This window comes from Microcebus murinus, unplaced genomic scaffold (genome assembly GCF_040939455.1).
Source record: "Microcebus murinus isolate Inina unplaced genomic scaffold, M.murinus_Inina_mat1.0 scaf066_hap2_Mmur4.0, whole genome shotgun sequence".
NCBI lineage: Eukaryota > Metazoa > Chordata > Mammalia > Primates > Cheirogaleidae > Microcebus > Microcebus murinus.
The window spans coordinates 1-67,179 of NW_027439012.1; the positions used below are offsets into that span (position 1 = coordinate 1).

Below are 67,179 nucleotides of genomic sequence, written 5' to 3' on the forward strand. Positions count from 1 at the left end.
CAGCTGGCCTGCGGGTCCTTAGAGTGGCAAAAACATCCGAAAGCTGAGATTGAGGGTCCGGTGGGTGTCTGCGCTTTTGTGCTGGGCACCCCAGGGAGGCCCGGGGGCTGGCTGGACAACGCGGTCTGCTGGGCGGGGGGGGGGGGGGGGGTTAGAGGAGCAACTGATGCCCTTTGCACTTTGGGTAGCAAGAGTCTGAGGTGTCTCTGAGCCCTGTGCCATGTCGGGGGGGGGGGCGGGGGGGGAAGAGGAGGAGGAGGAGGAGGTGGGAAGGGCCGGGGCCTGCAGTCGTGTTCCCGGGGTGGCAGGGCAAGTGGCTTCTTCCACAGGCTGCTTGGCCTGGGCTCCCTGCACCTGGGCCTTTGGAGGACCGGCCCTGTGCTTGCCAACGCTTCCTGCAGGGACCCAGAGCTGGGAGGTTGCATCTCTCAGCCCTGGGTCGGGCAGAGCCCCAGCGGGCCATGCCCACAACCTCTCTCAGCACCGGTCCCCCAGAAGGCTCCTTGGGGACCAGGATTCTCTTGCGGTGACTCTTTAAGGTCTGGCCCCTGGATGGAGGGGCACCAGGAGTAGAGGAGCAGGAAGGGGAAGGGGGTGGCCATGCGAGGGGACACTTTGAGGCCAAGTCCCAGCTTCAGCCTGATCCTCCTGGGAACCCCGGGGTGTACGTCACACCTCCTGGTTGTCCCGCTCTGAGACAAGGAGCCGGGCTTCGCATTCCCACAGCAGCCAGTCGTGGGCTGAGGACACCTGGGGCGTTGGGAACTCCCTGGCTTCTCCTTGGTTTAACATCTGGAGCTGCTTGTGAATCGTGCCGCCACACACACCCGAGTGCAGGTGTCTTCCGCACAGACTGCGGGCCTCGCTCTTCTGAATGCCGCTAGCTGGCCACCCACCCACGGGTGAACCTGGTCAGGGTACTTTCTCTCAGGGGCAGACTCTTTTCCGGGCGGGCTACCGGTGTCTCTGTTTGCTCCTTTCTTTCTTCCATTTCGGGAAAGTCTTCCTTGCTGGGTGTGGAAATCTCCTATGCCTTCCCTCGCCTATTCTGTCAGCTTTCAAATTCTCTTTCAGTTGCCACCCTCACAGATGGATTAGGAAACTCTTTCCGGTGCACTCATTAGTGAAATGACCTCAAGGAAGCTGGAATCCAATATCTAATCGCCGATTTTTAGCGAGTCCACACGCCAGGGTGGTCGGGGTCCAATGCAGCCCCGGCCAGGCCCAGGCCCCTTGGACCGGGCCACAGGAGGACACAGAGGAGGGTCCCGGCCCCCACGGTCGCGGTGCCGGCAGTTCTCCAAGGGCTTGGGCGTTTTCCAGAGGTAGGAGATGGAGGGGACTGATTTCTTCAGCGCCCCACAAACCACGCCACCCCACCCCACCCCACCCCACCCATGGGACACATCCCCAGAGAGAGATGCCCCATACACTCGCTCCCCTCCCCCTTGCGCTGTGCCCCAGCCCTGGCCCGGGGGAATAGGCGGCAGCCCGCCCACAGGGCGGGGGGCACAGCTGAAAGGGGTTGTGGGGGAGGGCGGCCCCTGGCTGGGGTCAAAGGGCGAGCGCCCGGTGCCGGTGCGCGCGTGCGCAGTCAGCGGCGGCGACGCGCTGGGGGTGGGCAGCGGGTAGGTGAAGGAGGCCAGGCGAGGAGACGAGGGGGGCTGGGAGGGCTCCACCTTGGCGGGTCCAGCCGTGGAGGCGCATCTTGTGTGAGTGTGAGTGAGTGTGAGTGTGTGTGTGTGGAGAGAGAGACAGCCCCCCGCCCCGGCCGCCCGGCCCGGCCCGTCACCCCCGTCCCTCGGAGCCCGCCGGACCCGGCCGGCGAACTCAACAGGCCCGGCCGGGCGCGGGGCCTGGGGCGGGAGGAGGCGGCGGGGAAGCGCAGAGACGCTGGGATCTTGAGCGGGGCAGGGGCGCCCTCCGCCGTCTAGGGCCACACCACCCTGAACGCCCCCCGGTCTCCTCTGGTCTCGGAAGCTAAGCAGGGTCGGGCCTGGTTAGTACTTGGATGGGAGAAGACCGCCTGGGAATACCGGGTGCCGTAGGCTTCTTCTTCTTCTTTTTTTTTTTTTTTTGCCTCTTGTTCTGTCCCCTTTCTGGGAGCGCGGCGGCGGCCCGGGGTGGGGGTCACCCCCACCCTCAGCGCCCGCCGTGGGGTGCCTGGCGCCCCAGCCCGCACCGTGGGGCCTCCTCTTGTCCCAAGCCGCGACACCGCCGCCACGCGGCAGCATGCGTGGCATCTGGACTGTCAGGTCTCAGACCAAAGGTCTGCTCTGTGGGAACCGACACGCTGGAGGAAACCTTGAGAGTCTGAGAGGGGAGGGAGTTCCAGAAGGAGGCCAGGATGTCATTTTGAGGGAGTATGGGACCAGAACTCGTCCCGTTGCTTTTGGGGTTCTATGGGCTCCACGTAGGAATCTTTGGTGGTGGCAGCTGATGTTGGGGGATCCGGAGTCACACCCAGACCTGCTCCACAGGCCTCCTTTTACTTTTCTCTTTGGAGTCGTTATTTTTAAAAAGTGTCTCTTACCTCTCTCATTGCATTTTCTTTTCTCTCTCTTTTCAAGCAGATGATGGGAGTACAAGTATTCAGGTGACATGTGTTGCCCGTGCCCCCCTCCCCCCTGTGTTCTTATTCATTTACCTCTCATGTTGTTCCAGCGTATTGTGGGGGCACCAATGTTAAGGTCGGGTACGTTGCCCTCTCCCAGCCTCCCCCCTCGGGTCAGAGCTTCAAGTGCGCCCATCCCCCAGTCGGTGCGCACCCACCCCATTCCTAATGGAGGTGTATGCCCCTCCCCTCCCCCCACCCGCCCGACACCCACCCGATGATGAAGGTGATTCCTCTCTGTCCACTTAGGTGTCCATCCGTTCGTACCCATTTGCTGGTGAGCGCGCTCACGGGGCGCTCGTGTGTCCATTCTTGGGATACTTGGCTTACTGGAACGGGTTCCAGCTCTGGCCAGGAGAACACGAGAGGCGCCCTCTCACCGCTGCTCCTCACAGCCCAATGGCACTCCGTGGTGTCCACGCGCCACATTTTATTAATGCACTCCTGGATGGATGGGCACTCGGGTCGCTTCCACATCTTTGCGATTGTGTGAATTGTGCCCTAACTGTCACCCTAACCCTTACCCAGCCCGTGTCCTCTGCCCCTGCCTGACGCACTCCTCCCCGGCCAGGCCCAGGCCCGTCACTGTCCCGGGCCCCCGCCTGACCGGCTCCTTCCCGCCCGGCCTGTCACCGTCCTCTGCCCCTGCCTGACATGCTCCTTCCCGCCCGTCCGGCCTCTCACCGTCCTCGGCCCCTGCCTGACCGGCTCCTCCGTCGCCTGGGCCTTCCAAGGGCTTGGTGTGGACGCTGCTTCCAGGAAGCCCTCCAGAAACCCGGCAGCAGGGTGGCCGCAGCAGTCTCCAGCAGCCGTCCCTAAGTCGCGTGCGGGGCCCCCGCTGTGCCGCGGGGACCCAGCCTGGTGTCTTCCCTGAGGCCCTGCGGCTGCCGCTCCCCGCAAGGGGAGAGTCGCGGAGGTGGGGACCGCCTCCTGATGGGGACGTACACGCAGCTCTCCACGTCGGATTCCGGGGCTCTCTGTCCTGCCCGAAGGCCCAGCTGGCCTGCGGGTCCTTAGAGTGGCAAAAACATCCGAAAGCTGAGATTGAGGGTCCGGTGGGTGTCTGCGCTTTTGTGCTGGGCACCCCAGGGAGGCCCGGGGGCTGGCTGGACAACGCGGTCTGCTGGGCGGGGGGGGGGGGGTTAGAGGAGCAACTGATGCCCTTTGCACTTTGGGTAGCAAGAGTCTGAGGTGTCTCTGAGCCCTGTGCCATGTCGGGGGGGGGGGGCGGGGGGGGAAGAGGAGGAGGAGGAGGAGGTGGGAAGGGCCGGGGCCTGCAGTCGTGTTCCCGGGGTGGCAGGGCAAGTGGCTTCTTCCACAGGCTGCTTGGCCTGGGCTCCCTGCACCTGGGCCTTTGGAGGACCGGCCCTGTGCTTGCCAACGCTTCCTGCAGGGACCCAGAGCTGGGAGGTTGCATCTCTCAGCCCTGGGTCGGGCAGAGCCCCAGCGGGCCATGCCCACAACCTCTCTCAGCACCGGTCCCCCAGAAGGCTCCTTGGGGACCAGGATTCTCTTGCGGTGACTCTTTAAGGTCTGGCCCCTGGATGGAGGGGCACCAGGAGTAGAGGAGCAGGAAGGGGAAGGGGGTGGCCATGCGAGGGGACACTTTGAGGCCAAGTCCCAGCTTCAGCCTGATCCTCCTGGGAACCCCGGGGTGTACGTCACACCTCCTGGTTGTCCCGCTCTGAGACAAGGAGCCGGGCTTCGCATTCCCACAGCAGCCAGTCGTGGGCTGAGGACACCTGGGGCGTTGGGAACTCCCTGGCTTCTCCTTGGTTTAACATCTGGAGCTGCTTGTGAATCGTGCCGCCACACACACCCGAGTGCAGGTGTCTTCCGCACAGACTGCGGGCCTCGCTCTTCTGAATGCCGCTAGCTGGCCACCCACCCACGGGAGAACCTGGTCAGGGTACTTTCTCTCAGGGGCAGACTCTTTTCCGGGCGGGCTACCGGTGTCTCTGTTTGCTCCTTTCTTTCTTCCATTTCGGGAAAGTCTTCCTTGCTGGGTGTGGAAATCTCCTATGCCTTCCCTCGCCTATTCTGTCAGCTTTCAAATTCTCTTTCAGTTGCCACCCTCACAGATGGATTAGGAAACTCTTTCCGGTGCACTCATTAGTGAAATGACCTCAAGGAAGCTGGAATCCAATATCTAATCGCCGATTTTTAGCGAGTCCACACGCCAGGGTGGTCGGGGTCCAATGCAGCCCCGGCCAGGCCCAGGCCCCTTGGACCGGGCCACAGGAGGACACAGAGGAGGGTCCCGGCCCCCACGGTCGCGGTGCCGGCAGTTCTCCAAGGGCTTGGGCGTTTTCCAGAGGTAGGAGATGGAGGGGACTGATTTCTTCAGCGCCCCACAAACCACGCCACCCCACCCCACCCCACCCCACCCATGGGACACATCCCCAGAGAGAGATGCCCCATACACTCGCTCCCCTCCCCCTTGCGCTGTGCCCCAGCCCTGGCCCGGGGGAATAGGCGGCAGCCCGCCCACAGGGCGGGGGGCACAGCTGAAAGGGGTTGTGGGGGAGGGCGGCCCCTGGCTGGGGTCAAAGGGCGAGCGCCCGGTGCCGGTGCGCGCGTGCGCAGTCAGCGGCGGCGACGCGCTGGGGGTGGGCAGCGGGTAGGTGAAGGAGGCCAGGCGAGGAGACGAGGGGGGCTGGGAGGGCTCCACCTTGGCGGGTCCAGCCGTGGAGGCGCATCTTGTGTGAGTGTGAGTGAGTGTGAGTGTGTGTGTGTGGAGAGAGAGACAGCCCCCCGCCCCGGCCGCCCGGCCCGGCCCGTCACCCCCGTCCCTCGGAGCCCGCCGGACCCGGCCGGCGAACTCAACAGGCCCGGCCGGGCGCGGGGCCTGGGGCGGGAGGAGGCGGCGGGGAAGCGCAGAGACGCTGGGATCTTGAGCGGGGCAGGGGCGCCCTCCGCCGTCTAGGGCCACACCACCCTGAACGCCCCCCGGTCTCCTCTGGTCTCGGAAGCTAAGCAGGGTCGGGCCTGGTTAGTACTTGGATGGGAGAAGACCGCCTGGGAATACCGGGTGCCGTAGGCTTCTTCTTCTTCTTTTTTTTTTTTTTTTGCCTCTTGTTCTGTCCCCTTTCTGGGAGCGCGGCGGCGGCCCGGGGTGGGGGTCACCCCCACCCTCAGCGCCCGCCGTGGGGTGCCTGGCGCCCCAGCCCGCACCGTGGGGCCTCCTCTTGTCCCAAGCCGCGACACCGCCGCCACGCGGCAGCATGCGTGGCATCTGGACTGTCAGGTCTCAGACCAAAGGTCTGCTCTGTGGGAACCGACACGCTGGAGGAAACCTTGAGAGTCTGAGAGGGGAGGGAGTTCCAGAAGGAGGCCAGGATGTCATTTTGAGGGAGTATGGGACCAGAACTCGTCCCGTTGCTTTTGGGGTTCTATGGGCTCCACGTAGGAATCTTTGGTGGTGGCAGCTGATGTTGGGGGATCCGGAGTCACACCCAGACCTGCTCCACAGGCCTCCTTTTACTTTTCTCTTTGGAGTCGTTATTTTTAAAAAGTGTCTCTTACCTCTCTCATTGCATTTTCTTTTCTCTCTCTTTTCAAGCAGATGATGGGAGTACAAGTATTCAGGTGACATGTGTTGCCCGTGCCCCCCTCCCCCCTGTGTTCTTATTCATTTACCTCTCATGTTGTTCCAGCGTATTGTGGGGGCACCAATGTTAAGGTCGGGTACGTTGCCCTCTCCCAGCCTCCCCCCTCGGGTCAGAGCTTCAAGTGCGCCCATCCCCCAGTCGGTGCGCACCCACCCCATTCCTAATGGAGGTGTATGCCCCTCCCCTCCCCCCACCCGCCCGACACCCACCCGATGATGAAGGTGATTCCTCTCTGTCCACTTAGGTGTCCATCCGTTCGTACCCATTTGCTGGTGAGCGCGCTCACGGGGCGCTCGTGTGTCCATTCTTGGGATACTTGGCTTACTGGAACGGGTTCCAGCTCTGGCCAGGAGAACACGAGAGGCGCCCTCTCACCGCTGCTCCTCACAGCCCAATGGCACTCCGTGGTGTCCACGCGCCACATTTTATTAATGCACTCCTGGATGGATGGGCACTCGGGTCGCTTCCACATCTTTGCGATTGTGTGAATTGTGCCCTAACTGTCACCCTAACCCTTACCCAGCCCGTGTCCTCTGCCCCTGCCTGACGCACTCCTCCCCGGCCAGGCCCAGGCCCGTCACTGTCCCGGGCCCCCGCCTGACCGGCTCCTTCCCGCCCGGCCTGTCACCGTCCTCTGCCCCTGCCTGACATGCTCCTTCCCGCCCGTCCGGCCTCTCACCGTCCTCGGCCCCTGCCTGACCGGCTCCTCCGTCGCCTGGGCCTTCCAAGGGCTTGGTGTGGACGCTGCTTCCAGGAAGCCCTCCAGAAACCCGGCAGCAGGGTGGCCGCAGCAGTCTCCAGCAGCCGTCCCTAAGTCGCGTGCGGGGCCCCCGCTGTGCCGCGGGGACCCAGCCTGGTGTCTTCCCTGAGGCCCTGCGGCTGCCGCTCCCCGCAAGGGGAGAGTCGCGGAGGTGGGGACCGCCTCCTGATGGGGACGTACACGCAGCTCTCCACGTCGGATTCCGGGGCTCTCTGTCCTGCCCGAAGGCCCAGCTGGCCTGCGGGTCCTTAGAGTGGCAAAAACATCCGAAAGCTGAGATTGAGGGTCCGGTGGGTGTCTGCGCTTTTGTGCTGGGCACCCCAGGGAGGCCCGGGGGCTGGCTGGACAACGCGGTCTGCTGGGCGGGGGGGGGGGGTTAGAGGAGCAACTGATGCCCTTTGCACTTTGGGTAGCAAGAGTCTGAGGTGTCTCTGAGCCCTGTGCCATGTCGGGGGGGGGGGCGGGGGGGGAAGAGGAGGAGGAGGAGGAGGTGGGAAGGGCCGGGGCCTGCAGTCGTGTTCCCGGGGTGGCAGGGCAAGTGGCTTCTTCCACAGGCTGCTTGGCCTGGGCTCCCTGCACCTGGGCCTTTGGAGGACCGGCCCTGTGCTTGCCAACGCTTCCTGCAGGGACCCAGAGCTGGGAGGTTGCATCTCTCAGCCCTGGGTCGGGCAGAGCCCCAGCGGGCCATGCCCACAACCTCTCTCAGCACCGGTCCCCCAGAAGGCTCCTTGGGGACCAGGATTCTCTTGCGGTGACTCTTTAAGGTCTGGCCCCTGGATGGAGGGGCACCAGGAGTAGAGGAGCAGGAAGGGGAAGGGGGTGGCCATGCGAGGGGACACTTTGAGGCCAAGTCCCAGCTTCAGCCTGATCCTCCTGGGAACCCCGGGGTGTACGTCACACCTCCTGGTTGTCCCGCTCTGAGACAAGGAGCCGGGCTTCGCATTCCCACAGCAGCCAGTCGTGGGCTGAGGACACCTGGGGCGTTGGGAACTCCCTGGCTTCTCCTTGGTTTAACATCTGGAGCTGCTTGTGAATCGTGCCGCCACACACACCCGAGTGCAGGTGTCTTCCGCACAGACTGCGGGCCTCGCTCTTCTGAATGCCGCTAGCTGGCCACCCACCCACGGGAGAACCTGGTCAGGGTACTTTCTCTCAGGGGCAGACTCTTTTCCGGGCGGGCTACCGGTGTCTCTGTTTGCTCCTTTCTTTCTTCCATTTCGGGAAAGTCTTCCTTGCTGGGTGTGGAAATCTCCTATGCCTTCCCTCGCCTATTCTGTCAGCTTTCAAATTCTCTTTCAGTTGCCACCCTCACAGATGGATTAGGAAACTCTTTCCGGTGCACTCATTAGTGAAATGACCTCAAGGAAGCTGGAATCCAATATCTAATCGCCGATTTTTAGCGAGTCCACACGCCAGGGTGGTCGGGGTCCAATGCAGCCCCGGCCAGGCCCAGGCCCCTTGGACCGGGCCACAGGAGGACACAGAGGAGGGTCCCGGCCCCCACGGTCGCGGTGCCGGCAGTTCTCCAAGGGCTTGGGCGTTTTCCAGAGGTAGGAGATGGAGGGGACTGATTTCTTCAGCGCCCCACAAACCACGCCACCCCACCCCACCCCACCCCACCCATGGGACACATCCCCAGAGAGAGATGCCCCATACACTCGCTCCCCTCCCCCTTGCGCTGTGCCCCAGCCCTGGCCCGGGGGAATAGGCGGCAGCCCGCCCACAGGGCGGGGGGCACAGCTGAAAGGGGTTGTGGGGGAGGGCGGCCCCTGGCTGGGGTCAAAGGGCGAGCGCCCGGTGCCGGTGCGCGCGTGCGCAGTCAGCGGCGGCGACGCGCTGGGGGTGGGCAGCGGGTAGGTGAAGGAGGCCAGGCGAGGAGACGAGGGGGGCTGGGAGGGCTCCACCTTGGCGGGTCCAGCCGTGGAGGCGCATCTTGTGTGAGTGTGAGTGAGTGTGAGTGTGTGTGTGTGGAGAGAGAGACAGCCCCCCGCCCCGGCCGCCCGGCCCGGCCCGTCACCCCCGTCCCTCGGAGCCCGCCGGACCCGGCCGGCGAACTCAACAGGCCCGGCCGGGCGCGGGGCCTGGGGCGGGAGGAGGCGGCGGGGAAGCGCAGAGACGCTGGGATCTTGAGCGGGGCAGGGGCGCCCTCCGCCGTCTAGGGCCACACCACCCTGAACGCCCCCCGGTCTCCTCTGGTCTCGGAAGCTAAGCAGGGTCGGGCCTGGTTAGTACTTGGATGGGAGAAGACCGCCTGGGAATACCGGGTGCCGTAGGCTTCTTCTTCTTCTTTTTTTTTTTTTTTTGCCTCTTGTTCTGTCCCCTTTCTGGGAGCGCGGCGGCGGCCCGGGGTGGGGGTCACCCCCACCCTCAGCGCCCGCCGTGGGGTGCCTGGCGCCCCAGCCCGCACCGTGGGGCCTCCTCTTGTCCCAAGCCGCGACACCGCCGCCACGCGGCAGCATGCGTGGCATCTGGACTGTCAGGTCTCAGACCAAAGGTCTGCTCTGTGGGAACCGACACGCTGGAGGAAACCTTGAGAGTCTGAGAGGGGAGGGAGTTCCAGAAGGAGGCCAGGATGTCATTTTGAGGGAGTATGGGACCAGAACTCGTCCCGTTGCTTTTGGGGTTCTATGGGCTCCACGTAGGAATCTTTGGTGGTGGCAGCTGATGTTGGGGGATCCGGAGTCACACCCAGACCTGCTCCACAGGCCTCCTTTTACTTTTCTCTTTGGAGTCGTTATTTTTAAAAAGTGTCTCTTACCTCTCTCATTGCATTTTCTTTTCTCTCTCTTTTCAAGCAGATGATGGGAGTACAAGTATTCAGGTGACATGTGTTGCCCGTGCCCCCCTCCCCCCTGTGTTCTTATTCATTTACCTCTCATGTTGTTCCAGCGTATTGTGGGGGCACCAATGTTAAGGTCGGGTACGTTGCCCTCTCCCAGCCTCCCCCCTCGGGTCAGAGCTTCAAGTGCGCCCATCCCCCAGTCGGTGCGCACCCACCCCATTCCTAATGGAGGTGTATGCCCCTCCCCTCCCCCCACCCGCCCGACACCCACCCGATGATGAAGGTGATTCCTCTCTGTCCACTTAGGTGTCCATCCGTTCGTACCCATTTGCTGGTGAGCGCGCTCACGGGGCGCTCGTGTGTCCATTCTTGGGATACTTGGCTTACTGGAACGGGTTCCAGCTCTGGCCAGGAGAACACGAGAGGCGCCCTCTCACCGCTGCTCCTCACAGCCCAATGGCACTCCGTGGTGTCCACGCGCCACATTTTATTAATGCACTCCTGGATGGATGGGCACTCGGGTCGCTTCCACATCTTTGCGATTGTGTGAATTGTGCCCTAACTGTCACCCTAACCCTTACCCAGCCCGTGTCCTCTGCCCCTGCCTGACGCACTCCTCCCCGGCCAGGCCCAGGCCCGTCACTGTCCCGGGCCCCCGCCTGACCGGCTCCTTCCCGCCCGGCCTGTCACCGTCCTCTGCCCCTGCCTGACATGCTCCTTCCCGCCCGTCCGGCCTCTCACCGTCCTCGGCCCCTGCCTGACCGGCTCCTCCGTCGCCTGGGCCTTCCAAGGGCTTGGTGTGGACGCTGCTTCCAGGAAGCCCTCCAGAAACCCGGCAGCAGGGTGGCCGCAGCAGTCTCCAGCAGCCGTCCCTAAGTCGCGTGCGGGGCCCCCGCTGTGCCGCGGGGACCCAGCCTGGTGTCTTCCCTGAGGCCCTGCGGCTGCCGCTCCCCGCAAGGGGAGAGTCGCGGAGGTGGGGACCGCCTCCTGATGGGGACGTACACGCAGCTCTCCACGTCGGATTCCGGGGCTCTCTGTCCTGCCCGAAGGCCCAGCTGGCCTGCGGGTCCTTAGAGTGGCAAAAACATCCGAAAGCTGAGATTGAGGGTCCGGTGGGTGTCTGCGCTTTTGTGCTGGGCACCCCAGGGAGGCCCGGGGGCTGGCTGGACAACGCGGTCTGCTGGGCGGGGGGGGGGGGGGGGGGGGTTAGAGGAGCAACTGATGCCCTTTGCACTTTGGGTAGCAAGAGTCTGAGGTGTCTCTGAGCCCTGTGCCATGTCGGGGGGGGGGCGGGGGGGGAAGAGGAGGAGGAGGAGGAGGTGGGAAGGGCCGGGGCCTGCAGTCGTGTTCCCGGGGTGGCAGGGCAAGTGGCTTCTTCCACAGGCTGCTTGGCCTGGGCTCCCTGCACCTGGGCCTTTGGAGGACCGGCCCTGTGCTTGCCAACGCTTCCTGCAGGGACCCAGAGCTGGGAGGTTGCATCTCTCAGCCCTGGGTCGGGCAGAGCCCCAGCGGGCCATGCCCACAACCTCTCTCAGCACCGGTCCCCCAGAAGGCTCCTTGGGGACCAGGATTCTCTTGCGGTGACTCTTTAAGGTCTGGCCCCTGGATGGAGGGGCACCAGGAGTAGAGGAGCAGGAAGGGGAAGGGGGTGGCCATGCGAGGGGACACTTTGAGGCCAAGTCCCAGCTTCAGCCTGATCCTCCTGGGAACCCCGGGGTGTACGTCACACCTCCTGGTTGTCCCGCTCTGAGACAAGGAGCCGGGCTTCGCATTCCCACAGCAGCCAGTCGTGGGCTGAGGACACCTGGGGCGTTGGGAACTCCCTGGCTTCTCCTTGGTTTAACATCTGGAGCTGCTTGTGAATCGTGCCGCCACACACACCCGAGTGCAGGTGTCTTCCGCACAGACTGCGGGCCTCGCTCTTCTGAATGCCGCTAGCTGGCCACCCACCCACGGGTGAACCTGGTCAGGGTACTTTCTCTCAGGGGCAGACTCTTTTCCGGGCGGGCTACCGGTGTCTCTGTTTGCTCCTTTCTTTCTTCCATTTCGGGAAAGTCTTCCTTGCTGGGTGTGGAAATCTCCTATGCCTTCCCTCGCCTATTCTGTCAGCTTTCAAATTCTCTTTCAGTTGCCACCCTCACAGATGGATTAGGAAACTCTTTCCGGTGCACTCATTAGTGAAATGACCTCAAGGAAGCTGGAATCCAATATCTAATCGCCGATTTTTAGCGAGTCCACACGCCAGGGTGGTCGGGGTCCAATGCAGCCCCGGCCAGGCCCAGGCCCCTTGGACCGGGCCACAGGAGGACACAGAGGAGGGTCCCGGCCCCCACGGTCGCGGTGCCGGCAGTTCTCCAAGGGCTTGGGCGTTTTCCAGAGGTAGGAGATGGAGGGGACTGATTTCTTCAGCGCCCCACAAACCACGCCACCCCACCCCACCCCACCCCACCCATGGGACACATCCCCAGAGAGAGATGCCCCATACACTCGCTCCCCTCCCCCTTGCGCTGTGCCCCAGCCCTGGCCCGGGGGAATAGGCGGCAGCCCGCCCACAGGGCGGGGGGCACAGCTGAAAGGGGTTGTGGGGGAGGGCGGCCCCTGGCTGGGGTCAAAGGGCGAGCGCCCGGTGCCGGTGCGCGCGTGCGCAGTCAGCGGCGGCGACGCGCTGGGGGTGGGCAGCGGGTAGGTGAAGGAGGCCAGGCGAGGAGACGAGGGGGGCTGGGAGGGCTCCACCTTGGCGGGTCCAGCCGTGGAGGCGCATCTTGTGTGAGTGTGAGTGAGTGTGAGTGTGTGTGTGTGGAGAGAGAGACAGCCCCCCGCCCCGGCCGCCCGGCCCGGCCCGTCACCCCCGTCCCTCGGAGCCCGCCGGACCCGGCCGGCGAACTCAACAGGCCCGGCCGGGCGCGGGGCCTGGGGCGGGAGGAGGCGGCGGGGAAGCGCAGAGACGCTGGGATCTTGAGCGGGGCAGGGGCGCCCTCCGCCGTCTAGGGCCACACCACCCTGAACGCCCCCCGGTCTCCTCTGGTCTCGGAAGCTAAGCAGGGTCGGGCCTGGTTAGTACTTGGATGGGAGAAGACCGCCTGGGAATACCGGGTGCCGTAGGCTTCTTCTTCTTCTTTTTTTTTTTTTTTTGCCTCTTGTTCTGTCCCCTTTCTGGGAGCGCGGCGGCGGCCCGGGGTGGGGGTCACCCCCACCCTCAGCGCCCGCCGTGGGGTGCCTGGCGCCCCAGCCCGCACCGTGGGGCCTCCTCTTGTCCCAAGCCGCGACACCGCCGCCACGCGGCAGCATGCGTGGCATCTGGACTGTCAGGTCTCAGACCAAAGGTCTGCTCTGTGGGAACCGACACGCTGGAGGAAACCTTGAGAGTCTGAGAGGGGAGGGAGTTCCAGAAGGAGGCCAGGATGTCATTTTGAGGGAGTATGGGACCAGAACTCGTCCCGTTGCTTTTGGGGTTCTATGGGCTCCACGTAGGAATCTTTGGTGGTGGCAGCTGATGTTGGGGGATCCGGAGTCACACCCAGACCTGCTCCACAGGCCTCCTTTTACTTTTCTCTTTGGAGTCGTTATTTTTAAAAAGTGTCTCTTACCTCTCTCATTGCATTTTCTTTTCTCTCTCTTTTCAAGCAGATGATGGGAGTACAAGTATTCAGGTGACATGTGTTGCCCGTGCCCCCCTCCCCCCTGTGTTCTTATTCATTTACCTCTCATGTTGTTCCAGCGTATTGTGGGGGCACCAATGTTAAGGTCGGGTACGTTGCCCTCTCCCAGCCTCCCCCCTCGGGTCAGAGCTTCAAGTGCGCCCATCCCCCAGTCGGTGCGCACCCACCCCATTCCTAATGGAGGTGTATGCCCCTCCCCTCCCCCCACCCGCCCGACACCCACCCGATGATGAAGGTGATTCCTCTCTGTCCACTTAGGTGTCCATCCGTTCGTACCCATTTGCTGGTGAGCGCGCTCACGGGGCGCTCGTGTGTCCATTCTTGGGATACTTGGCTTACTGGAACGGGTTCCAGCTCTGGCCAGGAGAACACGAGAGGCGCCCTCTCACCGCTGCTCCTCACAGCCCAATGGCACTCCGTGGTGTCCACGCGCCACATTTTATTAATGCACTCCTGGATGGATGGGCACTCGGGTCGCTTCCACATCTTTGCGATTGTGTGAATTGTGCCCTAACTGTCACCCTAACCCTTACCCAGCCCGTGTCCTCTGCCCCTGCCTGACGCACTCCTCCCCGGCCAGGCCCAGGCCCGTCACTGTCCCGGGCCCCCGCCTGACCGGCTCCTTCCCGCCCGGCCTGTCACCGTCCTCTGCCCCTGCCTGACATGCTCCTTCCCGCCCGTCCGGCCTCTCACCGTCCTCGGCCCCTGCCTGACCGGCTCCTCCGTCGCCTGGGCCTTCCAAGGGCTTGGTGTGGACGCTGCTTCCAGGAAGCCCTCCAGAAACCCGGCAGCAGGGTGGCCGCAGCAGTCTCCAGCAGCCGTCCCTAAGTCGCGTGCGGGGCCCCCGCTGTGCCGCGGGGACCCAGCCTGGTGTCTTCCCTGAGGCCCTGCGGCTGCCGCTCCCCGCAAGGGGAGAGTCGCGGAGGTGGGGACCGCCTCCTGATGGGGACGTACACGCAGCTCTCCACGTCGGATTCCGGGGCTCTCTGTCCTGCCCGAAGGCCCAGCTGGCCTGCGGGTCCTTAGAGTGGCAAAAACATCCGAAAGCTGAGATTGAGGGTCCGGTGGGTGTCTGCGCTTTTGTGCTGGGCACCCCAGGGAGGCCCGGGGGCTGGCTGGACAACGCGGTCTGCTGGGCGGGGGGGGGGGGTTAGAGGAGCAACTGATGCCCTTTGCACTTTGGGTAGCAAGAGTCTGAGGTGTCTCTGAGCCCTGTGCCATGTCGGGGGGGGGCGGGGGGGGGAAGAGGAGGAGGAGGAGGAGGTGGGAAGGGCCGGGGCCTGCAGCCGTGTTCCCGGGGTGGCAGGGCAAGTGGCTTCTTCCACAGGCTGCTTGGCCTGGGCTCCCTGCACCTGGGCCTTTGGAGGACCGGCCCTGTGCTTGCCAACGCTTCCTGCAGGGACCCAGAGCTGGGAGGTTGCATCTCTCAGCCCTGGGTCGGGCAGAGCCCCAGCGGGCCATGCCCACAACCTCTCTCAGCACCGGTCCCCCAGAAGGCTCCTTGGGGACCAGGATTCTCTTGCGGTGACTCTTTAAGGTCTGGCCCCTGGATGGAGGGGCACCAGGAGTAGAGGAGCAGGAAGGGGAAGGGGGTGGCCATGCGAGGGGACACTTTGAGGCCAAGTCCCAGCTTCAGCCTGATCCTCCTGGGAACCCCGGGGTGTACGTCACACCTCCTGGTTGTCCCGCTCTGAGACAAGGAGCCGGGCTTCGCATTCCCACAGCAGCCAGTCGTGGGCTGAGGACACCTGGGGCGTTGGGAACTCCCTGGCTTCTCCTTGGTTTAACATCTGGAGCTGCTTGTGAATCGTGCCGCCACACACACCCGAGTGCAGGTGTCTTCCGCACAGACTGCGGGCCTCGCTCTTCTGAATGCCGCTAGCTGGCCACCCACCCACGGGAGAACCTGGTCAGGGTACTTTCTCTCAGGGGCAGACTCTTTTCCGGGCGGGCTACCGGTGTCTCTGTTTGCTCCTTTCTTTCTTCCATTTCGGGAAAGTCTTCCTTGCTGGGTGTGGAAATCTCCTATGCCTTCCCTCGCCTATTCTGTCAGCTTTCAAATTCTCTTTCAGTTGCCACCCTCACAGATGGATTAGGAAACTCTTTCCGGTGCACTCATTAGTGAAATGACCTCAAGGAAGCTGGAATCCAATATCTAATCGCCGATTTTTAGCGAGTCCACACGCCAGGGTGGTCGGGGTCCAATGCAGCCCCGGCCAGGCCCAGGCCCCTTGGACCGGGCCACAGGAGGACACAGAGGAGGGTCCCGGCCCCCACGGTCGCGGTGCCGGCAGTTCTCCAAGGGCTTGGGCGTTTTCCAGAGGTAGGAGATGGAGGGGACTGATTTCTTCAGCGCCCCACAAACCACGCCACCCCACCCCACCCCACCCCACCCATGGGACACATCCCCAGAGAGAGATGCCCCATACACTCGCTCCCCTCCCCCTTGCGCTGTGCCCCAGCCCTGGCCCGGGGGAATAGGCGGCAGCCCGCCCACAGGGCGGGGGGCACAGCTGAAAGGGGTTGTGGGGGAGGGCGGCCCCTGGCTGGGGTCAAAGGGCGAGCGCCCGGTGCCGGTGCGCGCGTGCGCAGTCAGCGGCGGCGACGCGCTGGGGGTGGGCAGCGGGTAGGTGAAGGAGGCCAGGCGAGGAGACGAGGGGGGCTGGGAGGGCTCCACCTTGGCGGGTCCAGCCGTGGAGGCGCATCTTGTGTGAGTGTGAGTGAGTGTGAGTGTGTGTGTGTGGAGAGAGAGACAGCCCCCCGCCCCGGCCGCCCGGCCCGGCCCGTCACCCCCGTCCCTCGGAGCCCGCCGGACCCGGCCGGCGAACTCAACAGGCCCGGCCGGGCGCGGGGCCTGGGGCGGGAGGAGGCGGCGGGGAAGCGCAGAGACGCTGGGATCTTGAGCGGGGCAGGGGCGCCCTCCGCCGTCTAGGGCCACACCACCCTGAACGCCCCCCGGTCTCCTCTGGTCTCGGAAGCTAAGCAGGGTCGGGCCTGGTTAGTACTTGGATGGGAGAAGACCGCCTGGGAATACCGGGTGCCGTAGGCTTCTTCTTCTTCTTTTTTTTTTTTTTTTGCCTCTTGTTCTGTCCCCTTTCTGGGAGCGCGGCGGCGGCCCGGGGTGGGGGTCACCCCCACCCTCAGCGCCCGCCGTGGGGTGCCTGGCGCCCCAGCCCGCACCGTGGGGCCTCCTCTTGTCCCAAGCCGCGACACCGCCGCCACGCGGCAGCATGCGTGGCATCTGGACTGTCAGGTCTCAGACCAAAGGTCTGCTCTGTGGGAACCGACACGCTGGAGGAAACCTTGAGAGTCTGAGAGGGGAGGGAGTTCCAGAAGGAGGCCAGGATGTCATTTTGAGGGAGTATGGGACCAGAACTCGTCCCGTTGCTTTTGGGGTTCTATGGGCTCCACGTAGGAATCTTTGGTGGTGGCAGCTGATGTTGGGGGATCCGGAGTCACACCCAGACCTGCTCCACAGGCCTCCTTTTACTTTTCTCTTTGGAGTCGTTATTTTTAAAAAGTGTCTCTTACCTCTCTCATTGCATTTTCTTTTCTCTCTCTTTTCAAGCAGATGATGGGAGTACAAGTATTCAGGTGACATGTGTTGCCCGTGCCCCCCTCCCCCCTGTGTTCTTATTCATTTACCTCTCATGTTGTTCCAGCGTATTGTGGGGGCACCAATGTTAAGGTCGGGTACGTTGCCCTCTCCCAGCCTCCCCCCTCGGGTCAGAGCTTCAAGTGCGCCCATCCCCCAGTCGGTGCGCACCCACCCCATTCCTAATGGAGGTGTATGCCCCTCCCCTCCCCCCACCCGCCCGACACCCACCCGATGATGAAGGTGATTCCTCTCTGTCCACTTAGGTGTCCATCCGTTCGTACCCATTTGCTGGTGAGCGCGCTCACGGGGCGCTCGTGTGTCCATTCTTGGGATACTTGGCTTACTGGAACGGGTTCCAGCTCTGGCCAGGAGAACACGAGAGGCGCCCTCTCACCGCTGCTCCTCACAGCCCAATGGCACTCCGTGGTGTCCACGCGCCACATTTTATTAATGCACTCCTGGATGGATGGGCACTCGGGTCGCTTCCACATCTTTGCGATTGTGTGAATTGTGCCCTAACTGTCACCCTAACCCTTACCCAGCCCGTGTCCTCTGCCCCTGCCTGACGCACTCCTCCCCGGCCAGGCCCAGGCCCGTCACTGTCCCGGGCCCCCGCCTGACCGGCTCCTTCCCGCCCGGCCTGTCACCGTCCTCTGCCCCTGCCTGACATGCTCCTTCCCGCCCGTCCGGCCTCTCACCGTCCTCGGCCCCTGCCTGACCGGCTCCTCCGTCGCCTGGGCCTTCCAAGGGCTTGGTGTGGACGCTGCTTCCAGGAAGCCCTCCAGAAACCCGGCAGCAGGGTGGCCGCAGCAGTCTCCAGCAGCCGTCCCTAAGTCGCGTGCGGGGCCCCCGCTGTGCCGCGGGGACCCAGCCTGGTGTCTTCCCTGAGGCCCTGCGGCTGCCGCTCCCCGCAAGGGGAGAGTCGCGGAGGTGGGGACCGCCTCCTGATGGGGACGTACACGCAGCTCTCCACGTCGGATTCCGGGGCTCTCTGTCCTGCCCGAAGGCCCAGCTGGCCTGCGGGTCCTTAGAGTGGCAAAAACATCCGAAAGCTGAGATTGAGGGTCCGGTGGGTGTCTGCGCTTTTGTGCTGGGCACCCCAGGGAGGCCCGGGGGCTGGCTGGACAACGCGGTCTGCTGGGCGGGGGGGGGGGGGGGGGGTTAGAGGAGCAACTGATGCCCTTTGCACTTTGGGTAGCAAGAGTCTGAGGTGTCTCTGAGCCCTGTGCCATGTCGGGGGGGGGGCGGGGGGGGAAGAGGAGGAGGAGGAGGAGGTGGGAAGGGCCGGGGCCTGCAGTCGTGTTCCCGGGGTGGCAGGGCAAGTGGCTTCTTCCACAGGCTGCTTGGCCTGGGCTCCCTGCACCTGGGCCTTTGGAGGACCGGCCCTGTGCTTGCCAACGCTTCCTGCAGGGACCCAGAGCTGGGAGGTTGCATCTCTCAGCCCTGGGTCGGGCAGAGCCCCAGCGGGCCATGCCCACAACCTCTCTCAGCACCGGTCCCCCAGAAGGCTCCTTGGGGACCAGGATTCTCTTGCGGTGACTCTTTAAGGTCTGGCCCCTGGATGGAGGGGCACCAGGAGTAGAGGAGCAGGAAGGGGAAGGGGGTGGCCATGCGAGGGGACACTTTGAGGCCAAGTCCCAGCTTCAGCCTGATCCTCCTGGGAACCCCGGGGTGTACGTCACACCTCCTGGTTGTCCCGCTCTGAGACAAGGAGCCGGGCTTCGCATTCCCACAGCAGCCAGTCGTGGGCTGAGGACACCTGGGGCGTTGGGAACTCCCTGGCTTCTCCTTGGTTTAACATCTGGAGCTGCTTGTGAATCGTGCCGCCACACACACCCGAGTGCAGGTGTCTTCCGCACAGACTGCGGGCCTCGCTCTTCTGAATGCCGCTAGCTGGCCACCCACCCACGGGTGAACCTGGTCAGGGTACTTTCTCTCAGGGGCAGACTCTTTTCCGGGCGGGCTACCGGTGTCTCTGTTTGCTCCTTTCTTTCTTCCATTTCGGGAAAGTCTTCCTTGCTGGGTGTGGAAATCTCCTATGCCTTCCCTCGCCTATTCTGTCAGCTTTCAAATTCTCTTTCAGTTGCCACCCTCACAGATGGATTAGGAAACTCTTTCCGGTGCACTCATTAGTGAAATGACCTCAAGGAAGCTGGAATCCAATATCTAATCGCCGATTTTTAGCGAGTCCACACGCCAGGGTGGTCGGGGTCCAATGCAGCCCCGGCCAGGCCCAGGCCCCTTGGACCGGGCCACAGGAGGACACAGAGGAGGGTCCCGGCCCCCACGGTCGCGGTGCCGGCAGTTCTCCAAGGGCTTGGGCGTTTTCCAGAGGTAGGAGATGGAGGGGACTGATTTCTTCAGCGCCCCACAAACCACGCCACCCCACCCCACCCCACCCCACCCATGGGACACATCCCCAGAGAGAGATGCCCCATACACTCGCTCCCCTCCCCCTTGCGCTGTGCCCCAGCCCTGGCCCGGGGGAATAGGCGGCAGCCCGCCCACAGGGCGGGGGGCACAGCTGAAAGGGGTTGTGGGGGAGGGCGGCCCCTGGCTGGGGTCAAAGGGCGAGCGCCCGGTGCCGGTGCGCGCGTGCGCAGTCAGCGGCGGCGACGCGCTGGGGGTGGGCAGCGGGTAGGTGAAGGAGGCCAGGCGAGGAGACGAGGGGGGCTGGGAGGGCTCCACCTTGGCGGGTCCAGCCGTGGAGGCGCATCTTGTGTGAGTGTGAGTGAGTGTGAGTGTGTGTGTGTGGAGAGAGAGACAGCCCCCCGCCCCGGCCGCCCGGCCCGGCCCGTCACCCCCGTCCCTCGGAGCCCGCCGGACCCGGCCGGCGAACTCAACAGGCCCGGCCGGGCGCGGGGCCTGGGGCGGGAGGAGGCGGCGGGGAAGCGCAGAGACGCTGGGATCTTGAGCGGGGCAGGGGCGCCCTCCGCCGTCTAGGGCCACACCACCCTGAACGCCCCCCGGTCTCCTCTGGTCTCGGAAGCTAAGCAGGGTCGGGCCTGGTTAGTACTTGGATGGGAGAAGACCGCCTGGGAATACCGGGTGCCGTAGGCTTCTTCTTCTTCTTTTTTTTTTTTTTTTGCCTCTTGTTCTGTCCCCTTTCTGGGAGCGCGGCGGCGGCCCGGGGTGGGGGTCACCCCCACCCTCAGCGCCCGCCGTGGGGTGCCTGGCGCCCCAGCCCGCACCGTGGGGCCTCCTCTTGTCCCAAGCCGCGACACCGCCGCCACGCGGCAGCATGCGTGGCATCTGGACTGTCAGGTCTCAGACCAAAGGTCTGCTCTGTGGGAACCGACACGCTGGAGGAAACCTTGAGAGTCTGAGAGGGGAGGGAGTTCCAGAAGGAGGCCAGGATGTCATTTTGAGGGAGTATGGGACCAGAACTCGTCCCGTTGCTTTTGGGGTTCTATGGGCTCCACGTAGGAATCTTTGGTGGTGGCAGCTGATGTTGGGGGATCCGGAGTCACACCCAGACCTGCTCCACAGGCCTCCTTTTACTTTTCTCTTTGGAGTCGTTATTTTTAAAAAGTGTCTCTTACCTCTCTCATTGCATTTTCTTTTCTCTCTCTTTTCAAGCAGATGATGGGAGTACAAGTATTCAGGTGACATGTGTTGCCCGTGCCCCCCTCCCCCCTGTGTTCTTATTCATTTACCTCTCATGTTGTTCCAGCGTATTGTGGGGGCACCAATGTTAAGGTCGGGTACGTTGCCCTCTCCCAGCCTCCCCCCTCGGGTCAGAGCTTCAAGTGCGCCCATCCCCCAGTCGGTGCGCACCCACCCCATTCCTAATGGAGGTGTATGCCCCTCCCCTCCCCCCACCCGCCCGACACCCACCCGATGATGAAGGTGATTCCTCTCTGTCCACTTAGGTGTCCATCCGTTCGTACCCATTTGCTGGTGAGCGCGCTCACGGGGCGCTCGTGTGTCCATTCTTGGGATACTTGGCTTACTGGAACGGGTTCCAGCTCTGGCCAGGAGAACACGAGAGGCGCCCTCTCACCGCTGCTCCTCACAGCCCAATGGCACTCCGTGGTGTCCACGCGCCACATTTTATTAATGCACTCCTGGATGGATGGGCACTCGGGTCGCTTCCACATCTTTGCGATTGTGTGAATTGTGCCCTAACTGTCACCCTAACCCTTACCCAGCCCGTGTCCTCTGCCCCTGCCTGACGCACTCCTCCCCGGCCAGGCCCAGGCCCGTCACTGTCCCGGGCCCCCGCCTGACCGGCTCCTTCCCGCCCGGCCTGTCACCGTCCTCTGCCCCTGCCTGACATGCTCCTTCCCGCCCGTCCGGCCTCTCACCGTCCTCGGCCCCTGCCTGACCGGCTCCTCCGTCGCCTGGGCCTTCCAAGGGCTTGGTGTGGACGCTGCTTCCAGGAAGCCCTCCAGAAACCCGGCAGCAGGGTGGCCGCAGCAGTCTCCAGCAGCCGTCCCTAAGTCGCGTGCGGGGCCCCCGCTGTGCCGCGGGGACCCAGCCTGGTGTCTTCCCTGAGGCCCTGCGGCTGCCGCTCCCCGCAAGGGGAGAGTCGCGGAGGTGGGGACCGCCTCCTGATGGGGACGTACACGCAGCTCTCCACGTCGGATTCCGGGGCTCTCTGTCCTGCCCGAAGGCCCAGCTGGCCTGCGGGTCCTTAGAGTGGCAAAAACATCCGAAAGCTGAGATTGAGGGTCCGGTGGGTGTCTGCGCTTTTGTGCTGGGCACCCCAGGGAGGCCCGGGGGCTGGCTGGACAACGCGGTCTGCTGGGCGGGGGGGGGGGGTTAGAGGAGCAACTGATGCCCTTTGCACTTTGGGTAGCAAGAGTCTGAGGTGTCTCTGAGCCCTGTGCCATGTCGGGGGGGGGGGCGGGGGGGGAAGAGGAGGAGGAGGAGGAGGTGGGAAGGGCCGGGGCCTGCAGTCGTGTTCCCGGGGTGGCAGGGCAAGTGGCTTCTTCCACAGGCTGCTTGGCCTGGGCTCCCTGCACCTGGGCCTTTGGAGGACCGGCCCTGTGCTTGCCAACGCTTCCTGCAGGGACCCAGAGCTGGGAGGTTGCATCTCTCAGCCCTGGGTCGGGCAGAGCCCCAGCGGGCCATGCCCACAACCTCTCTCAGCACCGGTCCCCCAGAAGGCTCCTTGGGGACCAGGATTCTCTTGCGGTGACTCTTTAAGGTCTGGCCCCTGGATGGAGGGGCACCAGGAGTAGAGGAGCAGGAAGGGGAAGGGGGTGGCCATGCGAGGGGACACTTTGAGGCCAAGTCCCAGCTTCAGCCTGATCCTCCTGGGAACCCCGGGGTGTACGTCACACCTCCTGGTTGTCCCGCTCTGAGACAAGGAGCCGGGCTTCGCATTCCCACAGCAGCCAGTCGTGGGCTGAGGACACCTGGGGCGTTGGGAACTCCCTGGCTTCTCCTTGGTTTAACATCTGGAGCTGCTTGTGAATCGTGCCGCCACACACACCCGAGTGCAGGTGTCTTCCGCACAGACTGCGGGCCTCGCTCTTCTGAATGCCGCTAGCTGGCCACCCACCCACGGGAGAACCTGGTCAGGGTACTTTCTCTCAGGGGCAGACTCTTTTCCGGGCGGGCTACCGGTGTCTCTGTTTGCTCCTTTCTTTCTTCCATTTCGGGAAAGTCTTCCTTGCTGGGTGTGGAAATCTCCTATGCCTTCCCTCGCCTATTCTGTCAGCTTTCAAATTCTCTTTCAGTTGCCACCCTCACAGATGGATTAGGAAACTCTTTCCGGTGCACTCATTAGTGAAATGACCTCAAGGAAGCTGGAATCCAATATCTAATCGCCGATTTTTAGCGAGTCCACACGCCAGGGTGGTCGGGGTCCAATGCAGCCCCGGCCAGGCCCAGGCCCCTTGGACCGGGCCACAGGAGGACACAGAGGAGGGTCCCGGCCCCCACGGTCGCGGTGCCGGCAGTTCTCCAAGGGCTTGGGCGTTTTCCAGAGGTAGGAGATGGAGGGGACTGATTTCTTCAGCGCCCCACAAACCACGCCACCCCACCCCACCCCACCCCACCCATGGGACACATCCCCAGAGAGAGATGCCCCATACACTCGCTCCCCTCCCCCTTGCGCTGTGCCCCAGCCCTGGCCCGGGGGAATAGGCGGCAGCCCGCCCACAGGGCGGGGGGCACAGCTGAAAGGGGTTGTGGGGGAGGGCGGCCCCTGGCTGGGGTCAAAGGGCGAGCGCCCGGTGCCGGTGCGCGCGTGCGCAGTCAGCGGCGGCGACGCGCTGGGGGTGGGCAGCGGGTAGGTGAAGGAGGCCAGGCGAGGAGACGAGGGGGGCTGGGAGGGCTCCACCTTGGCGGGTCCAGCCGTGGAGGCGCATCTTGTGTGAGTGTGAGTGAGTGTGAGTGTGTGTGTGTGGAGAGAGAGACAGCCCCCCGCCCCGGCCGCCCGGCCCGGCCCGTCACCCCCGTCCCTCGGAGCCCGCCGGACCCGGCCGGCGAACTCAACAGGCCCGGCCGGGCGCGGGGCCTGGGGCGGGAGGAGGCGGCGGGGAAGCGCAGAGACGCTGGGATCTTGAGCGGGGCAGGGGCGCCCTCCGCCGTCTAGGGCCACACCACCCTGAACGCCCCCCGGTCTCCTCTGGTCTCGGAAGCTAAGCAGGGTCGGGCCTGGTTAGTACTTGGATGGGAGAAGACCGCCTGGGAATACCGGGTGCCGTAGGCTTCTTCTTCTTCTTTTTTTTTTTTTTTTGCCTCTTGTTCTGTCCCCTTTCTGGGAGCGCGGCGGCGGCCCGGGGTGGGGGTCACCCCCACCCTCAGCGCCCGCCGTGGGGTGCCTGGCGCCCCAGCCCGCACCGTGGGGCCTCCTCTTGTCCCAAGCCGCGACACCGCCGCCACGCGGCAGCATGCGTGGCATCTGGACTGTCAGGTCTCAGACCAAAGGTCTGCTCTGTGGGAACCGACACGCTGGAGGAAACCTTGAGAGTCTGAGAGGGGAGGGAGTTCCAGAAGGAGGCCAGGATGTCATTTTGAGGGAGTATGGGACCAGAACTCGTCCCGTTGCTTTTGGGGTTCTATGGGCTCCACGTAGGAATCTTTGGTGGTGGCAGCTGATGTTGGGGGATCCGGAGTCACACCCAGACCTGCTCCACAGGCCTCCTTTTACTTTTCTCTTTGGAGTCGTTATTTTTAAAAAGTGTCTCTTACCTCTCTCATTGCATTTTCTTTTCTCTCTCTTTTCAAGCAGATGATGGGAGTACAAGTATTCAGGTGACATGTGTTGCCCGTGCCCCCCTCCCCCCTGTGTTCTTATTCATTTACCTCTCATGTTGTTCCAGCGTATTGTGGGGGCACCAATGTTAAGGTCGGGTACGTTGCCCTCTCCCAGCCTCCCCCCTCGGGTCAGAGCTTCAAGTGCGCCCATCCCCCAGTCGGTGCGCACCCACCCCATTCCTAATGGAGGTGTATGCCCCTCCCCTCCCCCCACCCGCCCGACACCCACCCGATGATGAAGGTGATTCCTCTCTGTCCACTTAGGTGTCCATCCGTTCGTACCCATTTGCTGGTGAGCGCGCTCACGGGGCGCTCGTGTGTCCATTCTTGGGATACTTGGCTTACTGGAACGGGTTCCAGCTCTGGCCAGGAGAACACGAGAGGCGCCCTCTCACCGCTGCTCCTCACAGCCCAATGGCACTCCGTGGTGTCCACGCGCCACATTTTATTAATGCACTCCTGGATGGATGGGCACTCGGGTCGCTTCCACATCTTTGCGATTGTGTGAATTGTGCCCTAACTGTCACCCTAACCCTTACCCAGCCCGTGTCCTCTGCCCCTGCCTGACGCACTCCTCCCCGGCCAGGCCCAGGCCCGTCACTGTCCCGGGCCCCCGCCTGACCGGCTCCTTCCCGCCCGGCCTGTCACCGTCCTCTGCCCCTGCCTGACATGCTCCTTCCCGCCCGTCCGGCCTCTCACCGTCCTCGGCCCCTGCCTGACCGGCTCCTCCGTCGCCTGGGCCTTCCAAGGGCTTGGTGTGGACGCTGCTTCCAGGAAGCCCTCCAGAAACCCGGCAGCAGGGTGGCCGCAGCAGTCTCCAGCAGCCGTCCCTAAGTCGCGTGCGGGGCCCCCGCTGTGCCGCGGGGACCCAGCCTGGTGTCTTCCCTGAGGCCCTGCGGCTGCCGCTCCCCGCAAGGGGAGAGTCGCGGAGGTGGGGACCGCCTCCTGATGGGGACGTACACGCAGCTCTCCACGTCGGATTCCGGGGCTCTCTGTCCTGCCCGAAGGCCCAGCTGGCCTGCGGGTCCTTAGAGTGGCAAAAACATCCGAAAGCTGAGATTGAGGGTCCGGTGGGTGTCTGCGCTTTTGTGCTGGGCACCCCAGGGAGGCCCGGGGGCTGGCTGGACAACGCGGTCTGCTGGGCGGGGGGGGGGGGGGGGGGGGTTAGAGGAGCAACTGATGCCCTTTGCACTTTGGGTAGCAAGAGTCTGAGGTGTCTCTGAGCCCTGTGCCATGTCGGGGGGGGGGCGGGGGGGGAAGAGGAGGAGGAGGAGGAGGTGGGAAGGGCCGGGGCCTGCAGTCGTGTTCCCGGGGTGGCAGGGCAAGTGGCTTCTTCCACAGGCTGCTTGGCCTGGGCTCCCTGCACCTGGGCCTTTGGAGGACCGGCCCTGTGCTTGCCAACGCTTCCTGCAGGGACCCAGAGCTGGGAGGTTGCATCTCTCAGCCCTGGGTCGGGCAGAGCCCCAGCGGGCCATGCCCACAACCTCTCTCAGCACCGGTCCCCCAGAAGGCTCCTTGGGGACCAGGATTCTCTTGCGGTGACTCTTTAAGGTCTGGCCCCTGGATGGAGGGGCACCAGGAGTAGAGGAGCAGGAAGGGGAAGGGGGTGGCCATGCGAGGGGACACTTTGAGGCCAAGTCCCAGCTTCAGCCTGATCCTCCTGGGAACCCCGGGGTGTACGTCACACCTCCTGGTTGTCCCGCTCTGAGACAAGGAGCCGGGCTTCGCATTCCCACAGCAGCCAGTCGTGGGCTGAGGACACCTGGGGCGTTGGGAACTCCCTGGCTTCTCCTTGGTTTAACATCTGGAGCTGCTTGTGAATCGTGCCGCCACACACACCCGAGTGCAGGTGTCTTCCGCACAGACTGCGGGCCTCGCTCTTCTGAATGCCGCTAGCTGGCCACCCACCCACGGGTGAACCTGGTCAGGGTACTTTCTCTCAGGGGCAGACTCTTTTCCGGGCGGGCTACCGGTGTCTCTGTTTGCTCCTTTCTTTCTTCCATTTCGGGAAAGTCTTCCTTGCTGGGTGTGGAAATCTCCTATGCCTTCCCTCGCCTATTCTGTCAGCTTTCAAATTCTCTTTCAGTTGCCACCCTCACAGATGGATTAGGAAACTCTTTCCGGTGCACTCATTAGTGAAATGACCTCAAGGAAGCTGGAATCCAATATCTAATCGCCGATTTTTAGCGAGTCCACACGCCAGGGTGGTCGGGGTCCAATGCAGCCCCGGCCAGGCCCAGGCCCCTTGGACCGGGCCACAGGAGGACACAGAGGAGGGTCCCGGCCCCCACGGTCGCGGTGCCGGCAGTTCTCCAAGGGCTTGGGCGTTTTCCAGAGGTAGGAGATGGAGGGGACTGATTTCTTCAGCGCCCCACAAACCACGCCACCCCACCCCACCCCACCCCACCCATGGGACACATCCCCAGAGAGAGATGCCCCATACACTCGCTCCCCTCCCCCTTGCGCTGTGCCCCAGCCCTGGCCCGGGGGAATAGGCGGCAGCCCGCCCACAGGGCGGGGGGCACAGCTGAAAGGGGTTGTGGGGGAGGGCGGCCCCTGGCTGGGGTCAAAGGGCGAGCGCCCGGTGCCGGTGCGCGCGTGCGCAGTCAGCGGCGGCGACGCGCTGGGGGTGGGCAGCGGGTAGGTGAAGGAGGCCAGGCGAGGAGACGAGGGGGGCTGGGAGGGCTCCACCTTGGCGGGTCCAGCCGTGGAGGCGCATCTTGTGTGAGTGTGAGTGAGTGTGAGTGTGTGTGTGTGGAGAGAGAGACAGCCCCCCGCCCCGGCCGCCCGGCCCGGCCCGTCACCCCCGTCCCTCGGAGCCCGCCGGACCCGGCCGGCGAACTCAACAGGCCCGGCCGGGCGCGGGGCCTGGGGCGGGAGGAGGCGGCGGGGAAGCGCAGAGACGCTGGGATCTTGAGCGGGGCAGGGGCGCCCTCCGCCGTCTAGGGCCACACCACCCTGAACGCCCCCCGGTCTCCTCTGGTCTCGGAAGCTAAGCAGGGTCGGGCCTGGTTAGTACTTGGATGGGAGAAGACCGCCTGGGAATACCGGGTGCCGTAGGCTTCTTCTTCTTCTTTTTTTTTTTTTTTTGCCTCTTGTTCTGTCCCCTTTCTGGGAGCGCGGCGGCGGCCCGGGGTGGGGGTCACCCCCACCCTCAGCGCCCGCCGTGGGGTGCCTGGCGCCCCAGCCCGCACCGTGGGGCCTCCTCTTGTCCCAAGCCGCGACACCGCCGCCACGCGGCAGCATGCGTGGCATCTGGACTGTCAGGTCTCAGACCAAAGGTCTGCTCTGTGGGAACCGACACGCTGGAGGAAACCTTGAGAGTCTGAGAGGGGAGGGAGTTCCAGAAGGAGGCCAGGATGTCATTTTGAGGGAGTATGGGACCAGAACTCGTCCCGTTGCTTTTGGGGTTCTATGGGCTCCACGTAGGAATCTTTGGTGGTGGCAGCTGATGTTGGGGGATCCGGAGTCACACCCAGACCTGCTCCACAGGCCTCCTTTTACTTTTCTCTTTGGAGTCGTTATTTTTAAAAAGTGTCTCTTACCTCTCTCATTGCATTTTCTTTTCTCTCTCTTTTCAAGCAGATGATGGGAGTACAAGTATTCAGGTGACATGTGTTGCCCGTGCCCCCCTCCCCCCTGTGTTCTTATTCATTTACCTCTCATGTTGTTCCAGCGTATTGTGGGGGCACCAATGTTAAGGTCGGGTACGTTGCCCTCTCCCAGCCTCCCCCCTCGGGTCAGAGCTTCAAGTGCGCCCATCCCCCAGTCGGTGCGCACCCACCCCATTCCTAATGGAGGTGTATGCCCCTCCCCTCCCCCCACCCGCCCGACACCCACCCGATGATGAAGGTGATTCCTCTCTGTCCACTTAGGTGTCCATCCGTTCGTACCCATTTGCTGGTGAGCGCGCTCACGGGGCGCTCGTGTGTCCATTCTTGGGATACTTGGCTTACTGGAACGGGTTCCAGCTCTGGCCAGGAGAACACGAGAGGCGCCCTCTCACCGCTGCTCCTCACAGCCCAATGGCACTCCGTGGTGTCCACGCGCCACATTTTATTAATGCACTCCTGGATGGATGGGCACTCGGGTCGCTTCCACATCTTTGCGATTGTGTGAATTGTGCCCTAACTGTCACCCTAACCCTTACCCAGCCCGTGTCCTCTGCCCCTGCCTGACGCACTCCTCCCCGGCCAGGCCCAGGCCCGTCACTGTCCCGGGCCCCCGCCTGACCGGCTCCTTCCCGCCCGGCCTGTCACCGTCCTCTGCCCCTGCCTGACATGCTCCTTCCCGCCCGTCCGGCCTCTCACCGTCCTCGGCCCCTGCCTGACCGGCTCCTCCGTCGCCTGGGCCTTCCAAGGGCTTGGTGTGGACGCTGCTTCCAGGAAGCCCTCCAGAAACCCGGCAGCAGGGTGGCCGCAGCAGTCTCCAGCAGCCGTCCCTAAGTCGCGTGCGGGGCCCCCGCTGTGCCGCGGGGACCCAGCCTGGTGTCTTCCCTGAGGCCCTGCGGCTGCCGCTCCCCGCAAGGGGAGAGTCGCGGAGGTGGGGACCGCCTCCTGATGGGGACGTACACGCAGCTCTCCACGTCGGATTCCGGGGCTCTCTGTCCTGCCCGAAGGCCCAGCTGGCCTGCGGGTCCTTAGAGTGGCAAAAACATCCGAAAGCTGAGATTGAGGGTCCGGTGGGTGTCTGCGCTTTTGTGCTGGGCACCCCAGGGAGGCCCGGGGGCTGGCTGGACAACGCGGTCTGCTGGGCGGGGGGGGGGGGTTAGAGGAGCAACTGATGCCCTTTGCACTTTGGGTAGCAAGAGTCTGAGGTGTCTCTGAGCCCTGTGCCATGTCGGGGGGGGGCGGGGGGGGGAAGAGGAGGAGGAGGAGGAGGTGGGAAGGGCCGGGGCCTGCAGCCGTGTTCCCGGGGTGGCAGGGCAAGTGGCTTCTTCCACAGGCTGCTTGGCCTGGGCTCCCTGCACCTGGGCCTTTGGAGGACCGGCCCTGTGCTTGCCAACGCTTCCTGCAGGGACCCAGAGCTGGGAGGTTGCATCTCTCAGCCCTGGGTCGGGCAGAGCCCCAGCGGGCCATGCCCACAACCTCTCTCAGCACCGGTCCCCCAGAAGGCTCCTTGGGGACCAGGATTCTCTTGCGGTGACTCTTTAAGGTCTGGCCCCTGGATGGAGGGGCACCAGGAGTAGAGGAGCAGGAAGGGGAAGGGGGTGGCCATGCGAGGGGACACTTTGAGGCCAAGTCCCAGCTTCAGCCTGATCCTCCTGGGAACCCCGGGGTGTACGTCACACCTCCTGGTTGTCCCGCTCTGAGACAAGGAGCCGGGCTTCGCATTCCCACAGCAGCCAGTCGTGGGCTGAGGACACCTGGGGCGTTGGGAACTCCCTGGCTTCTCCTTGGTTTAACATCTGGAGCTGCTTGTGAATCGTGCCGCCACACACACCCGAGTGCAGGTGTCTTCCGCACAGACTGCGGGCCTCGCTCTTCTGAATGCCGCTAGCTGGCCACCCACCCACGGGAGAACCTGGTCAGGGTACTTTCTCTCAGGGGCAGACTCTTTTCCGGGCGGGCTACCGGTGTCTCTGTTTGCTCCTTTCTTTCTTCCATTTCGGGAAAGTCTTCCTTGCTGGGTGTGGAAATCTCCTATGCCTTCCCTCGCCTATTCTGTCAGCTTTCAAATTCTCTTTCAGTTGCCACCCTCACAGATGGATTAGGAAACTCTTTCCGGTGCACTCATTAGTGAAATGACCTCAAGGAAGCTGGAATCCAATATCTAATCGCCGATTTTTAGCGAGTCCACACGCCAGGGTGGTCGGGGTCCAATGCAGCCCCGGCCAGGCCCAGGCCCCTTGGACCGGGCCACAGGAGGACACAGAGGAGGGTCCCGGCCCCCACGGTCGCGGTGCCGGCAGTTCTCCAAGGGCTTGGGCGTTTTCCAGAGGTAGGAGATGGAGGGGACTGATTTCTTCAGCGCCCCACAAACCACGCCACCCCACCCCACCCCACCCCACCCATGGGACACATCCCCAGAGAGAGATGCCCCATACACTCGCTCCCCTCCCCCTTGCGCTGTGCCCCAGCCCTGGCCCGGGGGAATAGGCGGCAGCCCGCCCACAGGGCGGGGGGCACAGCTGAAAGGGGTTGTGGGGGAGGGCGGCCCCTGGCTGGGGTCAAAGGGCGAGCGCCCGGTGCCGGTGCGCGCGTGCGCAGTCAGCGGCGGCGACGCGCTGGGGGTGGGCAGCGGGTAGGTGAAGGAGGCCAGGCGAGGAGACGAGGGGGGCTGGGAGGGCTCCACCTTGGCGGGTCCAGCCGTGGAGGCGCATCTTGTGTGAGTGTGAGTGAGTGTGAGTGTGTGTGTGTGGAGAGAGAGACAGCCCCCCGCCCCGGCCGCCCGGCCCGGCCCGTCACCCCCGTCCCTCGGAGCCCGCCGGACCCGGCCGGCGAACTCAACAGGCCCGGCCGGGCGCGGGGCCTGGGGCGGGAGGAGGCGGCGGGGAAGCGCAGAGACGCTGGGATCTTGAGCGGGGCAGGGGCGCCCTCCGCCGTCTAGGGCCACACCACCCTGAACGCCCCCCGGTCTCCTCTGGTCTCGGAAGCTAAGCAGGGTCGGGCCTGGTTAGTACTTGGATGGGAGAAGACCGCCTGGGAATACCGGGTGCCGTAGGCTTCTTCTTCTTCTTTTTTTTTTTTTTTTGCCTCTTGTTCTGTCCCCTTTCTGGGAGCGCGGCGGCGGCCCGGGGTGGGGGTCACCCCCACCCTCAGCGCCCGCCGTGGGGTGCCTGGCGCCCCAGCCCGCACCGTGGGGCCTCCTCTTGTCCCAAGCCGCGACACCGCCGCCACGCGGCAGCATGCGTGGCATCTGGACTGTCAGGTCTCAGACCAAAGGTCTGCTCTGTGGGAACCGACACGCTGGAGGAAACCTTGAGAGTCTGAGAGGGGAGGGAGTTCCAGAAGGAGGCCAGGATGTCATTTTGAGGGAGTATGGGACCAGAACTCGTCCCGTTGCTTTTGGGGTTCTATGGGCTCCACGTAGGAATCTTTGGTGGTGGCAGCTGATGTTGGGGGATCCGGAGTCACACCCAGACCTGCTCCACAGGCCTCCTTTTACTTTTCTCTTTGGAGTCGTTATTTTTAAAAAGTGTCTCTTACCTCTCTCATTGCATTTTCTTTTCTCTCTCTTTTCAAGCAGATGATGGGAGTACAAGTATTCAGGTGACATGTGTTGCCCGTGCCCCCCTCCCCCCTGTGTTCTTATTCATTTACCTCTCATGTTGTTCCAGCGTATTGTGGGGGCACCAATGTTAAGGTCGGGTACGTTGCCCTCTCCCAGCCTCCCCCCTCGGGTCAGAGCTTCAAGTGCGCCCATCCCCCAGTCGGTGCGCACCCACCCCATTCCTAATGGAGGTGTATGCCCCTCCCCTCCCCCCACCCGCCCGACACCCACCCGATGATGAAGGTGATTCCTCTCTGTCCACTTAGGTGTCCATCCGTTCGTACCCATTTGCTGGTGAGCGCGCTCACGGGGCGCTCGTGTGTCCATTCTTGGGATACTTGGCTTACTGGAACGGGTTCCAGCTCTGGCCAGGAGAACACGAGAGGCGCCCTCTCACCGCTGCTCCTCACAGCCCAATGGCACTCCGTGGTGTCCACGCGCCACATTTTATTAATGCACTCCTGGATGGATGGGCACTCGGGTCGCTTCCACATCTTTGCGATTGTGTGAATTGTGCCCTAACTGTCACCCTAACCCTTACCCAGCCCGTGTCCTCTGCCCCTGCCTGACGCACTCCTCCCCGGCCAGGCCCAGGCCCGTCACTGTCCCGGGCCCCCGCCTGACCGGCTCCTTCCCGCCCGGCCTGTCACCGTCCTCTGCCCCTGCCTGACATGCTCCTTCCCGCCCGTCCGGCCTCTCACCGTCCTCGGCCCCTGCCTGACCGGCTCCTCCGTCGCCTGGGCCTTCCAAGGGCTTGGTGTGGACGCTGCTTCCAGGAAGCCCTCCAGAAACCCGGCAGCAGGGTGGCCGCAGCAGTCTCCAGCAGCCGTCCCTAAGTCGCGTGCGGGGCCCCCGCTGTGCCGCGGGGACCCAGCCTGGTGTCTTCCCTGAGGCCCTGCGGCTGCCGCTCCCCGCAAGGGGAGAGTCGCGGAGGTGGGGACCGCCTCCTGATGGGGACGTACACGCAGCTCTCCACGTCGGATTCCGGGGCTCTCTGTCCTGCCCGAAGGCCCAGCTGGCCTGCGGGTCCTTAGAGTGGCAAAAACATCCGAAAGCTGAGATTGAGGGTCCGGTGGGTGTCTGCGCTTTTGTGCTGGGCACCCCAGGGAGGCCCGGGGGCTGGCTGGACAACGCGGTCTGCTGGGCGGGGGGGGGGGGGGGGGGTTAGAGGAGCAACTGATGCCCTTTGCACTTTGGGTAGCAAGAGTCTGAGGTGTCTCTGAGCCCTGTGCCATGTCGGGGGGGGGGCGGGGGGGGAAGAGGAGGAGGAGGAGGAGGTGGGAAGGGCCGGGGCCTGCAGTCGTGTTCCCGGGGTGGCAGGGCAAGTGGCTTCTTCCACAGGCTGCTTGGCCTGGGCTCCCTGCACCTGGGCCTTTGGAGGACCGGCCCTGTGCTTGCCAACGCTTCCTGCAGGGACCCAGAGCTGGGAGGTTGCATCTCTCAGCCCTGGGTCGGGCAGAGCCCCAGCGGGCCATGCCCACAACCTCTCTCAGCACCGGTCCCCCAGAAGGCTCCTTGGGGACCAGGATTCTCTTGCGGTGACTCTTTAAGGTCTGGCCCCTGGATGGAGGGGCACCAGGAGTAGAGGAGCAGGAAGGGGAAGGGGGTGGCCATGCGAGGGGACACTTTGAGGCCAAGTCCCAGCTTCAGCCTGATCCTCCTGGGAACCCCGGGGTGTACGTCACACCTCCTGGTTGTCCCGCTCTGAGACAAGGAGCCGGGCTTCGCATTCCCACAGCAGCCAGTCGTGGGCTGAGGACACCTGGGGCGTTGGGAACTCCCTGGCTTCTCCTTGGTTTAACATCTGGAGCTGCTTGTGAATCGTGCCGCCACACACACCCGAGTGCAGGTGTCTTCCGCACAGACTGCGGGCCTCGCTCTTCTGAATGCCGCTAGCTGGCCACCCACCCACGGGTGAACCTGGTCAGGGTACTTTCTCTCAGGGGCAGACTCTTTTCCGGGCGGGCTACCGGTGTCTCTGTTTGCTCCTTTCTTTCTTCCATTTCGGGAAAGTCTTCCTTGCTGGGTGTGGAAATCTCCTATGCCTTCCCTCGCCTATTCTGTCAGCTTTCAAATTCTCTTTCAGTTGCCACCCTCACAGATGGATTAGGAAACTCTTTCCGGTGCACTCATTAGTGAAATGACCTCAAGGAAGCTGGAATCCAATATCTAATCGCCGATTTTTAGCGAGTCCACACGCCAGGGTGGTCGGGGTCCAATGCAGCCCCGGCCAGGCCCAGGCCCCTTGGACCGGGCCACAGGAGGACACAGAGGAGGGTCCCGGCCCCCACGGTCGCGGTGCCGGCAGTTCTCCAAGGGCTTGGGCGTTTTCCAGAGGTAGGAGATGGAGGGGACTGATTTCTTCAGCGCCCCACAAACCACGCCACCCCACCCCACCCCACCCCACCCATGGGACACATCCCCAGAGAGAGATGCCCCATACACTCGCTCCCCTCCCCCTTGCGCTGTGCCCCAGCCCTGGCCCGGGGGAATAGGCGGCAGCCCGCCCACAGGGCGGGGGGCACAGCTGAAAGGGGTTGTGGGGGAGGGCGGCCCCTGGCTGGGGTCAAAGGGCGAGCGCCCGGTGCCGGTGCGCGCGTGCGCAGTCAGCGGCGGCGACGCGCTGGGGGTGGGCAGCGGGTAGGTGAAGGAGGCCAGGCGAGGAGACGAGGGGGGCTGGGAGGGCTCCACCTTGGCGGGTCCAGCCGTGGAGGCGCATCTTGTGTGAGTGTGAGTGAGTGTGAGTGTGTGTGTGTGGAGAGAGAGACAGCCCCCCGCCCCGGCCGCCCGGCCCGGCCCGTCACCCCCGTCCCTCGGAGCCCGCCGGACCCGGCCGGCGAACTCAACAGGCCCGGCCGGGCGCGGGGCCTGGGGCGGGAGGAGGCGGCGGGGAAGCGCAGAGACGCTGGGATCTTGAGCGGGGCAGGGGCGCCCTCCGCCGTCTAGGGCCACACCACCCTGAACGCCCCCCGGTCTCCTCTGGTCTCGGAAGCTAAGCAGGGTCGGGCCTGGTTAGTACTTGGATGGGAGAAGACCGCCTGGGAATACCGGGTGCCGTAGGCTTCTTCTTCTTCTTTTTTTTTTTTTTTTGCCTCTTGTTCTGTCCCCTTTCTGGGAGCGCGGCGGCGGCCCGGGGTGGGGGTCACCCCCACCCTCAGCGCCCGCCGTGGGGTGCCTGGCGCCCCAGCCCGCACCGTGGGGCCTCCTCTTGTCCCAAGCCGCGACACCGCCGCCACGCGGCAGCATGCGTGGCATCTGGACTGTCAGGTCTCAGACCAAAGGTCTGCTCTGTGGGAACCGACACGCTGGAGGAAACCTTGAGAGTCTGAGAGGGGAGGGAGTTCCAGAAGGAGGCCAGGATGTCATTTTGAGGGAGTATGGGACCAGAACTCGTCCCGTTGCTTTTGGGGTTCTATGGGCTCCACGTAGGAATCTTTGGTGGTGGCAGCTGATGTTGGGGGATCCGGAGTCACACCCAGACCTGCTCCACAGGCCTCCTTTTACTTTTCTCTTTGGAGTCGTTATTTTTAAAAAGTGTCTCTTACCTCTCTCATTGCATTTTCTTTTCTCTCTCTTTTCAAGCAGATGATGGGAGTACAAGTATTCAGGTGACATGTGTTGCCCGTGCCCCCCTCCCCCCTGTGTTCTTATTCATTTACCTCTCATGTTGTTCCAGCGTATTGTGGGGGCACCAATGTTAAGGTCGGGTACGTTGCCCTCTCCCAGCCTCCCCCCTCGGGTCAGAGCTTCAAGTGCGCCCATCCCCCAGTCGGTGCGCACCCACCCCATTCCTAATGGAGGTGTATGCCCCTCCCCTCCCCCCACCCGCCCGACACCCACCCGATGATGAAGGTGATTCCTCTCTGTCCACTTAGGTGTCCATCCGTTCGTACCCATTTGCTGGTGAGCGCGCTCACGGGGCGCTCGTGTGTCCATTCTTGGGATACTTGGCTTACTGGAACGGGTTCCAGCTCTGGCCAGGAGAACACGAGAGGCGCCCTCTCACCGCTGCTCCTCACAGCCCAATGGCACTCCGTGGTGTCCACGCGCCACATTTTATTAATGCACTCCTGGATGGATGGGCACTCGGGTCGCTTCCACATCTTTGCGATTGTGTGAATTGTGCCCTAACTGTCACCCTAACCCTTACCCAGCCCGTGTCCTCTGCCCCTGCCTGACGCACTCCTCCCCGGCCAGGCCCAGGCCCGTCACTGTCCCGGGCCCCCGCCTGACCGGCTCCTTCCCGCCCGGCCTGTCACCGTCCTCTGCCCCTGCCTGACATGCTCCTTCCCGCCCGTCCGGCCTCTCACCGTCCTCGGCCCCTGCCTGACCGGCTCCTCCGTCGCCTGGGCCTTCCAAGGGCTTGGTGTGGACGCTGCTTCCAGGAAGCCCTCCAGAAACCCGGCAGCAGGGTGGCCGCAGCAGTCTCCAGCAGCCGTCCCTAAGTCGCGTGCGGGGCCCCCGCTGTGCCGCGGGGACCCAGCCTGGTGTCTTCCCTGAGGCCCTGCGGCTGCCGCTCCCCGCAAGGGGAGAGTCGCGGAGGTGGGGACCGCCTCCTGATGGGGACGTACACGCAGCTCTCCACGTCGGATTCCGGGGCTCTCTGTCCTGCCCGAAGGCCCAGCTGGCCTGCGGGTCCTTAGAGTGGCAAAAACATCCGAAAGCTGAGATTGAGGGTCCGGTGGGTGTCTGCGCTTTTGTGCTGGGCACCCCAGGGAGGCCCGGGGGCTGGCTGGACAACGCGGTCTGCTGGGCGGGGGGGGGGGGTTAGAGGAGCAACTGATGCCCTTTGCACTTTGGGTAGCAAGAGTCTGAGGTGTCTCTGAGCCCTGTGCCATGTCGGGGGGGGGGGCGGGGGGGGAAGAGGAGGAGGAGGAGGAGGTGGGAAGGGCCGGGGCCTGCAGTCGTGTTCCCGGGGTGGCAGGGCAAGTGGCTTCTTCCACAGGCTGCTTGGCCTGGGCTCCCTGCACCTGGGCCTTTGGAGGACCGGCCCTGTGCTTGCCAACGCTTCCTGCAGGGACCCAGAGCTGGGAGGTTGCATCTCTCAGCCCTGGGTCGGGCAGAGCCCCAGCGGGCCATGCCCACAACCTCTCTCAGCACCGGTCCCCCAGAAGGCTCCTTGGGGACCAGGATTCTCTTGCGGTGACTCTTTAAGGTCTGGCCCCTGGATGGAGGGGCACCAGGAGTAGAGGAGCAGGAAGGGGAAGGGGGTGGCCATGCGAGGGGACACTTTGAGGCCAAGTCCCAGCTTCAGCCTGATCCTCCTGGGAACCCCGGGGTGTACGTCACACCTCCTGGTTGTCCCGCTCTGAGACAAGGAGCCGGGCTTCGCATTCCCACAGCAGCCAGTCGTGGGCTGAGGACACCTGGGGCGTTGGGAACTCCCTGGCTTCTCCTTGGTTTAACATCTGGAGCTGCTTGTGAATCGTGCCGCCACACACACCCGAGTGCAGGTGTCTTCCGCACAGACTGCGGGCCTCGCTCTTCTGAATGCCGCTAGCTGGCCACCCACCCACGGGAGAACCTGGTCAGGGTACTTTCTCTCAGGGGCAGACTCTTTTCCGGGCGGGCTACCGGTGTCTCTGTTTGCTCCTTTCTTTCTTCCATTTCGGGAAAGTCTTCCTTGCTGGGTGTGGAAATCTCCTATGCCTTCCCTCGCCTATTCTGTCAGCTTTCAAATTCTCTTTCAGTTGCCACCCTCACAGATGGATTAGGAAACTCTTTCCGGTGCACTCATTAGTGAAATGACCTCAAGGAAGCTGGAATCCAATATCTAATCGCCGATTTTTAGCGAGTCCACACGCCAGGGTGGTCGGGGTCCAATGCAGCCCCGGCCAGGCCCAGGCCCCTTGGACCGGGCCACAGGAGGACACAGAGGAGGGTCCCGGCCCCCACGGTCGCGGTGCCGGCAGTTCTCCAAGGGCTTGGGCGTTTTCCAGAGGTAGGAGATGGAGGGGACTGATTTCTTCAGCGCCCCACAAACCACGCCACCCCACCCCACCCCACCCCACCCATGGGACACATCCCCAGAGAGAGATGCCCCATACACTCGCTCCCCTCCCCCTTGCGCTGTGCCCCAGCCCTGGCCCGGGGGAATAGGCGGCAGCCCGCCCACAGGGCGGGGGGCACAGCTGAAAGGGGTTGTGGGGGAGGGCGGCCCCTGGCTGGGGTCAAAGGGCGAGCGCCCGGTGCCGGTGCGCGCGTGCGCAGTCAGCGGCGGCGACGCGCTGGGGGTGGGCAGCGGGTAGGTGAAGGAGGCCAGGCGAGGAGACGAGGGGGGCTGGGAGGGCTCCACCTTGGCGGGTCCAGCCGTGGAGGCGCATCTTGTGTGAGTGTGAGTGAGTGTGAGTGTGTGTGTGTGGAGAGAGAGACAGCCCCCCGCCCCGGCCGCCCGGCCCGGCCCGTCACCCCCGTCCCTCGGAGCCCGCCGGACCCGGCCGGCGAACTCAACAGGCCCGGCCGGGCGCGGGGCCTGGGGCGGGAGGAGGCGGCGGGGAAGCGCAGAGACGCTGGGATCTTGAGCGGGGCAGGGGCGCCCTCCGCCGTCTAGGGCCACACCACCCTGAACGCCCCCCGGTCTCCTCTGGTCTCGGAAGCTAAGCAGGGTCGGGCCTGGTTAGTACTTGGATGGGAGAAGACCGCCTGGGAATACCGGGTGCCGTAGGCTTCTTCTTCTTCTTTTTTTTTTTTTTTTGCCTCTTGTTCTGTCCCCTTTCTGGGAGCGCGGCGGCGGCCCGGGGTGGGGGTCACCCCCACCCTCAGCGCCCGCCGTGGGGTGCCTGGCGCCCCAGCCCGCACCGTGGGGCCTCCTCTTGTCCCAAGCCGCGACACCGCCGCCACGCGGCAGCATGCGTGGCATCTGGACTGTCAGGTCTCAGACCAAAGGTCTGCTCTGTGGGAACCGACACGCTGGAGGAAACCTTGAGAGTCTGAGAGGGGAGGGAGTTCCAGAAGGAGGCCAGGATGTCATTTTGAGGGAGTATGGGACCAGAACTCGTCCCGTTGCTTTTGGGGTTCTATGGGCTCCACGTAGGAATCTTTGGTGGTGGCAGCTGATGTTGGGGGATCCGGAGTCACACCCAGACCTGCTCCACAGGCCTCCTTTTACTTTTCTCTTTGGAGTCGTTATTTTTAAAAAGTGTCTCTTACCTCTCTCATTGCATTTTCTTTTCTCTCTCTTTTCAAGCAGATGATGGGAGTACAAGTATTCAGGTGACATGTGTTGCCCGTGCCCCCCTCCCCCCTGTGTTCTTATTCATTTACCTCTCATGTTGTTCCAGCGTATTGTGGGGGCACCAATGTTAAGGTCGGGTACGTTGCCCTCTCCCAGCCTCCCCCCTCGGGTCAGAGCTTCAAGTGCGCCCATCCCCCAGTCGGTGCGCACCCACCCCATTCCTAATGGAGGTGTATGCCCCTCCCCTCCCCCCACCCGCCCGACACCCACCCGATGATGAAGGTGATTCCTCTCTGTCCACTTAGGTGTCCATCCGTTCGTACCCATTTGCTGGTGAGCGCGCTCACGGGGCGCTCGTGTGTCCATTCTTGGGATACTTGGCTTACTGGAACGGGTTCCAGCTCTGGCCAGGAGAACACGAGAGGCGCCCTCTCACCGCTGCTCCTCACAGCCCAATGGCACTCCGTGGTGTCCACGCGCCACATTTTATTAATGCACTCCTGGATGGATGGGCACTCGGGTCGCTTCCACATCTTTGCGATTGTGTGAATTGTGCCCTAACTGTCACCCTAACCCTTACCCAGCCCGTGTCCTCTGCCCCTGCCTGACGCACTCCTCCCCGGCCAGGCCCAGGCCCGTCACTGTCCCGGGCCCCCGCCTGACCGGCTCCTTCCCGCCCGGCCTGTCACCGTCCTCTGCCCCTGCCTGACATGCTCCTTCCCGCCCGTCCGGCCTCTCACCGTCCTCGGCCCCTGCCTGACCGGCTCCTCCGTCGCCTGGGCCTTCCAAGGGCTTGGTGTGGACGCTGCTTCCAGGAAGCCCTCCAGAAACCCGGCAGCAGGGTGGCCGCAGCAGTCTCCAGCAGCCGTCCCTAAGTCGCGTGCGGGGCCCCCGCTGTGCCGCGGGGACCCAGCCTGGTGTCTTCCCTGAGGCCCTGCGGCTGCCGCTCCCCGCAAGGGGAGAGTCGCGGAGGTGGGGACCGCCTCCTGATGGGGACGTACACGCAGCTCTCCACGTCGGATTCCGGGGCTCTCTGTCCTGCCCGAAGGCCCAGCTGGCCTGCGGGTCCTTAGAGTGGCAAAAACATCCGAAAGCTGAGATTGAGGGTCCGGTGGGTGTCTGCGCTTTTGTGCTGGGCACCCCAGGGAGGCCCGGGGGCTGGCTGGACAACGCGGTCTGCTGGGCGGGGGGGGGGGGGGGGGGGGTTAGAGGAGCAACTGATGCCCTTTGCACTTTGGGTAGCAAGAGTCTGAGGTGTCTCTGAGCCCTGTGCCATGTCGGGGGGGGGGCGGGGGGGGAAGAGGAGGAGGAGGAGGAGGTGGGAAGGGCCGGGGCCTGCAGTCGTGTTCCCGGGGTGGCAGGGCAAGTGGCTTCTTCCACAGGCTGCTTGGCCTGGGCTCCCTGCACCTGGGCCTTTGGAGGACCGGCCCTGTGCTTGCCAACGCTTCCTGCAGGGACCCAGAGCTGGGAGGTTGCATCTCTCAGCCCTGGGTCGGGCAGAGCCCCAGCGGGCCATGCCCACAACCTCTCTCAGCACCGGTCCCCCAGAAGGCTCCTTGGGGACCAGGATTCTCTTGCGGTGACTCTTTAAGGTCTGGCCCCTGGATGGAGGGGCACCAGGAGTAGAGGAGCAGGAAGGGGAAGGGGGTGGCCATGCGAGGGGACACTTTGAGGCCAAGTCCCAGCTTCAGCCTGATCCTCCTGGGAACCCCGGGGTGTACGTCACACCTCCTGGTTGTCCCGCTCTGAGACAAGGAGCCGGGCTTCGCATTCCCACAGCAGCCAGTCGTGGGCTGAGGACACCTGGGGCGTTGGGAACTCCCTGGCTTCTCCTTGGTTTAACATCTGGAGCTGCTTGTGAATCGTGCCGCCACACACACCCGAGTGCAGGTGTCTTCCGCACAGACTGCGGGCCTCGCTCTTCTGAATGCCGCTAGCTGGCCACCCACCCACGGGTGAACCTGGTCAGGGTACTTTCTCTCAGGGGCAGACTCTTTTCCGGGCGGGCTACCGGTGTCTCTGTTTGCTCCTTTCTTTCTTCCATTTCGGGAAAGTCTTCCTTGCTGGGTGTGGAAATCTCCTATGCCTTCCCTCGCCTATTCTGTCAGCTTTCAAATTCTCTTTCAGTTGCCACCCTCACAGATGGATTAGGAAACTCTTTCCGGTGCACTCATTAGTGAAATGACCTCAAGGAAGCTGGAATCCAATATCTAATCGCCGATTTTTAGCGAGTCCACACGCCAGGGTGGTCGGGGTCCAATGCAGCCCCGGCCAGGCCCAGGCCCCTTGGACCGGGCCACAGGAGGACACAGAGGAGGGTCCCGGCCCCCACGGTCGCGGTGCCGGCAGTTCTCCAAGGGCTTGGGCGTTTTCCAGAGGTAGGAGATGGAGGGGACTGATTTCTTCAGCGCCCCACAAACCACGCCACCCCACCCCACCCCACCCCACCCATGGGACACATCCCCAGAGAGAGATGCCCCATACACTCGCTCCCCTCCCCCTTGCGCTGTGCCCCAGCCCTGGCCCGGGGGAATAGGCGGCAGCCCGCCCACAGGGCGGGGGGCACAGCTGAAAGGGGTTGTGGGGGAGGGCGGCCCCTGGCTGGGGTCAAAGGGCGAGCGCCCGGTGCCGGTGCGCGCGTGCGCAGTCAGCGGCGGCGACGCGCTGGGGGTGGGCAGCGGGTAGGTGAAGGAGGCCAGGCGAGGAGACGAGGGGGGCTGGGAGGGCTCCACCTTGGCGGGTCCAGCCGTGGAGGCGCATCTTGTGTGAGTGTGAGTGAGTGTGAGTGTGTGTGTGTGGAGAGAGAGACAGCCCCCCGCCCCGGCCGCCCGGCCCGGCCCGTCACCCCCGTCCCTCGGAGCCCGCCGGACCCGGCCGGCGAACTCAACAGGCCCGGCCGGGCGCGGGGCCTGGGGCGGGAGGAGGCGGCGGGGAAGCGCAGAGACGCTGGGATCTTGAGCGGGGCAGGGGCGCCCTCCGCCGTCTAGGGCCACACCACCCTGAACGCCCCCCGGTCTCCTCTGGTCTCGGAAGCTAAGCAGGGTCGGGCCTGGTTAGTACTTGGATGGGAGAAGACCGCCTGGGAATACCGGGTGCCGTAGGCTTCTTCTTCTTCTTTTTTTTTTTTTTTTGCCTCTTGTTCTGTCCCCTTTCTGGGAGCGCGGCGGCGGCCCGGGGTGGGGGTCACCCCCACCCTCAGCGCCCGCCGTGGGGTGCCTGGCGCCCCAGCCCGCACCGTGGGGCCTCCTCTTGTCCCAAGCCGCGACACCGCCGCCACGCGGCAGCATGCGTGGCATCTGGACTGTCAGGTCTCAGACCAAAGGTCTGCTCTGTGGGAACCGACACGCTGGAGGAAACCTTGAGAGTCTGAGAGGGGAGGGAGTTCCAGAAGGAGGCCAGGATGTCATTTTGAGGGAGTATGGGACCAGAACTCGTCCCGTTGCTTTTGGGGTTCTATGGGCTCCACGTAGGAATCTTTGGTGGTGGCAGCTGATGTTGGGGGATCCGGAGTCACACCCAGACCTGCTCCACAGGCCTCCTTTTACTTTTCTCTTTGGAGTCGTTATTTTTAAAAAGTGTCTCTTACCTCTCTCATTGCATTTTCTTTTCTCTCTCTTTTCAAGCAGATGATGGGAGTACAAGTATTCAGGTGACATGTGTTGCCCGTGCCCCCCTCCCCCCTGTGTTCTTATTCATTTACCTCTCATGTTGTTCCAGCGTATTGTGGGGGCACCAATGTTAAGGTCGGGTACGTTGCCCTCTCCCAGCCTCCCCCCTCGGGTCAGAGCTTCAAGTGCGCCCATCCCCCAGTCGGTGCGCACCCACCCCATTCCTAATGGAGGTGTATGCCCCTCCCCTCCCCCCACCCGCCCGACACCCACCCGATGATGAAGGTGATTCCTCTCTGTCCACTTAGGTGTCCATCCGTTCGTACCCATTTGCTGGTGAGCGCGCTCACGGGGCGCTCGTGTGTCCATTCTTGGGATACTTGGCTTACTGGAACGGGTTCCAGCTCTGGCCAGGAGAACACGAGAGGCGCCCTCTCACCGCTGCTCCTCACAGCCCAATGGCACTCCGTGGTGTCCACGCGCCACATTTTATTAATGCACTCCTGGATGGATGGGCACTCGGGTCGCTTCCACATCTTTGCGATTGTGTGAATTGTGCCCTAACTGTCACCCTAACCCTTACCCAGCCCGTGTCCTCTGCCCCTGCCTGACGCACTCCTCCCCGGCCAGGCCCAGGCCCGTCACTGTCCCGGGCCCCCGCCTGACCGGCTCCTTCCCGCCCGGCCTGTCACCGTCCTCTGCCCCTGCCTGACATGCTCCTTCCCGCCCGTCCGGCCTCTCACCGTCCTCGGCCCCTGCCTGACCGGCTCCTCCGTCGCCTGGGCCTTCCAAGGGCTTGGTGTGGACGCTGCTTCCAGGAAGCCCTCCAGAAACCCGGCAGCAGGGTGGCCGCAGCAGTCTCCAGCAGCCGTCCCTAAGTCGCGTGCGGGGCCCCCGCTGTGCCGCGGGGACCCAGCCTGGTGTCTTCCCTGAGGCCCTGCGGCTGCCGCTCCCCGCAAGGGGAGAGTCGCGGAGGTGGGGACCGCCTCCTGATGGGGACGTACACGCAGCTCTCCACGTCGGATTCCGGGGCTCTCTGTCCTGCCCGAAGGCCCAGCTGGCCTGCGGGTCCTTAGAGTGGCAAAAACATCCGAAAGCTGAGATTGAGGGTCCGGTGGGTGTCTGCGCTTTTGTGCTGGGCACCCCAGGGAGGCCCGGGGGCTGGCTGGACAACGCGGTCTGCTGGGCGGGGGGGGGGGGTTAGAGGAGCAACTGATGCCCTTTGCACTTTGGGTAGCAAGAGTCTGAGGTGTCTCTGAGCCCTGTGCCATGTCGGGGGGGGGCGGGGGGGGGAAGAGGAGGAGGAGGAGGAGGTGGGAAGGGCCGGGGCCTGCAGCCGTGTTCCCGGGGTGGCAGGGCAAGTGGCTTCTTCCACAGGCTGCTTGGCCTGGGCTCCCTGCACCTGGGCCTTTGGAGGACCGGCCCTGTGCTTGCCAACGCTTCCTGCAGGGACCCAGAGCTGGGAGGTTGCATCTCTCAGCCCTGGGTCGGGCAGAGCCCCAGCGGGCCATGCCCACAACCTCTCTCAGCACCGGTCCCCCAGAAGGCTCCTTGGGGACCAGGATTCTCTTGCGGTGACTCTTTAAGGTCTGGCCCCTGGATGGAGGGGCACCAGGAGTAGAGGAGCAGGAAGGGGAAGGGGGTGGCCATGCGAGGGGACACTTTGAGGCCAAGTCCCAGCTTCAGCCTGATCCTCCTGGGAACCCCGGGGTGTACGTCACACCTCCTGGTTGTCCCGCTCTGAGACAAGGAGCCGGGCTTCGCATTCCCACAGCAGCCAGTCGTGGGCTGAGGACACCTGGGGCGTTGGGAACTCCCTGGCTTCTCCTTGGTTTAACATCTGGAGCTGCTTGTGAATCGTGCCGCCACACACACCCGAGTGCAGGTGTCTTCCGCACAGACTGCGGGCCTCGCTCTTCTGAATGCCGCTAGCTGGCCACCCACCCACGGGAGAACCTGGTCAGGGTACTTTCTCTCAGGGGCAGACTCTTTTCCGGGCGGGCTACCGGTGTCTCTGTTTGCTCCTTTCTTTCTTCCATTTCGGGAAAGTCTTCCTTGCTGGGTGTGGAAATCTCCTATGCCTTCCCTCGCCTATTCTGTCAGCTTTCAAATTCTCTTTCAGTTGCCACCCTCACAGATGGATTAGGAAACTCTTTCCGGTGCACTCATTAGTGAAATGACCTCAAGGAAGCTGGAATCCAATATCTAATCGCCGATTTTTAGCGAGTCCACACGCCAGGGTGGTCGGGGTCCAATGCAGCCCCGGCCAGGCCCAGGCCCCTTGGACCGGGCCACAGGAGGACACAGAGGAGGGTCCCGGCCCCCACGGTCGCGGTGCCGGCAGTTCTCCAAGGGCTTGGGCGTTTTCCAGAGGTAGGAGATGGAGGGGACTGATTTCTTCAGCGCCCCACAAACCACGCCACCCCACCCCACCCCACCCCACCCATGGGACACATCCCCAGAGAGAGATGCCCCATACACTCGCTCCCCTCCCCCTTGCGCTGTGCCCCAGCCCTGGCCCGGGGGAATAGGCGGCAGCCCGCCCACAGGGCGGGGGGCACAGCTGAAAGGGGTTGTGGGGGAGGGCGGCCCCTGGCTGGGGTCAAAGGGCGAGCGCCCGGTGCCGGTGCGCGCGTGCGCAGTCAGCGGCGGCGACGCGCTGGGGGTGGGCAGCGGGTAGGTGAAGGAGGCCAGGCGAGGAGACGAGGGGGGCTGGGAGGGCTCCACCTTGGCGGGTCCAGCCGTGGAGGCGCATCTTGTGTGAGTGTGAGTGAGTGTGAGTGTGTGTGTGTGGAGAGAGAGACAGCCCCCCGCCCCGGCCGCCCGGCCCGGCCCGTCACCCCCGTCCCTCGGAGCCCGCCGGACCCGGCCGGCGAACTCAACAGGCCCGGCCGGGCGCGGGGCCTGGGGCGGGAGGAGGCGGCGGGGAAGCGCAGAGACGCTGGGATCTTGAGCGGGGCAGGGGCGCCCTCCGCCGTCTAGGGCCACACCACCCTGAACGCCCCCCGGTCTCCTCTGGTCTCGGAAGCTAAGCAGGGTCGGGCCTGGTTAGTACTTGGATGGGAGAAGACCGCCTGGGAATACCGGGTGCCGTAGGCTTCTTCTTCTTCTTTTTTTTTTTTTTTTGCCTCTTGTTCTGTCCCCTTTCTGGGAGCGCGGCGGCGGCCCGGGGTGGGGGTCACCCCCACCCTCAGCGCCCGCCGTGGGGTGCCTGGCGCCCCAGCCCGCACCGTGGGGCCTCCTCTTGTCCCAAGCCGCGACACCGCCGCCACGCGGCAGCATGCGTGGCATCTGGACTGTCAGGTCTCAGACCAAAGGTCTGCTCTGTGGGAACCGACACGCTGGAGGAAACCTTGAGAGTCTGAGAGGGGAGGGAGTTCCAGAAGGAGGCCAGGATGTCATTTTGAGGGAGTATGGGACCAGAACTCGTCCCGTTGCTTTTGGGGTTCTATGGGCTCCACGTAGGAATCTTTGGTGGTGGCAGCTGATGTTGGGGGATCCGGAGTCACACCCAGACCTGCTCCACAGGCCTCCTTTTACTTTTCTCTTTGGAGTCGTTATTTTTAAAAAGTGTCTCTTACCTCTCTCATTGCATTTTCTTTTCTCTCTCTTTTCAAGCAGATGATGGGAGTACAAGTATTCAGGTGACATGTGTTGCCCGTGCCCCCCTCCCCCCTGTGTTCTTATTCATTTACCTCTCATGTTGTTCCAGCGTATTGTGGGGGCACCAATGTTAAGGTCGGGTACGTTGCCCTCTCCCAGCCTCCCCCCTCGGGTCAGAGCTTCAAGTGCGCCCATCCCCCAGTCGGTGCGCACCCACCCCATTCCTAATGGAGGTGTATGCCCCTCCCCTCCCCCCACCCGCCCGACACCCACCCGATGATGAAGGTGATTCCTCTCTGTCCACTTAGGTGTCCATCCGTTCGTACCCATTTGCTGGTGAGCGCGCTCACGGGGCGCTCGTGTGTCCATTCTTGGGATACTTGGCTTACTGGAACGGGTTCCAGCTCTGGCCAGGAGAACACGAGAGGCGCCCTCTCACCGCTGCTCCTCACAGCCCAATGGCACTCCGTGGTGTCCACGCGCCACATTTTATTAATGCACTCCTGGATGGATGGGCACTCGGGTCGCTTCCACATCTTTGCGATTGTGTGAATTGTGCCCTAACTGTCACCCTAACCCTTACCCAGCCCGTGTCCTCTGCCCCTGCCTGACGCACTCCTCCCCGGCCAGGCCCAGGCCCGTCACTGTCCCGGGCCCCCGCCTGACCGGCTCCTTCCCGCCCGGCCTGTCACCGTCCTCTGCCCCTGCCTGACATGCTCCTTCCCGCCCGTCCGGCCTCTCACCGTCCTCGGCCCCTGCCTGACCGGCTCCTCCGTCGCCTGGGCCTTCCAAGGGCTTGGTGTGGACGCTGCTTCCAGGAAGCCCTCCAGAAACCCGGCAGCAGGGTGGCCGCAGCAGTCTCCAGCAGCCGTCCCTAAGTCGCGTGCGGGGCCCCCGCTGTGCCGCGGGGACCCAGCCTGGTGTCTTCCCTGAGGCCCTGCGGCTGCCGCTCCCCGCAAGGGGAGAGTCGCGGAGGTGGGGACCGCCTCCTGATGGGGACGTACACGCAGCTCTCCACGTCGGATTCCGGGGCTCTCTGTCCTGCCCGAAGGCCCAGCTGGCCTGCGGGTCCTTAGAGTGGCAAAAACATCCGAAAGCTGAGATTGAGGGTCCGGTGGGTGTCTGCGCTTTTGTGCTGGGCACCCCAGGGAGGCCCGGGGGCTGGCTGGACAACGCGGTCTGCTGGGCGGGGGGGGGGGGTTAGAGGAGCAACTGATGCCCTTTGCACTTTGGGTAGCAAGAGTCTGAGGTGTCTCTGAGCCCTGTGCCATGTCGGGGGGGGGGGCGGGGGGGGAAGAGGAGGAGGAGGAGGAGGTGGGAAGGGCCGGGGCCTGCAGTCGTGTTCCCGGGGTGGCAGGGCAAGTGGCTTCTTCCACAGGCTGCTTGGCCTGGGCTCCCTGCACCTGGGCCTTTGGAGGACCGGCCCTGTGCTTGCCAACGCTTCCTGCAGGGACCCAGAGCTGGGAGGTTGCATCTCTCAGCCCTGGGTCGGGCAGAGCCCCAGCGGGCCATGCCCACAACCTCTCTCAGCACCGGTCCCCCAGAAGGCTCCTTGGGGACCAGGATTCTCTTGCGGTGACTCTTTAAGGTCTGGCCCCTGGATGGAGGGGCACCAGGAGTAGAGGAGCAGGAAGGGGAAGGGGGTGGCCATGCGAGGGGACACTTTGAGGCCAAGTCCCAGCTTCAGCCTGATCCTCCTGGGAACCCCGGGGTGTACGTCACACCTCCTGGTTGTCCCGCTCTGAGACAAGGAGCCGGGCTTCGCATTCCCACAGCAGCCAGTCGTGGGCTGAGGACACCTGGGGCGTTGGGAACTCCCTGGCTTCTCCTTGGTTTAACATCTGGAGCTGCTTGTGAATCGTGCCGCCACACACACCCGAGTGCAGGTGTCTTCCGCACAGACTGCGGGCCTCGCTCTTCTGAATGCCGCTAGCTGGCCACCCACCCACGGGAGAACCTGGTCAGGGTACTTTCTCTCAGGGGCAGACTCTTTTCCGGGCGGGCTACCGGTGTCTCTGTTTGCTCCTTTCTTTCTTCCATTTCGGGAAAGTCTTCCTTGCTGGGTGTGGAAATCTCCTATGCCTTCCCTCGCCTATTCTGTCAGCTTTCAAATTCTCTTTCAGTTGCCACCCTCACAGATGGATTAGGAAACTCTTTCCGGTGCACTCATTAGTGAAATGACCTCAAGGAAGCTGGAATCCAATATCTAATCGCCGATTTTTAGCGAGTCCACACGCCAGGGTGGTCGGGGTCCAATGCAGCCCCGGCCAGGCCCAGGCCCCTTGGACCGGGCCACAGGAGGACACAGAGGAGGGTCCCGGCCCCCACGGTCGCGGTGCCGGCAGTTCTCCAAGGGCTTGGGCGTTTTCCAGAGGTAGGAGATGGAGGGGACTGATTTCTTCAGCGCCCCACAAACCACGCCACCCCACCCCACCCCACCCCACCCATGGGACACATCCCCAGAGAGAGATGCCCCATACACTCGCTCCCCTCCCCCTTGCGCTGTGCCCCAGCCCTGGCCCGGGGGAATAGGCGGCAGCCCGCCCACAGGGCGGGGGGCACAGCTGAAAGGGGTTGTGGGGGAGGGCGGCCCCTGGCTGGGGTCAAAGGGCGAGCGCCCGGTGCCGGTGCGCGCGTGCGCAGTCAGCGGCGGCGACGCGCTGGGGGTGGGCAGCGGGTAGGTGAAGGAGGCCAGGCGAGGAGACGAGGGGGGCTGGGAGGGCTCCACCTTGGCGGGTCCAGCCGTGGAGGCGCATCTTGTGTGAGTGTGAGTGAGTGTGAGTGTGTGTGTGTGGAGAGAGAGACAGCCCCCCGCCCCGGCCGCCCGGCCCGGCCCGTCACCCCCGTCCCTCGGAGCCCGCCGGACCCGGCCGGCGAACTCAACAGGCCCGGCCGGGCGCGGGGCCTGGGGCGGGAGGAGGCGGCGGGGAAGCGCAGAGACGCTGGGATCTTGAGCGGGGCAGGGGCGCCCTCCGCCGTCTAGGGCCACACCACCCTGAACGCCCCCCGGTCTCCTCTGGTCTCGGAAGCTAAGCAGGGTCGGGCCTGGTTAGTACTTGGATGGGAGAAGACCGCCTGGGAATACCGGGTGCCGTAGGCTTCTTCTTCTTCTTTTTTTTTTTTTTTTGCCTCTTGTTCTGTCCCCTTTCTGGGAGCGCGGCGGCGGCCCGGGGTGGGGGTCACCCCCACCCTCAGCGCCCGCCGTGGGGTGCCTGGCGCCCCAGCCCGCACCGTGGGGCCTCCTCTTGTCCCAAGCCGCGACACCGCCGCCACGCGGCAGCATGCGTGGCATCTGGACTGTCAGGTCTCAGACCAAAGGTCTGCTCTGTGGGAACCGACACGCTGGAGGAAACCTTGAGAGTCTGAGAGGGGAGGGAGTTCCAGAAGGAGGCCAGGATGTCATTTTGAGGGAGTATGGGACCAGAACTCGTCCCGTTGCTTTTGGGGTTCTATGGGCTCCACGTAGGAATCTTTGGTGGTGGCAGCTGATGTTGGGGGATCCGGAGTCACACCCAGACCTGCTCCACAGGCCTCCTTTTACTTTTCTCTTTGGAGTCGTTATTTTTAAAAAGTGTCTCTTACCTCTCTCATTGCATTTTCTTTTCTCTCTCTTTTCAAGCAGATGATGGGAGTACAAGTATTCAGGTGACATGTGTTGCCCGTGCCCCCCTCCCCCCTGTGTTCTTATTCATTTACCTCTCATGTTGTTCCAGCGTATTGTGGGGGCACCAATGTTAAGGTCGGGTACGTTGCCCTCTCCCAGCCTCCCCCCTCGGGTCAGAGCTTCAAGTGCGCCCATCCCCCAGTCGGTGCGCACCCACCCCATTCCTAATGGAGGTGTATGCCCCTCCCCTCCCCCCACCCGCCCGACACCCACCCGATGATGAAGGTGATTCCTCTCTGTCCACTTAGGTGTCCATCCGTTCGTACCCATTTGCTGGTGAGCGCGCTCACGGGGCGCTCGTGTGTCCATTCTTGGGATACTTGGCTTACTGGAACGGGTTCCAGCTCTGGCCAGGAGAACACGAGAGGCGCCCTCTCACCGCTGCTCCTCACAGCCCAATGGCACTCCGTGGTGTCCACGCGCCACATTTTATTAATGCACTCCTGGATGGATGGGCACTCGGGTCGCTTCCACATCTTTGCGATTGTGTGAATTGTGCCCTAACTGTCACCCTAACCCTTACCCAGCCCGTGTCCTCTGCCCCTGCCTGACGCACTCCTCCCCGGCCAGGCCCAGGCCCGTCACTGTCCCGGGCCCCCGCCTGACCGGCTCCTTCCCGCCCGGCCTGTCACCGTCCTCTGCCCCTGCCTGACATGCTCCTTCCCGCCCGTCCGGCCTCTCACCGTCCTCGGCCCCTGCCTGACCGGCTCCTCCGTCGCCTGGGCCTTCCAAGGGCTTGGTGTGGACGCTGCTTCCAGGAAGCCCTCCAGAAACCCGGCAGCAGGGTGGCCGCAGCAGTCTCCAGCAGCCGTCCCTAAGTCGCGTGCGGGGCCCCCGCTGTGCCGCGGGGACCCAGCCTGGTGTCTTCCCTGAGGCCCTGCGGCTGCCGCTCCCCGCAAGGGGAGAGTCGCGGAGGTGGGGACCGCCTCCTGATGGGGACGTACACGCAGCTCTCCACGTCGGATTCCGGGGCTCTCTGTCCTGCCCGAAGGCCCAGCTGGCCTGCGGGTCCTTAGAGTGGCAAAAACATCCGAAAGCTGAGATTGAGGGTCCGGTGGGTGTCTGCGCTTTTGTGCTGGGCACCCCAGGGAGGCCCGGGGGCTGGCTGGACAACGCGGTCTGCTGGGCGGGGGGGGGGGGGGGGGGGGTTAGAGGAGCAACTGATGCCCTTTGCACTTTGGGTAGCAAGAGTCTGAGGTGTCTCTGAGCCCTGTGCCATGTCGGGGGGGGGGCGGGGGGGGAAGAGGAGGAGGAGGAGGAGGTGGGAAGGGCCGGGGCCTGCAGTCGTGTTCCCGGGGTGGCAGGGCAAGTGGCTTCTTCCACAGGCTGCTTGGCCTGGGCTCCCTGCACCTGGGCCTTTGGAGGACCGGCCCTGTGCTTGCCAACGCTTCCTGCAGGGACCCAGAGCTGGGAGGTTGCATCTCTCAGCCCTGGGTCGGGCAGAGCCCCAGCGGGCCATGCCCACAACCTCTCTCAGCACCGGTCCCCCAGAAGGCTCCTTGGGGACCAGGATTCTCTTGCGGTGACTCTTTAAGGTCTGGCCCCTGGATGGAGGGGCACCAGGAGTAGAGGAGCAGGAAGGGGAAGGGGGTGGCCATGCGAGGGGACACTTTGAGGCCAAGTCCCAGCTTCAGCCTGATCCTCCTGGGAACCCCGGGGTGTACGTCACACCTCCTGGTTGTCCCGCTCTGAGACAAGGAGCCGGGCTTCGCATTCCCACAGCAGCCAGTCGTGGGCTGAGGACACCTGGGGCGTTGGGAACTCCCTGGCTTCTCCTTGGTTTAACATCTGGAGCTGCTTGTGAATCGTGCCGCCACACACACCCGAGTGCAGGTGTCTTCCGCACAGACTGCGGGCCTCGCTCTTCTGAATGCCGCTAGCTGGCCACCCACCCACGGGTGAACCTGGTCAGGGTACTTTCTCTCAGGGGCAGACTCTTTTCCGGGCGGGCTACCGGTGTCTCTGTTTGCTCCTTTCTTTCTTCCATTTCGGGAAAGTCTTCCTTGCTGGGTGTGGAAATCTCCTATGCCTTCCCTCGCCTATTCTGTCAGCTTTCAAATTCTCTTTCAGTTGCCACCCTCACAGATGGATTAGGAAACTCTTTCCGGTGCACTCATTAGTGAAATGACCTCAAGGAAGCTGGAATCCAATATCTAATCGCCGATTTTTAGCGAGTCCACACGCCAGGGTGGTCGGGGTCCAATGCAGCCCCGGCCAGGCCCAGGCCCCTTGGACCGGGCCACAGGAGGACACAGAGGAGGGTCCCGGCCCCCACGGTCGCGGTGCCGGCAGTTCTCCAAGGGCTTGGGCGTTTTCCAGAGGTAGGAGATGGAGGGGACTGATTTCTTCAGCGCCCCACAAACCACGCCACCCCACCCCACCCCACCCCACCCATGGGACACATCCCCAGAGAGAGATGCCCCATACACTCGCTCCCCTCCCCCTTGCGCTGTGCCCCAGCCCTGGCCCGGGGGAATAGGCGGCAGCCCGCCCACAGGGCGGGGGGCACAGCTGAAAGGGGTTGTGGGGGAGGGCGGCCCCTGGCTGGGGTCAAAGGGCGAGCGCCCGGTGCCGGTGCGCGCGTGCGCAGTCAGCGGCGGCGACGCGCTGGGGGTGGGCAGCGGGTAGGTGAAGGAGGCCAGGCGAGGAGACGAGGGGGGCTGGGAGGGCTCCACCTTGGCGGGTCCAGCCGTGGAGGCGCATCTTGTGTGAGTGTGAGTGAGTGTGAGTGTGTGTGTGTGGAGAGAGAGACAGCCCCCCGCCCCGGCCGCCCGGCCCGGCCCGTCACCCCCGTCCCTCGGAGCCCGCCGGACCCGGCCGGCGAACTCAACAGGCCCGGCCGGGCGCGGGGCCTGGGGCGGGAGGAGGCGGCGGGGAAGCGCAGAGACGCTGGGATCTTGAGCGGGGCAGGGGCGCCCTCCGCCGTCTAGGGCCACACCACCCTGAACGCCCCCCGGTCTCCTCTGGTCTCGGAAGCTAAGCAGGGTCGGGCCTGGTTAGTACTTGGATGGGAGAAGACCGCCTGGGAATACCGGGTGCCGTAGGCTTCTTCTTCTTCTTTTTTTTTTTTTTTTGCCTCTTGTTCTGTCCCCTTTCTGGGAGCGCGGCGGCGGCCCGGGGTGGGGGTCACCCCCACCCTCAGCGCCCGCCGTGGGGTGCCTGGCGCCCCAGCCCGCACCGTGGGGCCTCCTCTTGTCCCAAGCCGCGACACCGCCGCCACGCGGCAGCATGCGTGGCATCTGGACTGTCAGGTCTCAGACCAAAGGTCTGCTCTGTGGGAACCGACACGCTGGAGGAAACCTTGAGAGTCTGAGAGGGGAGGGAGTTCCAGAAGGAGGCCAGGATGTCATTTTGAGGGAGTATGGGACCAGAACTCGTCCCGTTGCTTTTGGGGTTCTATGGGCTCCACGTAGGAATCTTTGGTGGTGGCAGCTGATGTTGGGGGATCCGGAGTCACACCCAGACCTGCTCCACAGGCCTCCTTTTACTTTTCTCTTTGGAGTCGTTATTTTTAAAAAGTGTCTCTTACCTCTCTCATTGCATTTTCTTTTCTCTCTCTTTTCAAGCAGATGATGGGAGTACAAGTATTCAGGTGACATGTGTTGCCCGTGCCCCCCTCCCCCCTGTGTTCTTATTCATTTACCTCTCATGTTGTTCCAGCGTATTGTGGGGGCACCAATGTTAAGGTCGGGTACGTTGCCCTCTCCCAGCCTCCCCCCTCGGGTCAGAGCTTCAAGTGCGCCCATCCCCCAGTCGGTGCGCACCCACCCCATTCCTAATGGAGGTGTATGCCCCTCCCCTCCCCCCACCCGCCCGACACCCACCCGATGATGAAGGTGATTCCTCTCTGTCCACTTAGGTGTCCATCCGTTCGTACCCATTTGCTGGTGAGCGCGCTCACGGGGCGCTCGTGTGTCCATTCTTGGGATACTTGGCTTACTGGAACGGGTTCCAGCTCTGGCCAGGAGAACACGAGAGGCGCCCTCTCACCGCTGCTCCTCACAGCCCAATGGCACTCCGTGGTGTCCACGCGCCACATTTTATTAATGCACTCCTGGATGGATGGGCACTCGGGTCGCTTCCACATCTTTGCGATTGTGTGAATTGTGCCCTAACTGTCACCCTAACCCTTACCCAGCCCGTGTCCTCTGCCCCTGCCTGACGCACTCCTCCCCGGCCAGGCCCAGGCCCGTCACTGTCCCGGGCCCCCGCCTGACCGGCTCCTTCCCGCCCGGCCTGTCACCGTCCTCTGCCCCTGCCTGACATGCTCCTTCCCGCCCGTCCGGCCTCTCACCGTCCTCGGCCCCTGCCTGACCGGCTCCTCCGTCGCCTGGGCCTTCCAAGGGCTTGGTGTGGACGCTGCTTCCAGGAAGCCCTCCAGAAACCCGGCAGCAGGGTGGCCGCAGCAGTCTCCAGCAGCCGTCCCTAAGTCGCGTGCGGGGCCCCCGCTGTGCCGCGGGGACCCAGCCTGGTGTCTTCCCTGAGGCCCTGCGGCTGCCGCTCCCCGCAAGGGGAGAGTCGCGGAGGTGGGGACCGCCTCCTGATGGGGACGTACACGCAGCTCTCCACGTCGGATTCCGGGGCTCTCTGTCCTGCCCGAAGGCCCAGCTGGCCTGCGGGTCCTTAGAGTGGCAAAAACATCCGAAAGCTGAGATTGAGGGTCCGGTGGGTGTCTGCGCTTTTGTGCTGGGCACCCCAGGGAGGCCCGGGGGCTGGCTGGACAACGCGGTCTGCTGGGCGGGGGGGGGGGGTTAGAGGAGCAACTGATGCCCTTTGCACTTTGGGTAGCAAGAGTCTGAGGTGTCTCTGAGCCCTGTGCCATGTCGGGGGGGGGCGGGGGGGGGAAGAGGAGGAGGAGGAGGAGGTGGGAAGGGCCGGGGCCTGCAGCCGTGTTCCCGGGGTGGCAGGGCAAGTGGCTTCTTCCACAGGCTGCTTGGCCTGGGCTCCCTGCACCTGGGCCTTTGGAGGACCGGCCCTGTGCTTGCCAACGCTTCCTGCAGGGACCCAGAGCTGGGAGGTTGCATCTCTCAGCCCTGGGTCGGGCAGAGCCCCAGCGGGCCATGCCCACAACCTCTCTCAGCACCGGTCCCCCAGAAGGCTCCTTGGGGACCAGGATTCTCTTGCGGTGACTCTTTAAGGTCTGGCCCCTGGATGGAGGGGCACCAGGAGTAGAGGAGCAGGAAGGGGAAGGGGGTGGCCATGCGAGGGGACACTTTGAGGCCAAGTCCCAGCTTCAGCCTGATCCTCCTGGGAACCCCGGGGTGTACGTCACACCTCCTGGTTGTCCCGCTCTGAGACAAGGAGCCGGGCTTCGCATTCCCACAGCAGCCAGTCGTGGGCTGAGGACACCTGGGGCGTTGGGAACTCCCTGGCTTCTCCTTGGTTTAACATCTGGAGCTGCTTGTGAATCGTGCCGCCACACACACCCGAGTGCAGGTGTCTTCCGCACAGACTGCGGGCCTCGCTCTTCTGAATGCCGCTAGCTGGCCACCCACCCACGGGAGAACCTGGTCAGGGTACTTTCTCTCAGGGGCAGACTCTTTTCCGGGCGGGCTACCGGTGTCTCTGTTTGCTCCTTTCTTTCTTCCATTTCGGGAAAGTCTTCCTTGCTGGGTGTGGAAATCTCCTATGCCTTCCCTCGCCTATTCTGTCAGCTTTCAAATTCTCTTTCAGTTGCCACCCTCACAGATGGATTAGGAAACTCTTTCCGGTGCACTCATTAGTGAAATGACCTCAAGGAAGCTGGAATCCAATATCTAATCGCCGATTTTTAGCGAGTCCACACGCCAGGGTGGTCGGGGTCCAATGCAGCCCCGGCCAGGCCCAGGCCCCTTGGACCGGGCCACAGGAGGACACAGAGGAGGGTCCCGGCCCCCACGGTCGCGGTGCCGGCAGTTCTCCAAGGGCTTGGGCGTTTTCCAGAGGTAGGAGATGGAGGGGACTGATTTCTTCAGCGCCCCACAAACCACGCCACCCCACCCCACCCCACCCCACCCATGGGACACATCCCCAGAGAGAGATGCCCCATACACTCGCTCCCCTCCCCCTTGCGCTGTGCCCCAGCCCTGGCCCGGGGGAATAGGCGGCAGCCCGCCCACAGGGCGGGGGGCACAGCTGAAAGGGGTTGTGGGGGAGGGCGGCCCCTGGCTGGGGTCAAAGGGCGAGCGCCCGGTGCCGGTGCGCGCGTGCGCAGTCAGCGGCGGCGACGCGCTGGGGGTGGGCAGCGGGTAGGTGAAGGAGGCCAGGCGAGGAGACGAGGGGGGCTGGGAGGGCTCCACCTTGGCGGGTCCAGCCGTGGAGGCGCATCTTGTGTGAGTGTGAGTGAGTGTGAGTGTGTGTGTGTGGAGAGAGAGACAGCCCCCCGCCCCGGCCGCCCGGCCCGGCCCGTCACCCCCGTCCCTCGGAGCCCGCCGGACCCGGCCGGCGAACTCAACAGGCCCGGCCGGGCGCGGGGCCTGGGGCGGGAGGAGGCGGCGGGGAAGCGCAGAGACGCTGGGATCTTGAGCGGGGCAGGGGCGCCCTCCGCCGTCTAGGGCCACACCACCCTGAACGCCCCCCGGTCTCCTCTGGTCTCGGAAGCTAAGCAGGGTCGGGCCTGGTTAGTACTTGGATGGGAGAAGACCGCCTGGGAATACCGGGTGCCGTAGGCTTCTTCTTCTTCTTTTTTTTTTTTTTTTGCCTCTTGTTCTGTCCCCTTTCTGGGAGCGCGGCGGCGGCCCGGGGTGGGGGTCACCCCCACCCTCAGCGCCCGCCGTGGGGTGCCTGGCGCCCCAGCCCGCACCGTGGGGCCTCCTCTTGTCCCAAGCCGCGACACCGCCGCCACGCGGCAGCATGCGTGGCATCTGGACTGTCAGGTCTCAGACCAAAGGTCTGCTCTGTGGGAACCGACACGCTGGAGGAAACCTTGAGAGTCTGAGAGGGGAGGGAGTTCCAGAAGGAGGCCAGGATGTCATTTTGAGGGAGTATGGGACCAGAACTCGTCCCGTTGCTTTTGGGGTTCTATGGGCTCCACGTAGGAATCTTTGGTGGTGGCAGCTGATGTTGGGGGATCCGGAGTCACACCCAGACCTGCTCCACAGGCCTCCTTTTACTTTTCTCTTTGGAGTCGTTATTTTTAAAAAGTGTCTCTTACCTCTCTCATTGCATTTTCTTTTCTCTCTCTTTTCAAGCAGATGATGGGAGTACAAGTATTCAGGTGACATGTGTTGCCCGTGCCCCCCTCCCCCCTGTGTTCTTATTCATTTACCTCTCATGTTGTTCCAGCGTATTGTGGGGGCACCAATGTTAAGGTCGGGTACGTTGCCCTCTCCCAGCCTCCCCCCTCGGGTCAGAGCTTCAAGTGCGCCCATCCCCCAGTCGGTGCGCACCCACCCCATTCCTAATGGAGGTGTATGCCCCTCCCCTCCCCCCACCCGCCCGACACCCACCCGATGATGAAGGTGATTCCTCTCTGTCCACTTAGGTGTCCATCCGTTCGTACCCATTTGCTGGTGAGCGCGCTCACGGGGCGCTCGTGTGTCCATTCTTGGGATACTTGGCTTACTGGAACGGGTTCCAGCTCTGGCCAGGAGAACACGAGAGGCGCCCTCTCACCGCTGCTCCTCACAGCCCAATGGCACTCCGTGGTGTCCACGCGCCACATTTTATTAATGCACTCCTGGATGGATGGGCACTCGGGTCGCTTCCACATCTTTGCGATTGTGTGAATTGTGCCCTAACTGTCACCCTAACCCTTACCCAGCCCGTGTCCTCTGCCCCTGCCTGACGCACTCCTCCCCGGCCAGGCCCAGGCCCGTCACTGTCCCGGGCCCCCGCCTGACCGGCTCCTTCCCGCCCGGCCTGTCACCGTCCTCTGCCCCTGCCTGACATGCTCCTTCCCGCCCGTCCGGCCTCTCACCGTCCTCGGCCCCTGCCTGACCGGCTCCTCCGTCGCCTGGGCCTTCCAAGGGCTTGGTGTGGACGCTGCTTCCAGGAAGCCCTCCAGAAACCCGGCAGCAGGGTGGCCGCAGCAGTCTCCAGCAGCCGTCCCTAAGTCGCGTGCGGGGCCCCCGCTGTGCCGCGGGGACCCAGCCTGGTGTCTTCCCTGAGGCCCTGCGGCTGCCGCTCCCCGCAAGGGGAGAGTCGCGGAGGTGGGGACCGCCTCCTGATGGGGACGTACACGCAGCTCTCCACGTCGGATTCCGGGGCTCTCTGTCCTGCCCGAAGGCCCAGCTGGCCTGCGGGTCCTTAGAGTGGCAAAAACATCCGAAAGCTGAGATTGAGGGTCCGGTGGGTGTCTGCGCTTTTGTGCTGGGCACCCCAGGGAGGCCCGGGGGCTGGCTGGACAACGCGGTCTGCTGGGCGGGGGGGGGGGGGGGGGGGGTTAGAGGAGCAACTGATGCCCTTTGCACTTTGGGTAGCAAGAGTCTGAGGTGTCTCTGAGCCCTGTGCCATGTCGGGGGGGGGGCGGGGGGGGAAGAGGAGGAGGAGGAGGAGGTGGGAAGGGCCGGGGCCTGCAGTCGTGTTCCCGGGGTGGCAGGGCAAGTGGCTTCTTCCACAGGCTGCTTGGCCTGGGCTCCCTGCACCTGGGCCTTTGGAGGACCGGCCCTGTGCTTGCCAACGCTTCCTGCAGGGACCCAGAGCTGGGAGGTTGCATCTCTCAGCCCTGGGTCGGGCAGAGCCCCAGCGGGCCATGCCCACAACCTCTCTCAGCACCGGTCCCCCAGAAGGCTCCTTGGGGACCAGGATTCTCTTGCGGTGACTCTTTAAGGTCTGGCCCCTGGATGGAGGGGCACCAGGAGTAGAGGAGCAGGAAGGGGAAGGGGGTGGCCATGCGAGGGGACACTTTGAGGCCAAGTCCCAGCTTCAGCCTGATCCTCCTGGGAACCCCGGGGTGTACGTCACACCTCCTGGTTGTCCCGCTCTGAGACAAGGAGCCGGGCTTCGCATTCCCACAGCAGCCAGTCGTGGGCTGAGGACACCTGGGGCGTTGGGAACTCCCTGGCTTCTCCTTGGTTTAACATCTGGAGCTGCTTGTGAATCGTGCCGCCACACACACCCGAGTGCAGGTGTCTTCCGCACAGACTGCGGGCCTCGCTCTTCTGAATGCCGCTAGCTGGCCACCCACCCACGGGTGAACCTGGTCAGGGTACTTTCTCTCAGGGGCAGACTCTTTTCCGGGCGGGCTACCGGTGTCTCTGTTTGCTCCTTTCTTTCTTCCATTTCGGGAAAGTCTTCCTTGCTGGGTGTGGAAATCTCCTATGCCTTCCCTCGCCTATTCTGTCAGCTTTCAAATTCTCTTTCAGTTGCCACCCTCACAGATGGATTAGGAAACTCTTTCCGGTGCACTCATTAGTGAAATGACCTCAAGGAAGCTGGAATCCAATATCTAATCGCCGATTTTTAGCGAGTCCACACGCCAGGGTGGTCGGGGTCCAATGCAGCCCCGGCCAGGCCCAGGCCCCTTGGACCGGGCCACAGGAGGACACAGAGGAGGGTCCCGGCCCCCACGGTCGCGGTGCCGGCAGTTCTCCAAGGGCTTGGGCGTTTTCCAGAGGTAGGAGATGGAGGGGACTGATTTCTTCAGCGCCCCACAAACCACGCCACCCCACCCCACCCCACCCCACCCATGGGACACATCCCCAGAGAGAGATGCCCCATACACTCGCTCCCCTCCCCCTTGCGCTGTGCCCCAGCCCTGGCCCGGGGGAATAGGCGGCAGCCCGCCCACAGGGCGGGGGGCACAGCTGAAAGGGGTTGTGGGGGAGGGCGGCCCCTGGCTGGGGTCAAAGGGCGAGCGCCCGGTGCCGGTGCGCGCGTGCGCAGTCAGCGGCGGCGACGCGCTGGGGGTGGGCAGCGGGTAGGTGAAGGAGGCCAGGCGAGGAGACGAGGGGGGCTGGGAGGGCTCCACCTTGGCGGGTCCAGCCGTGGAGGCGCATCTTGTGTGAGTGTGAGTGAGTGTGAGTGTGTGTGTGTGGAGAGAGAGACAGCCCCCCGCCCCGGCCGCCCGGCCCGGCCCGTCACCCCCGTCCCTCGGAGCCCGCCGGACCCGGCCGGCGAACTCAACAGGCCCGGCCGGGCGCGGGGCCTGGGGCGGGAGGAGGCGGCGGGGAAGCGCAGAGACGCTGGGATCTTGAGCGGGGCAGGGGCGCCCTCCGCCGTCTAGGGCCACACCACCCTGAACGCCCCCCGGTCTCCTCTGGTCTCGGAAGCTAAGCAGGGTCGGGCCTGGTTAGTACTTGGATGGGAGAAGACCGCCTGGGAATACCGGGTGCCGTAGGCTTCTTCTTCTTCTTTTTTTTTTTTTTTGCCTCTTGTTCTGTCCCCTTTCTGGGAGCGCGGCGGCGGCCCGGGGTGGGGGTCACCCCCACCCTCAGCGCCCGCCGTGGGGTGCCTGGCGCCCCAGCCCGCACCGTGGGGCCTCCTCTTGTCCCAAGCCGCGACACCGCCGCCACGCGGCAGCATGCGTGGCATCTGGACTGTCAGGTCTCAGACCAAAGGTCTGCTCTGTGGGAACCGACACGCTGGAGGAAACCTTGAGAGTCTGAGAGGGGAGGGAGTTCCAGAAGGAGGCCAGGATGTCATTTTGAGGGAGTATGGGACCAGAACTCGTCCCGTTGCTTTTGGGGTTCTATGGGCTCCACGTAGGAATCTTTGGTGGTGGCAGCTGATGTTGGGGGATCCGGAGTCACACCCAGACCTGCTCCACAGGCCTCCTTTTACTTTTCTCTTTGGAGTCGTTATTTTTAAAAAGTGTCTCTTACCTCTCTCATTGCATTTTCTTTTCTCTCTCTTTTCAAGCAGATGATGGGAGTACAAGTATTCAGGTGACATGTGTTGCCCGTGCCCCCCTCCCCCCTGTGTTCTTATTCATTTACCTCTCATGTTGTTCCAGCGTATTGTGGGGGCACCAATGTTAAGGTCGGGTACGTTGCCCTCTCCCAGCCTCCCCCCTCGGGTCAGAGCTTCAAGTGCGCCCATCCCCCAGTCGGTGCGCACCCACCCCATTCCTAATGGAGGTGTATGCCCCTCCCCTCCCCCCACCCGCCCGACACCCACCCGATGATGAAGGTGATTCCTCTCTGTCCACTTAGGTGTCCATCCGTTCGTACCCATTTGCTGGTGAGCGCGCTCACGGGGCGCTCGTGTGTCCATTCTTGGGATACTTGGCTTACTGGAACGGGTTCCAGCTCTGGCCAGGAGAACACGAGAGGCGCCCTCTCACCGCTGCTCCTCACAGCCCAATGGCACTCCGTGGTGTCCACGCGCCACATTTTATTAATGCACTCCTGGATGGATGGGCACTCGGGTCGCTTCCACATCTTTGCGATTGTGTGAATTGTGCCCTAACTGTCACCCTAACCCTTACCCAGCCCGTGTCCTCTGCCCCTGCCTGACGCACTCCTCCCCGGCCAGGCCCAGGCCCGTCACTGTCCCGGGCCCCCGCCTGACCGGCTCCTTCCCGCCCGGCCTGTCACCGTCCTCTGCCCCTGCCTGACATGCTCCTTCCCGCCCGTCCGGCCTCTCACCGTCCTCGGCCCCTGCCTGACCGGCTCCTCCGTCGCCTGGGCCTTCCAAGGGCTTGGTGTGGACGCTGCTTCCAGGAAGCCCTCCAGAAACCCGGCAGCAGGGTGGCCGCAGCAGTCTCCAGCAGCCGTCCCTAAGTCGCGTGCGGGGCCCCCGCTGTGCCGCGGGGACCCAGCCTGGTGTCTTCCCTGAGGCCCTGCGGCTGCCGCTCCCCGCAAGGGGAGAGTCGCGGAGGTGGGGACCGCCTCCTGATGGGGACGTACACGCAGCTCTCCACGTCGGATTCCGGGGCTCTCTGTCCTGCCCGAAGGCCCAGCTGGCCTGCGGGTCCTTAGAGTGGCAAAAACATCCGAAAGCTGAGATTGAGGGTCCGGTGGGTGTCTGCGCTTTTGTGCTGGGCACCCCAGGGAGGCCCGGGGGCTGGCTGGACAACGCGGTCTGCTGGGCGGGGGGGGGGGGGGGGGGTTAGAGGAGCAACTGATGCCCTTTGCACTTTGGGTAGCAAGAGTCTGAGGTGTCTCTGAGCCCTGTGCCATGTCGGGGGGGGGGGCGGGGGGGGAAGAGGAGGAGGAGGAGGAGGTGGGAAGGGCCGGGGCCTGCAGTCGTGTTCCCGGGGTGGCAGGGCAAGTGGCTTCTTCCACAGGCTGCTTGGCCTGGGCTCCCTGCACCTGGGCCTTTGGAGGACCGGCCCTGTGCTTGCCAACGCTTCCTGCAGGGACCCAGAGCTGGGAGGTTGCATCTCTCAGCCCTGGGTCGGGCAGAGCCCCAGCGGGCCATGCCCACAACCTCTCTCAGCACCGGTCCCCCAGAAGGCTCCTTGGGGACCAGGATTCTCTTGCGGTGACTCTTTAAGGTCTGGCCCCTGGATGGAGGGGCACCAGGAGTAGAGGAGCAGGAAGGGGAAGGGGGTGGCCATGCGAGGGGACACTTTGAGGCCAAGTCCCAGCTTCAGCCTGATCCTCCTGGGAACCCCGGGGTGTACGTCACACCTCCTGGTTGTCCCGCTCTGAGACAAGGAGCCGGGCTTCGCATTCCCACAGCAGCCAGTCGTGGGCTGAGGACACCTGGGGCGTTGGGAACTCCCTGGCTTCTCCTTGGTTTAACATCTGGAGCTGCTTGTGAATCGTGCCGCCACACACACCCGAGTGCAGGTGTCTTCCGCACAGACTGCGGGCCTCGCTCTTCTGAATGCCGCTAGCTGGCCACCCACCCACGGGTGAACCTGGTCAGGGTACTTTCTCTCAGGGGCAGACTCTTTTCCGGGCGGGCTACCGGTGTCTCTGTTTGCTCCTTTCTTTCTTCCATTTCGGGAAAGTCTTCCTTGCTGGGTGTGGAAATCTCCTATGCCTTCCCTCGCCTATTCTGTCAGCTTTCAAATTCTCTTTCAGTTGCCACCCTCACAGATGGATTAGGAAACTCTTTCCGGTGCACTCATTAGTGAAATGACCTCAAGGAAGCTGGAATCCAATATCTAATCGCCGATTTTTAGCGAGTCCACACGCCAGGGTGGTCGGGGTCCAATGCAGCCCCGGCCAGGCCCAGGCCCCTTGGACCGGGCCACAGGAGGACACAGAGGAGGGTCCCGGCCCCCACGGTCGCGGTGCCGGCAGTTCTCCAAGGGCTTGGGCGTTTTCCAGAGGTAGGAGATGGAGGGGACTGATTTCTTCAGCGCCCCACAAACCACGCCACCCCACCCCACCCCACCCCACCCATGGGACACATCCCCAGAGAGAGATGCCCCATACACTCGCTCCCCTCCCCCTTGCGCTGTGCCCCAGCCCTGGCCCGGGGGAATAGGCGGCAGCCCGCCCACAGGGCGGGGGGCACAGCTGAAAGGGGTTGTGGGGGAGGGCGGCCCCTGGCTGGGGTCAAAGGGCGAGCGCCCGGTGCCGGTGCGCGCGTGCGCAGTCAGCGGCGGCGACGCGCTGGGGGTGGGCAGCGGGTAGGTGAAGGAGGCCAGGCGAGGAGACGAGGGGGGCTGGGAGGGCTCCACCTTGGCGGGTCCAGCCGTGGAGGCGCATCTTGTGTGAGTGTGAGTGAGTGTGAGTGTGTGTGTGTGGAGAGAGAGACAGCCCCCCGCCCCGGCCGCCCGGCCCGGCCCGTCACCCCCGTCCCTCGGAGCCCGCCGGACCCGGCCGGCGAACTCAACAGGCCCGGCCGGGCGCGGGGCCTGGGGCGGGAGGAGGCGGCGGGGAAGCGCAGAGACGCTGGGATCTTGAGCGGGGCAGGGGCGCCCTCCGCCGTCTAGGGCCACACCACCCTGAACGCCCCCCGGTCTCCTCTGGTCTCGGAAGCTAAGCAGGGTCGGGCCTGGTTAGTACTTGGATGGGAGAAGACCGCCTGGGAATACCGGGTGCCGTAGGCTTCTTCTTCTTCTTTTTTTTTTTTTTTGCCTCTTGTTCTGTCCCCTTTCTGGGAGCGCGGCGGCGGCCCGGGGTGGGGGTCACCCCCACCCTCAGCGCCCGCCGTGGGGTGCCTGGCGCCCCAGCCCGCACCGTGGGGCCTCCTCTTGTCCCAAGCCGCGACACCGCCGCCACGCGGCAGCATGCGTGGCATCTGGACTGTCAGGTCTCAGACCAAAGGTCTGCTCTGTGGGAACCGACACGCTGGAGGAAACCTTGAGAGTCTGAGAGGGGAGGGAGTTCCAGAAGGAGGCCAGGATGTCATTTTGAGGGAGTATGGGACCAGAACTCGTCCCGTTGCTTTTGGGGTTCTATGGGCTCCACGTAGGAATCTTTGGTGGTGGCAGCTGATGTTGGGGGATCCGGAGTCACACCCAGACCTGCTCCACAGGCCTCCTTTTACTTTTCTCTTTGGAGTCGTTATTTTTAAAAAGTGTCTCTTACCTCTCTCATTGCATTTTCTTTTCTCTCTCTTTTCAAGCAGATGATGGGAGTACAAGTATTCAGGTGACATGTGTTGCCCGTGCCCCCCTCCCCCCTGTGTTCTTATTCATTTACCTCTCATGTTGTTCCAGCGTATTGTGGGGGCACCAATGTTAAGGTCGGGTACGTTGCCCTCTCCCAGCCTCCCCCCTCGGGTCAGAGCTTCAAGTGCGCCCATCCCCCAGTCGGTGCGCACCCACCCCATTCCTAATGGAGGTGTATGCCCCTCCCCTCCCCCCACCCGCCCGACACCCACCCGATGATGAAGGTGATTCCTCTCTGTCCACTTAGGTGTCCATCCGTTCGTACCCATTTGCTGGTGAGCGCGCTCACGGGGCGCTCGTGTGTCCATTCTTGGGATACTTGGCTTACTGGAACGGGTTCCAGCTCTGGCCAGGAGAACACGAGAGGCGCCCTCTCACCGCTGCTCCTCACAGCCCAATGGCACTCCGTGGTGTCCACGCGCCACATTTTATTAATGCACTCCTGGATGGATGGGCACTCGGGTCGCTTCCACATCTTTGCGATTGTGTGAATTGTGCCCTAACTGTCACCCTAACCCTTACCCAGCCCGTGTCCTCTGCCCCTGCCTGACGCACTCCTCCCCGGCCAGGCCCAGGCCCGTCACTGTCCCGGGCCCCCGCCTGACCGGCTCCTTCCCGCCCGGCCTGTCACCGTCCTCTGCCCCTGCCTGACATGCTCCTTCCCGCCCGTCCGGCCTCTCACCGTCCTCGGCCCCTGCCTGACCGGCTCCTCCGTCGCCTGGGCCTTCCAAGGGCTTGGTGTGGACGCTGCTTCCAGGAAGCCCTCCAGAAACCCGGCAGCAGGGTGGCCGCAGCAGTCTCCAGCAGCCGTCCCTAAGTCGCGTGCGGGGCCCCCGCTGTGCCGCGGGGACCCAGCCTGGTGTCTTCCCTGAGGCCCTGCGGCTGCCGCTCCCCGCAAGGGGAGAGTCGCGGAGGTGGGGACCGCCTCCTGATGGGGACGTACACGCAGCTCTCCACGTCGGATTCCGGGGCTCTCTGTCCTGCCCGAAGGCCCAGCTGGCCTGCGGGTCCTTAGAGTGGCAAAAACATCCGAAAGCTGAGATTGAGGGTCCGGTGGGTGTCTGCGCTTTTGTGCTGGGCACCCCAGGGAGGCCCGGGGGCTGGCTGGACAACGCGGTCTGCTGGGCGGGGGGGGGGGTTAGAGGAGCAACTGATGCCCTTTGCACTTTGGGTAGCAAGAGTCTGAGGTGTCTCTGAGCCCTGTGCCATGTCGGGGGGGGGGCGGGGGGGGAAGAGGAGGAGGAGGAGGAGGTGGGAAGGGCCGGGGCCTGCAGCCGTGTTCCCGGGGTGGCAGGGCAAGTGGCTTCTTCCACAGGCTGCTTGGCCTGGGCTCCCTGCACCTGGGCCTTTGGAGGACCGGCCCTGTGCTTGCCAACGCTTCCTGCAGGGACCCAGAGCTGGGAGGTTGCATCTCTCAGCCCTGGGTCGGGCAGAGCCCCAGCGGGCCATGCCCACAACCTCTCTCAGCACCGGTCCCCCAGAAGGCTCCTTGGGGACCAGGATTCTCTTGCGGTGACTCTTTAAGGTCTGGCCCCTGGATGGAGGGGCACCAGGAGTAGAGGAGCAGGAAGGGGAAGGGGGTGGCCATGCGAGGGGACACTTTGAGGCCAAGTCCCAGCTTCAGCCTGATCCTCCTGGGAACCCCGGGGTGTACGTCACACCTCCTGGTTGTCCCGCTCTGAGACAAGGAGCCGGGCTTCGCATTCCCACAGCAGCCAGTCGTGGGCTGAGGACACCTGGGGCGTTGGGAACTCCCTGGCTTCTCCTTGGTTTAACATCTGGAGCTGCTTGTGAATCGTGCCGCCACACACACCCGAGTGCAGGTGTCTTCCGCACAGACTGCGGGCCTCGCTCTTCTGAATGCCGCTAGCTGGCCACCCACCCACGGGTGAACCTGGTCAGGGTACTTTCTCTCAGGGGCAGACTCTTTTCCGGGCGGGCTACCGGTGTCTCTGTTTGCTCCTTTCTTTCTTCCATTTCGGGAAAGTCTTCCTTGCTGGGTGTGGAAATCTCCTATGCCTTCCCTCGCCTATTCTGTCAGCTTTCAAATTCTCTTTCAGTTGCCACCCTCACAGATGGATTAGGAAACTCTTTCCGGTGCACTCATTAGTGAAATGACCTCAAGGAAGCTGGAATCCAATATCTAATCGCCGATTTTTAGCGAGTCCACACGCCAGGGTGGTCGGGGTCCAATGCAGCCCCGGCCAGGCCCAGGCCCCTTGGACCGGGCCACAGGAGGACACAGAGGAGGGTCCCGGCCCCCACGGTCGCGGTGCCGGCAGTTCTCCAAGGGCTTGGGCGTTTTCCAGAGGTAGGAGATGGAGGGGACTGATTTCTTCAGCGCCCCACAAACCACGCCACCCCACCCCACCCCACCCCACCCATGGGACACATCCCCAGAGAGAGATGCCCCATACACTCGCTCCCCTCCCCCTTGCGCTGTGCCCCAGCCCTGGCCCGGGGGAATAGGCGGCAGCCCGCCCACAGGGCGGGGGGCACAGCTGAAAGGGGTTGTGGGGGAGGGCGGCCCCTGGCTGGGGTCAAAGGGCGAGCGCCCGGTGCCGGTGCGCGCGTGCGCAGTCAGCGGCGGCGACGCGCTGGGGGTGGGCAGCGGGTAGGTGAAGGAGGCCAGGCGAGGAGACGAGGGGGGCTGGGAGGGCTCCACCTTGGCGGGTCCAGCCGTGGAGGCGCATCTTGTGTGAGTGTGAGTGAGTGTGAGTGTGTGTGTGTGGAGAGAGAGACAGCCCCCCGCCCCGGCCGCCCGGCCCGGCCCGTCACCCCCGTCCCTCGGAGCCCGCCGGACCCGGCCGGCGAACTCAACAGGCCCGGCCGGGCGCGGGGCCTGGGGCGGGAGGAGGCGGCGGGGAAGCGCAGAGACGCTGGGATCTTGAGCGGGGCAGGGGCGCCCTCCGCCGTCTAGGGCCACACCACCCTGAACGCCCCCCGGTCTCCTCTGGTCTCGGAAGCTAAGCAGGGTCGGGCCTGGTTAGTACTTGGATGGGAGAAGACCGCCTGGGAATACCGGGTGCCGTAGGCTTCTTCTTCTTCTTTTTTTTTTTTTTTTGCCTCTTGTTCTGTCCCCTTTCTGGGAGCGCGGCGGCGGCCCGGGGTGGGGGTCACCCCCACCCTCAGCGCCCGCCGTGGGGTGCCTGGCGCCCCAGCCCGCACCGTGGGGCCTCCTCTTGTCCCAAGCCGCGACACCGCCGCCACGCGGCAGCATGCGTGGCATCTGGACTGTCAGGTCTCAG

The 67,179-nt window shown here is 64.0% G+C and overlaps 19 pseudogenes; all 19 read left to right on the forward strand.

Moving 5' to 3' along the window:
• The first annotated feature begins 1,928 nt into the window (after nt 1-1,928).
• Nucleotides 1,929-2,051, forward strand: LOC142869256 (uncharacterized; annotated as a pseudogene).
• A 3,483-nt stretch (nt 2,052-5,534) lies between these two features.
• LOC142869267 (uncharacterized) lies at nt 5,535-5,657 on the forward strand (annotated as a pseudogene).
• Nucleotides 5,658-9,138: 3,481 nt separating this feature from the next.
• Nucleotides 9,139-9,261, forward strand: LOC142869272 (uncharacterized; annotated as a pseudogene).
• Nucleotides 9,262-12,749: 3,488 nt separating this feature from the next.
• Nucleotides 12,750-12,872, forward strand: LOC142869273 (uncharacterized; annotated as a pseudogene).
• A 3,480-nt stretch (nt 12,873-16,352) lies between these two features.
• Nucleotides 16,353-16,475, forward strand: LOC142869274 (uncharacterized; annotated as a pseudogene).
• Nucleotides 16,476-19,961: 3,486 nt separating this feature from the next.
• LOC142869257 (uncharacterized) lies at nt 19,962-20,084 on the forward strand (annotated as a pseudogene).
• Nucleotides 20,085-23,565: 3,481 nt separating this feature from the next.
• Nucleotides 23,566-23,688, forward strand: LOC142869258 (uncharacterized; annotated as a pseudogene).
• Nucleotides 23,689-27,176: 3,488 nt separating this feature from the next.
• Nucleotides 27,177-27,299, forward strand: LOC142869259 (uncharacterized; annotated as a pseudogene).
• A 3,480-nt stretch (nt 27,300-30,779) lies between these two features.
• Nucleotides 30,780-30,902, forward strand: LOC142869260 (uncharacterized; annotated as a pseudogene).
• A 3,486-nt stretch (nt 30,903-34,388) lies between these two features.
• On the forward strand, nt 34,389-34,511 carry LOC142869261 (uncharacterized; annotated as a pseudogene).
• Nucleotides 34,512-37,992: 3,481 nt separating this feature from the next.
• On the forward strand, nt 37,993-38,115 carry LOC142869262 (uncharacterized; annotated as a pseudogene).
• A 3,488-nt stretch (nt 38,116-41,603) lies between these two features.
• On the forward strand, nt 41,604-41,726 carry LOC142869263 (uncharacterized; annotated as a pseudogene).
• A 3,480-nt stretch (nt 41,727-45,206) lies between these two features.
• Nucleotides 45,207-45,329, forward strand: LOC142869264 (uncharacterized; annotated as a pseudogene).
• A 3,481-nt stretch (nt 45,330-48,810) lies between these two features.
• On the forward strand, nt 48,811-48,933 carry LOC142869265 (uncharacterized; annotated as a pseudogene).
• Nucleotides 48,934-52,421: 3,488 nt separating this feature from the next.
• Nucleotides 52,422-52,544, forward strand: LOC142869266 (uncharacterized; annotated as a pseudogene).
• Nucleotides 52,545-56,024: 3,480 nt separating this feature from the next.
• LOC142869268 (uncharacterized) lies at nt 56,025-56,147 on the forward strand (annotated as a pseudogene).
• A 3,488-nt stretch (nt 56,148-59,635) lies between these two features.
• LOC142869269 (uncharacterized) lies at nt 59,636-59,758 on the forward strand (annotated as a pseudogene).
• Nucleotides 59,759-63,244: 3,486 nt separating this feature from the next.
• On the forward strand, nt 63,245-63,367 carry LOC142869270 (uncharacterized; annotated as a pseudogene).
• A 3,478-nt stretch (nt 63,368-66,845) lies between these two features.
• On the forward strand, nt 66,846-66,968 carry LOC142869271 (uncharacterized; annotated as a pseudogene).
• The last annotated feature ends 211 nt before the right edge of the window (nt 66,969-67,179 follow it).